The 60994-nt window shown below is 42.5% G+C and overlaps 2 protein-coding genes across 2 annotated transcripts; one reads left to right on the forward strand and one right to left on the reverse strand.

Moving 5' to 3' along the window:
• Positions 1-29634: 29634 nt before the first annotated feature.
• Positions 29635-36269, reverse strand: LOC106659549 (fez family zinc finger protein 2-like). Its single transcript, XM_023463117.1, has 2 exons — positions 36188-36269; positions 29635-31256 (listed from the first exon to the last, which is right to left on the reverse strand). Exons 1-2 carry the CDS (start codon positions 36251-36253, stop codon positions 29682-29684), a joined length of 1641 nt encoding a protein of 546 aa, XP_023318885.1. The 5' UTR covers positions 36254-36269; the 3' UTR covers positions 29635-29681.
• Positions 36270-39874: 3605 nt separating this feature from the next.
• LOC106659585 (zinc finger protein 596-like) lies at positions 39875-40966 on the forward strand. Its single transcript, XM_014382188.2, has 2 exons — positions 39875-39960; positions 40032-40966. Exons 1-2 carry the CDS (start codon positions 39926-39928, stop codon positions 40690-40692), a joined length of 696 nt encoding a protein of 231 aa, XP_014237674.1. The 5' UTR covers positions 39875-39925; the 3' UTR covers positions 40693-40966.
• Positions 40967-60994: the final 20028 nt, after the last annotated feature.

Consider the following 60994-nt stretch of genomic DNA (forward strand, 5'->3'; position numbering starts at 1 on the left):
TCCGTATAGTTGCTATGAGATGTTTCGCTAGGTTTCGGCAACGTTGTGTCAACTTGATTAAAAATTTTTATGTGGCTTGCGAAAATCGAACGATTGTTTCATGTTCGTGGACGCAAGGTTACAGGAACGTTTCCGAAACTTGAAGTACAATTTTCCATTTTAAAACGTAAGTAATGGCAAGGTCCCAGCAAAGTTTCCAAAACCTTGAGTAAAATTTTTACCCCCAAACGTGGTTGGTAAGTAAAAGGTCCCCGAAACGTTTCCAAAACTTTGAGTAAAATTTTTTATCGAATGAAATGAGGAATTAAGGAGGAGTGATAGCTACAATTAAAATATTACAATATTAACATTTAAAATATTAAATTTTATTATAAATGATGTAAGCCTGATAAAACAATCTGTCATTCATAAGGACTTTTAAACTCTTATAATTCAATCTATTATTTATATAACTAGTGAATTAAAAGGAAACAATAGAAGAAGCGTACCAATTATTATACTTTTGAATTCAATATATAAAACAGATCCTCAATATGTGTCGCCTAACAAATAGCACGAACAATGAATATAAGATGTTAGACTTTAATACTACAGAAATATGTACTGATGATAAAACAGACTTAAAGTGGTTGGAAGTCAATGGAAATCACTATCGACTTGGAGAAACATATGTTAATCATATGTCTCTAAGTGAATTGGAATTCGGAGAAATAGTTGAAATTGTCCATAAAAATAATGATGTATTCATAAAAATGAAAATATATGACGAAACACATTCGATGATCATTACATGGCGTATTGGGTAGATCAAAATGAACAAAAAGATAGACTTTTTAATGTAAAAAATTTGTTTGGTATTGTCGCTTTAAAAGATGAGATTAAGAACTGTACATTTTTAGCATTCAAATATTCATTGTGATTGAAATAAAGTACTTGTGATGTACAACATTTTTTTAATATATCCCACAAATTCATAATTTTTGTAAACAAAATGATATCAATAGTCTACAAAAGTAAATAATATACTTGCATGCACTTGCTTAGTTATATAACAGTCAATACTACTGTTCACTCTACAGATTTTTCAGGAGGTAATATAAGGAAAGGTAAATGACAAGCCTTCTTTGTTTTTCCTCCTCGCATATCAGCAAAATTCAAAAAATCTTTGAAGCTGAATACATTGACTGTGTACTTAGGCTCTTCTGTTTTGGCTTTTAACATGCCATCAACTAGTTAGTCCGAACCCCAGGGGCGCCCCCGTATGAAAAAATATTCCAACCTCTGTAAAAGAGTTGAAAACAGCCATTTTCGAGTTTTTTCGAAATTTCTATGTTAAATATCTTGAAAAATATCGATTTTAGAGAAAAAACACAAAATTTCTTTTTCGTTTAAAATGGCCCCGAAATCCTAAAAAAATTAGTTTCGTGTAAAAAATTGAATCAAATGGCCTAAACTTCGAATTTCATTATTTCCCAAATTTGCATGGAAACCCCCAATTTTTTTTTTTATTAAAAAATCTTGTAATTTCATGAACTATCAGTGGTTAAAATTTCACTCCGATCTAAAGATTTTTTCAATTTCGCTACAGCCTCCTTAAGTCACGGTAAAGCGTGCCTTGAACGTGAACTTTAGCCACGCAGTGCTATAAAAAAGTTAACGTAGGATTTCATAATGTACTGTATTCAGTCAATTTTTATTACATGTATTCACGACTGATACTCGCACGTTCTACTTGACCAACGCGGCGAGCGCTCTACTTTTCCTACCAGATACGAAAGACCGCAGTGCGACTTTTAAAAAAATTCCGCCACGATTTCCTCTTCATGCCTTGCTCAGGCTCTATATCGACGACGTGCTGCAGCAAAACTTGACTAGTTGTAATTTTTTTTTTTATTTCGAAGAAAAAATTGTAGGGCTTACAGCTGTCTCTTTTCGCTAGGTATTTATACCCTTAAAGTGTAAGGGAACCTCGAAAGATGTCGCTAACGGATAGACCGAACGACAAAATTTAGATTTTTCATAGGAAGCACAGATTTAGTACAGCATAAATTATGATCGTTCTGTGCACGCATCGTTGTGTAGCTTAAATACATAAACGTTCATAGGTTTCTCTGTACTTTATATTCAGTTACAAATTCGACCAGTTTTGTACCGGAAAAAGTGTTTCTCGAATAAACGCAAATTCGCGTCGATAAAAAATAACAATTCAAAGCAGTTCTCTCTCTTTCACAACCGACGTATATAATATATATAAAATACAAAAAATATATATGCACGTATATATAGCCTCTCACCCCGGGCAAAGGGCAAGCCGCTATACCATCGTCGTCGACTCGGCGACTTGGTGTGTTTGCTTTGAGGGATACACGTAGCGCGAAGCGAGAACGAGAAAAAGACGTCGGCCGAGATAAGTCTCTCTCTCTCTCTCTCTCTCTCGTTCGGTTAAAAAGTCAAGCGAAAAAGAAGAAAAAAACTGACGCTCCCGCCGCCGAGCGCATATATGAAGAAAAAAGGCAAAGCTAAATCTCATTCCGACTCTCGAGACTTTTTCTCTCTCTCTCTCTCTCTCTCTCTTTACGATAAATATTGTGCGCGTCGCCCCGCCGGGAAATGCTGCTGCTGCGCCGATTGTTTTTTTTTTTCGGTAAGAAAAAGAGCCCGACGACGATGTTTTTCGATGAATTTACTTGTGTTTTAATTTTCTCGCGGGTCGGTCGCGATAGCTGTACAATATCGGGAAATTCGAATCGCGAAAATATCATTCCCCCCAATAAAGTGCTACGCGCGTATACAAAGCGCTGCAGCGTCCTCTCCGCATAATAATGCGACCGTTTTCAAAGGCGCAACGACGACAACCGCGTCCTTTTTGGCGTTTCATTGATCATCTCGCGATCTCTCTTTGACGAAAAGAAAAAAAAATCACACTCGCTGTGCAATCGAGGGGTATATATATCGCATGCGTACATATATCGGCATGCAGATATATACGTCGCGCGCGGCGGGCGCCTCGTTATTCGAAGAAAAGACACAGGCAGCAGTGCAGGAAACTCTCGAGTTCGACGAGTGGGCGACGACAACGACGACGAAGTTTCCTTTGATCATCTCGCGTCGACTTTTTTGTCGATTCGCTACGAGTGTGTCTCCGCCTACCTACCTCCACACACACACACGCACGCACACGTATACAATATATAAACGCGCAATCGCAAACTTTAACTTTCATGAATATGAAGAGGCCATAGCGACGCGCGCGCGCGCGCCGATGTACAGTCGATGACTATATACCATATATGTAATAATAACCGCGGCGGATTCTTTTTCAAGTCGAACATAATTATAATAGGCGTGCTCACTTATTCTTCTTCTTCGTTTTTTTCCACGTTTCATCTCGAATCTCTCGCCACCGCGTAATTATAATAATAATACGGAAAATAAATTCATACGCGTTCACCGCGATTTATTCGAGCGTAGTACGGTACGATGCACAGCGAGAGACAGAGAGATATGTGCTACAGGGATTATTCGCACGTATATACGCGCGAGGCGTGCATCGAGCATGTGACAGCGTATGTATGTATGCTTGCGCGTGTATAATTGCGAAACAAGAGGACGGACGACGACGACGAGAGGCGCGGATATAGAGGCAGCTGTCAGTGACCATGGCTCCGAGCTCGGGTGTGGAGGATTTCAACCCAATAAAATAAAAATCCAGGAAAAGTATTCATCTCGATTCGTGCTTGGCTTGACGTGCAAATAACGAGATTTCAAATAAACACGCGGGGGCGCGTGGGCGCGGAAAAACGTATATCTATCCTATATAAATTCATACGCGCACTCGTGTGTATACATCGAGCTCGCGAATAATCGATGAATATAATATTTTTACATACGACGTGGCATAGGTGTATAAAAATAAAAATCAAAAAATATTCATCTCTGAATAATTTTTTTTTTCGTTTTGTTCTTCTTGTCGTTCGACGTTGTTGCTGTATTGTTTTAATTAATCTGACAAAATCACGATATCGATCCGCACCGCGCGATATTTTATACTCGCTAACGATCCAAACAATGGGCCACGTACGTATTTAAGAGTAAACAAGCACTCGATTATTAAGTAAACACGAAATAAAAACGGGACACAAGGGGGGACGTATATGGGCGCGAAGTTTCGTTACGAAAAAAAAATCTAGTCTCGAGTTATAATTGTTGCTGTATACATATAGCACGTGACGATTGATTTCTCATGGCGCATCAGGTGCAATTATCAAGTGTTGCATTACGAGCTCTCGTTCTCGTTTTGTGTAGTGGCTGCCGCTGTTGCTGCTGGCTTATTTAGAGAAAAAGGAAGGCGCTCAAAGGGTGAGCGCGCGCGACACAAACGCCGCGCAAAGCACTACTGTATTTTCTATAGGCCTCTCGAGCCACATCGTCGTCGGGCTCGGATCAAAAGTTTCTCTCTCTCTCTCGCTCTTAGTAGTTTTATATATATGTGTGTGTGTGTGTGCGTGGCGCGCTTGGCAAGTTCAAGTGCCGCTGCTGCGTGTACGCGCGCGCACGAAAAGAAAGGAAATGCTCCATGCGTAAAACGATGCCACTGCAAACAATAATACAGAAAGAGAGAGAAGAGATCGATTCGTCGGGTCGCCTGTGATATGTATAAATGGCACCACAGGGCGAAGGGCTATAACAATCTTTATGTTTTTCTTCTCTCTCACTCTCTCTCTCTTTTATATATCTGCATATTTCGAGGAGTAGAGTGAGAGAGAGAGAGAGTGAGAGAGAGAGCGCGGATAACTCGAGAGGCCGGACTCTTGAGGATTCGTCGTCGTCGTCGTCGGGGGCTGCGTACACGATGATCCTATATATAAATTTCTTGACCCTCGACACCCCCGCGCTGTACACAACATGAAAGACGGGGGGCGATCAGCTCTCGAGGATTTTATTTTAATGCTGATTAAACAACGAGCTTTGATTGTTGCGCCGCGCGCGTGTATACGATTGCGCCGCGTATATATCAACTTTTATGTATCCGAGAGACGTTGCGCGCCTCGAGGCGATGCCGTGAAATATGTTCGGAAATAACTTCGTGTATACGTACGAATGCTGGAGAATGCGTGAGTTATTTGTGCGTTAATGATATTCGAGTATAATCGAGCGACGTTCGATCGATAATCGGACGAGTTTTGACGAGTTCGGTTCGATGCAATGACGTTATACTAGCGGAGAAATATTTTGTTGAATCGAATGTAATTAAAAAATGTTAAGTTAGTCAATCAAAGTATTTTTAAAAATAGCTGTAGGATGAGATCGTTAATACCTATGGTAGAAACATATTCAACATTAATTGCAGCCTGATGAAAAAAAGTGACAATTTCAAATGTTTTTAGTTGACTTATTTTTCACGATTTTTCGGTTTAAACTACCAAACAAATATGAAGTGAATTTTAAAGGACATGAAAATAAAAATCTGACAGTTTTAAAAAATTAAGACCAACTTTAATGAGATTAAATACGTCAATACCACTTTTAGCGTTCACCACTAGATGGCTAGTACCTTAACTTATAAATTTGAAAGTAATAAAGTGAAGTTGTTTGCATATAAGTCAAAGCGCGATTTTGAAAAGCGAGATTTTATACGGTTTATTGAAGTTATTTCCATTTTATGTGACATAATTATATTTATTTCTGAGTAGATGCAAGAACGTCAATGTTGTTATACGTTCAAATGAATAAATCTATAGTTTTTATTTGCTTTTTAAAATTTAAAATATAGAAACACAAAATGTTGAACATTTCTACCACAAAGCCAACTTACACACAGACGAATATGCACGCAGACAAAATGTCCAAAATTCGATTTAGTTCGAATATATGAATAGAAGTAGCCACGAAAATCTAGTTATGAATATTGTTAATTGATTTTAAGGATTTCTTCAAGTGATGTTAGATAAATTTTATACTTGCAACTTTCAATATTAAATTTTCTGAATACTTTCGAATAGTTTCGATCCTTTACCTAGATGGCGTATTTCGCACCCCTAATTGGTAAAAATTAGTTTGGATCACTATATAAGACTTTTACTAAAGTATACTATGCAAAATACTTGCATACTTTGTTGACACCGGTTTACCTACATCGCTTAGGGCCCTCGGCAATCGCTTAATGCAATGCGAACATGAAAGTGAATAACGGAATGATCGCAGTACGCTACTCCGAAGCCTCTTAACGTCGCGTTTTTAATTGTAAAAAATCAGTTTGAAATCCGCAGCACAGAGAGAGAGAGAGAGAGAGAAAGAGACGCCGTGTAAGACAATACGCGCGCGGTGTACGGGCAAAAGCTTATAATAATATATTCGTCAAAGTCTTATCTCGCGCGTACAAAAATCCGGTAAAAAAGGCATTAATTACCCCCTCACCCCAGCCATATCTCCATCTTCTCCCGCGAATTCGCGGAAAAAAAAGGGACGAAAAGCGCCAAAAGAGACGTCCCGCAGCTGCAGCGCGGCTCTTTATAGCTCTGTGCAGCTTTTGTCTGCTGCTGCTGCTGCTGCGCGCGACATCGATTTTTTGCCTAGCGCGGCTTCGCCGTGCAGAGTGCTTTTTTTTTGCTGCTGCTGGTGCTGCGGAACCGCAAGCGCGATCCAAAGCTCAAAAGCTCGCGTCCCTTTGTCACTTAATACATACGCATACACACGTACACGTACACGTATTCGCACCGAATACTCGACTCTTTGAGGCATTAACATCCTTTTAAACTCGTCCTCTCTCTCTCTATCGCATCGGGGCAGGATTTTTTTCGCTCGCTGATGCATTTCTTTCTCTCGGCTTTTGTGCGGTTATAGCGAAAAATCCGCCCGCAGAACTGCCTACATACGCGAGATAAAGAAAAAGTCCGTGAACGAGAGAAAAAAGAGAAGATGGATAGAGAGAGAGAGAGAGAGAGAGAGATATGAATCGTAGCGTAGTGCCAAGAGAGAGATAGAAAAAAGGAAGAAATATAATAAAAGAAGAAGGAAAAAGGAGAAACGTCTGGGGCGCTAGCGAGCGAAAAAGTTGAAAAGATTTTGCAGGACGATAACGAGCTATAACGTTAAAGAAAGCTTTGTATCTTACGCTGCAGCAGCGATATATATATGAAACTTGTAATTGGCTATACGAGGGGCTAATAAACTGGCTAATCTGTTTATAAGAGTAGCACAGACACGAGCCAATATAATAATTGGCTCGCCCTCTCGATCGTACACCAGCGTATACGCGACTTATTTTTTCGCAAAATCAGCGCCACCGAGTGCAGATCCGACGAAATTAGGTCAGGTGTCATTAGTAAATTTTCCGCGCGTCGTACGCTTTTACATTATCAGCCGCGCAAAATTGAATTTACGTCCCCGACACCGAGAGAGGGGTATACAGATAGAGAGAAATCAAAGCGCGGCCCAAACAAAACGCGTCGAGGCGCTCTCTACGTATATATAAATCCCACTTGAGGGCTGTAAACTTTTCGGGTGTAAAACTCGCGCCACGCCGTAATAAGGGAGGAGTCGCTCGGCAGCAGCAGCAGACTCGATCTTCTCTCTCTCTCTCTGAAAATGGGAAGCTTCGAACTTTGGTGCTGCTGTTGGAGCAGTAGTTGTAATAGAGGGGTGTCGAGCGAGAGAGAGAGGGAGATAAGCATACACACACACACACACACACACACACGTATAGTAGACACGCAGAGCAACAGACAGGGATCGCCACAGATGCTGCAGCAGAAGCAGCAGCAGCAGCTCCTCATTACTCGAAAACGTTCTATTCACGCCTTGGCTGACAGTAGCAGCCCGAAAATCTCTCTCGACGCCATTGAAACGAAGAGAGAGAGGCTGACGGAGCGGATGAAAACGATAGGGAGAAGCACCGTATATACAGCACACGAGTGAGTGTGCGCGTCCATGCCTATGTAATAATAATAATAATAATGATGTATCGCACGAAGAGGTGTGAGCTTTGGGCGCTCCATGTGTGTATTACATACTCTATATAGCGCCTATATATAATTAGGAAAATGGAACTTTTCGACTCTCCTTCTTCGATCTTTTTTTTTGTCTAACAATCGCAATCAACGACCCAACTCAAATAATATATCAATTATAATCTCTCTCACTCTCTCGAGGCTATCGCGCACGTGTGTTTGTTTACAGCGCAGCGTACGCGCTATAAATAATTGGCGCAAACACGCGTGTCCGACACCGTGTAATGATATATATTTGCGGACGCGCAGTTAATGGAATAGCAATTCGCAGCTTTACACTTTTTTCCCACTTGTCTCGCTCGCAGCTCGCGTCCAGAGCCCTTGTTCTGTGAGTTCCGTATACAGTCCGATCATCCCTTTTTAACTCGTATACTCTCGTTTTGTGTGTGTGTACTAACCGCGCACGGCGGCCCCCGCTGCGCGACCGAGCTTACATAATCTGATCATCGGCGCAGTACAGCATCGTTGAAAACGACTGCTGTGTGTCTCTCCCACGCCGTTTATATGTATTACACGGAGCCGTGCGGTGTAACAACCTTGACCCGAAGACTCATCCGCCGAGTATTTAGGATATGTCTCCTTTGTGCGGCCAGAGAGAGAGAGAGAGACAAGTGTACGACCTGAACCGGCGACACAATGTATATAAGCAACAACAACCCTTTGCGCAGGAAATAAGTAGTGGCATTAGGAAATTGAATTTTCTACATAATTGTGTGTACGTACTCGGGTCGCCGCTCGTAATCTTTCTTTATAACGATGCCGCGGATCGGTGCGTAATCCTTTTGCGCGGGGGGATGATCGCGTTTCATTCTTCTTCATCTTCTTCTTCCTCGTCGCGACTGTAATCTTACTCCGCGCGTACTCGAATCCAATATAACGCACAATCGAGAGGGATCGGCTTTGTTGCGCTAATTTTCGCTCGTTTTATATTGTCTTGAGAAAAATTTAAGTTCTCTCGGGTAGAAATGCTCGAAATAAATAACGGCCCGATGATGACTGAATGATCATTTAAAATGTTTTATTATACTTGCGATTGGTTTGTTTTGGGCGATTTTTCTGTTCCTACCACGATACAAATGTTAAACGCATTTTAAATGATCTCAAAATGTCAATTCGATTGGTTCAAAAAAGTGTGAATTAGTTTTAAACAACTTTAATATCGATAATATTACTTTCGAACTTCACTACTAGGTGGCGCGTGGGCCATTATCTGTAAATCCGCAAGTGGATAAGTCAAAATGATTGTATAAGGCAGCATGCTGCGCGATGCTCTAAGAAATATGAAAGGCTTTGTTGCAAATCTGAAAAAATATCGTAAAAAATAGTCAACGAATAGTTTATACATTTGTTGAGCAAGGAAAGTCTAGATTTTCTGCTGTTATTGCTGTACGACCTCTTGAAATTAAAAATAGAAGACAATACAGTTTTTTTAGACAAAAATGTAATTTCCCAAAAGGAATTCAGTGCATTTGAAGAACAAAGAATTGACAAAACGAAGATCGTTAAATCACTATAAAATGTTGGTAAAAAGGAAAACTTTTAATTAGTATTATTCCAAATTCTAATGGCCTCCTTGTACTCAAGAATTGTCTAATTAAAAACATTATGATCAACGAATTTAATTTTTATCGACTTTTTACATTACAAAATGTTAAAACACAAAATGTTAAACATTTCTACCAAGGAGTCAACCCACGAAATTCTAGTTATGAAAATTGTTAACTGATTTTAAAGCTTTCTTCGAGTGGAATCAGATTTTATACTTACAGCTTTCAATATTAAATTTTCTAAATACTTTTGAGTAGTTTCGATTCTTTTACCTAGATGGCGTATTTTGTACCCTTAAGTGGTAAAAAACAGTTCAGATCACTATATAAGAAAACGTAATATCCATTAGTATACGTAATATTATTTCCTAGGTTTTCGCGGTGCCAAAGTCAAGTTTACTCAAAATTATGGTGCATGGAACATAAACACAATTCTTTGATCGAGTCAACGCTTCGCCTCTTCAGAATTGAGAAGCTACCTCTTACGGCTAATACATATATTATGTAGTCAATAACAAATGGTGACCAAAGTACACAGCCACGTCATATCTTATCATACTTACGTTGGTCTTGATAAAATTCACATCTAATGCTAAATCAATCGATCAAAAGCAATCCTTCCGTCTTAACAACGCAATTGTCCAATGAAAAACATTTAGAAAATCATTAAACGCAACGGCCTCACTCGATTGCGGTTTTCTTTTTCGCGATATACCCAACCCATGATTCACATATGCGTATATGCGTGCGTACACGACGATGATCGGCATTTCGCCCCCGGAGCTATACGTACGTATATGCACACACCGTGTGTGTATATTAGGCCTATATACTCCACGCTCAGCGTTGCACGCAATGGTTTAAGCGGCATCGAGTCTATCTCGGCATTAAACTCGAGCAGACGTTTTCAACTGCGTAGCTGTCACCCCTCGTCAAGTTTGAGCGTCGTGTTGTGCGTTGTGTGCGCAGCAGTAGCAGCAGCAGCAGCAGCAGCAAAGGGAAAGCCTTGACCGTGGATGGGACCCCGGGTTATAAGCTTCTCTCTCTCTCCATGCATATATGGCTGATTTGAGCTGTGTTACTGCTGCTGCTGCTGCTGCTGTACCGAAGCGGGGGGATTTTTCACGGATGAGCCAGCTTTGATGTGCTTCCGCGTGTTAATACTCCCATTTGGTATATACTGCATGCATGCCACACAAGGTAAACCAGCCCGCACACATGAGCCCCGGCGCAGGCCGCGTCCATCCAACCATCCCAATATTCCATCCGTAACTGCTGTGGCTGCTCGCAGGTAAAACCGACCGGAGACAGAGATTGATATAGAGAAAAGTATATACCAGCAGAATCAGAGGGTGGACATGTATCTCTGCTGCTGCTGCTGCTGCTGCTGCTGCTGTTTGTACATCGAATGATATTATACCATCGGCATTGTCCATCGCGCCCACCTAGATATGTATCTGCGGATTGATATACGTATATACATGCTTCGATAATACGTAACTCGTAATGCGTCGCGAATGGACTCGGTGAACGATAAATTTTGCATTAATACGCGCGACGATGTGTCTCGTGATACGTATACAACGTCGGCTCGTATATATAAATAATAATAATTATGGAAAATTCGAAAATTGTAATTGGGCAGTGCCGATCCGATAGTTTCCGAAAGAAAAGGAAGAAAAAAAAAATGACGAAAAAAGGGCCGCGGGCGATCGATCGTCGTGTAGTGGAAAAAAAAGGGCACAATGTCCCAGGCGTGCACTACATAATACATATATTTACTCATATTATAAAAGGCGCGTATACGCACGGCCTCTTGAGTTTGCATTGAAGATTTAGAAAATCTGCTGCTACTACTACGAGTTGGCGTGCATTATTGACAATGACGAGGATGATGATGGTGATGCTGCTCGTTTTGGCAATTTTACATCTCTCTCTCCTGTACACCGTATAATATCTATCGATCGATCATTGTAAAAGAACGCGCGCTTTGTGACCTATACGAGAGATATACAACACACGAGGGCTATTTTTCTCTCTTTATTACTTTTTTCTCTTTCTTCCTTATTTTTTTTCCATCGTTTTAAGGAAAATATAAAGAGGGAGAGAGAGAAAATTATAGTCGAAGAGATGCACTCGAAGTCGCTTCCGCTCTCATTGTCCGAGATAATTCGTCGGTATATACTCGAAAAAAGGAGCTGAAAAAAAAATCATTTATATATAATAATGAAAAAGAAGAAGAAGAAGAAGACTTTTATAACGACGAGTTCGCAGACCATCCATAATACACAGAAGCTACACGAGAATATTCAAAAGGCGCGAGAAAGCTGCAGCCTAGCCGCGCGAGCTCGAGAGAGCGAGAGAAAAGGCGAGGAAGGCGTACACCGTCAGAGAGGTGGTGCAGTGCAGCGGTGACAATGACAACGACGTCTTTGCGCGCCCGTCACGGGGTGAACAATGGACTCGCGTCGAGCTCCGCACGCGCTATATATAATATAAAAAAACCTCATAGTCGAGATAGATATAGAGAATGAGCATGATTGCAATTGGCAAGATTTTTCGCCTTAATACAGATATAATAGGCGTGGCGATGCTGCGGTGACTATACGACCGACGCGTGTACATATACTACTGCTACTTGGCAATCACGACTAAGCGCTTTTCTCTTTCTCTCTATACATGTGTGTACGGCCCACACGTGTCTGACGAGTTATTTTGTACATTATATACTTATGTCACGCACATGTGCGATATACGCGAGCGCCGCTCACTACCGCACACTGACTTTTTTAATTGTCGGGGCGGCTGCGGCCAAAACGAATAGACTATACGAAAACATCCATCCATCCATCGCATCGTCGTGTTTTCGGCAGAGGCGTACGCGTAAATCGTTGTTGACCGCTAAGCCGATTTGTCAACGCGCGCGAAACATTTTCACCCAAACGGAATATCTCCGCCACGCGCGCGCGCGACGCGGCTTACTTTCGGCTCTTTGGTTGAACAATGTAATATAATAATGCGGGGCCTATAGTGTGCTGTACGGTGCTGCGACTCGGCGGCGGTGGGCTTTTTAAACGGATTACATCGAGTTTCGGCGCGCGAAATATTACATGCTATAATATGTGAAAATGTTTTTGACACCGTGGAGGTAGAACGGATATTTAATCCTACGCGCGCGAGCTACGTTGCAATCGCGGCAAGAAGAGAGAGAAAAAAAATTGCTGGCGCGAGCTGTGTATTAATTTGTCGAAGTGCTCTGGAAATGTAAAAATATATATTTTTTTTCGTTTTTGTTGTTGTACACCGTCGACGCTACCAGAACTCGAAAAAAAAGGGAACAAAAGTGTACTGCAAACATGTCGGATATTATAATATAGACAGCGACCGAGTCTCTCTCTTCTCTCTCTCTCTGCCATTTGTTATCCACGCGCAACAAACGTTTCTTTTTCTCTCCCGTCGGGGCGACGACGACGACGACGACGACGAATCACGAGAGTCGAGTTTTTCTCTCTCTCTCTCTCTCTTTCTGCAGCGCTTAAAAAGAACCGCGAATCATTGTTATTCTCGCGGTTTTTTTCATAAATAGAGAGAGAGATACACGAGCGTAAAAGTTGCGAGCGAGAGAGAAAAAGGGGTAGAAAAAACATATACACGAGTATTGTTGCAATCTCTCCGCGTGTTTTTTTTATACTTTTAGCTTTTAAAGAGGGAATGCGCATATTAAAAAATGGAGTGTACGAAGCGAAGGGGCATTGAAAAGCATTTCAACATCCACGTATATACGAGATGTGTTTTTAGTTTATTAAAAATAAATAAATAAAAAAAAAAAACAGTAGAAACAAAATTGAATCAAACGCGCACGAACGTGTGCGAGTAACTCCGAAACGCAATGATATTTTTGCCCTCGTGTACGTACGCGACCGCACGTATACCAATTTACCACTACTCCTGATTAATCATTTGCGCTGCGGAAAAATTGGGCGCAATAGGAACAAAAGCTGAATCGAGAAGACGTAAGATATAACTCGATTCTAAGTCGATCGTCGTCGTATAATATATAGGAGAGCAATAACGTCCCAAACTCCTCTCCTGCCGTCGTTGCGGTACACGACATTATTATCATCATCATTATTATTATATAGGTTTTTCTTTCTTTCTTTCCACTGCTTTCGCGAGCTCGAGTTTTATTATTATTTTCATTTATCTCTCGAGTGCCCTAAAACTTCGACGACGACGTCGAATAGCAGCCACAGCAGCCAATAAATCTTCAGAGATGTTATATATTTACTCCTGTACCGCGCACGTAAATACGCGGATTAAAAAACTCGTCTTCCTCTTCTCTCATTGTGCGCGTTTATATACATATACGATCGTGTTTGTCGCAGCTCGCAAAAGCACAATCCTTTTCCTGCCTCGCTGCTAACGATCACCGCTACCATACTGCAGCCGAGCGTAACTAATACGAGTAATCTATCGGTTATTACATATTAGATTATTAGGATCACGAACTGTGCGAGTGAAATGAAGCGCGCGCGGGGCCGTGTATAAGCAATTTATTAGTCATAATCCTCTATCTCTCTCTCTCTCTCTCTCTCTCTCTCTCTCTTACTATTTATGGATATAAGTAAGTAAGTAAGACGTCGTTGTGCTTCAAAGCATTATTGTCATTACACACGGGGGGGCGTCTTCCTCTTTACTTCGCGGCCATACTATATAATCCTCGTTTAAACACTCTGTAGCGCACGTCGGTTCGTTTTAGTCGCATGCCCGACTCGCAATCCGCCCCGAAAAAGAAAAAAAAGAAAAGAGATAAAACGATTTAACCCTTTTGAGACTAGTGGCGAGCGCAGTGGTTTTACTCAAATTTTTGTCTCTCTCTCTCCCCCTTTTTCTTTTCCTTCGTTTCACCGCGCTTGATATATATACAATATAATAATGCGAAGCGTCTTCTTTCATTTTTCTCATAGCCGATATGTATCCTACATATTAGACGCACCGCCCGGTAATTGATATAATAATTTGGATCCAAGGCAATCTCGTCCCGATCAGAAAATTGTATCTCGGGAAAATCAGATCCGGAAGCGCCGCGCGAAATTCGAGATCCTCGCGCGCGCTGTGTCCTTACATTATCTCGCGTCATTGGCTCCATTTTTGCTCCGTCCGAAGGGATATACCTAATGAAAAAATCACGAGCCGTATATATATATATATATCTATGTGAACGTACGCCACCTGTGTATACAGCAGCATCCATCCTAGACGCACGGTCATTAAAAATTATCGACAAAAACCGCAAAATAAGCGGGTGTGTGTACAATGAGAGCTGACCCGGGACGCGCGCAAAGCTCGTACATTTAGTACATAGGCATAATAATACGTACGTGTACAGCAGCGAAGGAAGCGCAGCGCTATTATACCTTTTCATCTTTCGCCGCCGCTGCCGCTGCCGATGTTGCGCGTGCAAACTAGCCACTCGGATGATCCATTCATTGTCGAAACGCGACGCGTATACATCCGTGCCGAGCTGCGCTGGGTATATAAATATGCAGCTCTCGAATCAATGGAGATGGCCTCGAGGAAGGTGGAAGTAAAAATCGACAAACGAGGAAATAATGTCTCGAGGCCTCGACGAAGAATGAAAAAAAAAGTGAAAAAAAATTGGTAATGATTCGCGTTCGTATATAGCAGCAGCAGCAGCAATATGTAATCTCCTTCCGTATACACGAGCGTTGCGCACATACCAATGCGCTCGCGCGCATTATTATTTTATGCGTATGTCTATAGGCATAAAATGTTTCGGTCTATTGGGCATTTTTACGCAAGGCGCGTCAGAAAGCCCCTATTTAAGACGCGTCAACGTCGCGTTTGCTGCTGCTTTTTTCCTTCCTTTGCTCCGAAATTCTTCCCTTTTTTTTGGAAACTTTTCTACTTTTGAGATGTATAAGGACGTATTCGATTTTTTACGGATAGATAGCGCCCGCGCTATACAACGTGCAGCAAAAGTATGGTTACACCCGGAAATTTCGCGGAACAAGGAAAAAAAATCAAAAATCTCATATCCGACGTATTTTTGGCGAGGTATCAAATATTGACTTTGAATTTGACCGTGAACATAACCTCCAAGCTCCAGTGAACCAAAAATAAATTTTTCAAATGGAAACCCCCATTTTTTATTGCAGATTTGTAAAGAGCGGAAAATTTTACATTGAAACATGTATTTCGTTTTTTTTTCGAGGTCAATTTAAGGGTGTTACCGACGAAAATAAGACCCCCATTTAACCTAGAAACTAATTTCAAGTGAGGGCTTTTTTCTAACTGTACTGCCTGTAGTGACCTTGAAAAAAACAAAAAAAAATCGATGACGGAGCACAAGACGTCGGCAAGCGTTGAGCACTCGCAGAAAATGCGTCGCGCCGAGACTGCCGCACGCGCGTATGTATGAGTGAGTGCTTGTGTTTCTCCCTTCTCTCGCGCGTTTTCAGGTAACTGATAAGCAGTGGCACGTCGGAATGATGATGTAAAGTCAGGAGCGTAGCCCAGTATCAACACGTGCGAGAAGGACAGAAAAGAACCGAGCAGACACCGGGCGAATTCCTTTCGCCACGACGCATGAGGCAGATTATAATACGCTGACGAGTGAGAAGGCCACGCGAAAAGCCGAGTTATAGAAAACGCAGGGAAACGCGAGCTAGTGCGTTGAAGCTGAGGTTTGCTGAAGTGATTGCTGAAGTCGTTGTTGTGACGCGAGTGAACGAGTGCCCCTGTGGTGTCCGTGTGGAATTATATACACGAGTCAGATCGGTGCCCAGGTGGGCAAGACACGTCGAAGCAGACTCGTCCGAGCGGGCAGCCAGAATTGCATGAGTGAGGTGCGCCGAGAGCCCGAAGGAGGACGAGAAGATTGAACGAAGACAACACACGCGGAGGTACGACGAAGCCCGGACGCTGGCAGCAGTAGTAGCTGGGCCAAGAAGACCATCGACGACAGGTCATCAGTGCAGCAGCGAGGCGCCGAAGAACTTAAGGTAATTGTAAGGTACTCATAAGTCGTTGGTCGGCGCGGCGGCCGGGCCGCCCGTGCGTGTGTGTGTGTGTGAGCAAGTGTGCTAGTGTGAGCGAGGCCACGCGAGCGTCGGAGCGACGACACTGGGCCGTTAGTAACGTGCGAGCAAGTCTCGGCCCTCGTGGACTATCGGAAAGTGCCCAACGCGTGCGTAAGCGGCTACGGGGCCGTATCGTAAGCCAAAGATTGTAATTCGCGTCGCAGTTATTATTTGTTATTGTTTGCCCTCGTGGGCCTTAAATAAAGATAATTCGATTAATCGATATAGGAACGCGTGTCAATTCATTTCGTTTGACCTATTTGAGAATTTCAGGTATCACAAGCCTAAGCAAAGGAAGGTGATTGAACGGGCTTACGGCTCCCCCGTGCTGCAGGTGACGGGCCCAATATTCCCTCTGGGACTCGAGACAGGTAAAACGGGCCCCCATAAATAAAAGTGCACGGCAGTTGAGCTGAATTACCCGCCCGGGGTACGCTGTCCGTCGCAATAGTTGGACGTGAAATTTTTCCCTCTTTACAAATCTGTTATAAAAAATGGAGGTTGCCGTGCAAATAATCGATTTTTAGTTCACCAAAGAGTAAAGGTTATGTTCAAAGTCCAATTCAAGGTCACCAATGAAAAGAGCAGGAAATTTTACGTGAAAATACGTATTTCAAGGTCATTTTAAAGGCGGTATAATTAGAAAAAAATCCCTTACTTAATTTTAGGTTAAATTGCGATTTTATTTGCGTCTATAACGCCCTTTAAATCTGTGGTGGAAAGGGAGAACCGACCAACTCCATTTTTCATGTTTTCGAGAAAAACGTGTTTAAAGTTGCGTATGAATTCGTAGCTAGACGCGGGTGGCTAGAAGTCTGTTAGTATGGTATTTTAACATACTATGAGGTATCTTTTGGGCCATGTATCTATGAAATCGAAAGGTGCACTAGAGCGTGAGCACGAAGCAAAAAGTATGGACTTGGTCGGTTTGTCCGGGAAACGTTTGTGCGACCAAGTCCACTGGTCGCGGCCACTGATGACTTTAAAATGAATATTTCTCCATAGTTTTGTATTGATTACGTGTTATTCATCTTCTGACTTGAAAAAATAACTCCTAATCAATACGATTGTGTCGAGTGGAGAATCGAGACGCCGCACATCACTATAGGCCGCGACGCGCCTCGGAGTGAGCCAATTGTCGCACTGCGATAGGCCGGTATAGCATCCAATGACGCGAAAATTATACTTACACGTCGTCCGAATATCATTTTCTATTATTTTAAACAAAAGTATATTCGATTACACGTTGTGGGTCTCGTTCGAGGTGGACTTGGTCGGTTTGACCGGTCACCGTTTCTCATGAAATGGACTTGGTCGGTTTGGCATTGTTCTGTACCAAGCGATTGACGCGATTTTCGGCCATTCAGACACTTGCACATCAAAGTTGACACTAAATGTACATGTTTAACGTCATAAACTCGATTTCGAAAAAAATGGAGTTGGTCGGTTCTCCCTTTCCACCACAGAAATGACCTTGAGAAAAAAATACTTTATTCACCGTAAAATTTTACGGTCGTTTTAAATCTGCAATAAAAAATGGAGGTTTCTATGTAAAAAATCGATTTTTGGGTCGCTGTAGCTTGAAAGTTATGCCAGAAGTGGGGTTTTTGATTTTTTTCCGACGCATATTCGACCTCACTTTTTTACAAATGTCATGATGATTTTTGAACGTCTATTCATTAAATTATTTTATATTATTATTGATACATCATTATTAATTATTTTTTATCTTGAAGAAAGAACCACAAAATGATTGGCAGGCTGGAGACGGAGATTGTAACTTCGATTTAATGGACTCTCACGAAGCCGAAAATGTTGGAACTTGGCCGGTCGATGGATATCGGTAAGTTTAATCATTTGAAATTTGTTATATTAATTGACATTTAGAAATTTACCTTCAAATTTTATTTCAGGCAGAACAAGAAGAAATGACTGAGGCTCGTCATGATAAATCAGAGGAACCATATCCCATATATTTTTTTAGCAGTAATTTCATGCCAGAGGAAGAGTCTTCGATAACTGCTGACATAATATCGAAATTAATCACTTTCTAAATATGTAGGCGGCAGTGATTCCAAGCATATAGTGACGCCTTTATCAAGAAACATCAGCAAAACAAGGGATCAAAATTCCCAATCTGTTGAAAAGATAGGGAACGTAATTCAAGAAAAAAATTTGGATAGAAAAAGGCTTGTTATTTCAGTAACAGTTATTTATTCACCTCTCTTTCGCCTCTCTCGAGGCTTCCGAAGATACACACGCTAAACCCAAAAGAGTAATTTTCGAACCTCAAAAGAGTAATCTGCGCGAATTACTCTTTTAAAAAGAGTAATCTAACGCAGATTACTCCTTTCACTTTCACTTTTTTGAAAAATGCCGAGTGGGCACTTACTCTTTTTGGTAAAGATTACTTCGCGCATAAGAATATTGCGCGCAGATTACGGTCTTTGAATATTAAAGAATATTTTTTATTGTATATTGATTCTCGTAGCCAGTGAATGAAAGGTTTCAAAAAAGTTTGCTTAAATTTAGCTTTAATCAATTCGTTTTTAACATATTAAAGGCTATTATTCAGATCGATTATAATAGTAAATGTCTTTCTTTATCGAATAGAAGTTTTGCAGAATGTTTTACTTTCGACTTTCTTTAATAAAATAAGGGAAGAAAAATACACGATGCACCAGTCAATGAAGCTTTTTTACCTTTTTTTAGTAATCTGCGTTAGATTACTCTTTTTAAAAGAGTAATTCGCGCAGATTACTCTTTTGAGGTTCGAAAATTACTCTTTTGGGTTTAGCGTGCAAGCTTTTCTTGGGTCTATTTAAAGCCCAGACATGACAAACTCTTTCGCGTGAACCACTCTTTCACTCTGTGCCACCTAGCGGCTCGCTACAATACTTACAACAATACAAAGAAACAACAACACAAGATTAATCAAGCCCTGGGCTTGCAAGTTTTGTGACAAATCCTTCATATACCAGAGTGAACTCAAAAGACACATAATGATGAAGAATTGCCTCCATAAACATATCGATTGTGCCTACGAAGAAAATCCCCTCTTTAAAACAGCAGTATTTTAGTTTTTTAATAAAAGAACTACCCGCTTTTTTAGATCTAGTTCTTACAAGTTTTTACAAGAGGAACCTCAATAAACACATAAATGCAGTACATGTTGAAAAATCCGTTAAACATGTTACCTTCAAATGTGAAATATCTGTAATCGCATGAGTAGGCTCAAGTTATTGTAAAAATCTATCATGTAAATAGCCTTTAATTTTGTAAAGAATAATAAAGCATTTTAAAATGTCATTAATTTTCTTATGATTCTATAAAATATTTTCCTCGTCGGATGAAAAAATTCTTCAAAAAAACCAATTTATAAAAAAATAATTCTGCACACACATAATTAGTCGGACGACCAATTTTCCGGATTACTCTTGATTTGTTCTCTATTCATACATCATCATATTTACATTGCATCTAAATTTTGTGCTCTTCATAATTCGCTTTTATCCATAATTCCAAGCATAACCGACTAGATTGTAGCTACAATCGATGCCAGCTGGCATGCAATTGCCTGCAATGCTTTTCATCGATCGATCTCGCACCGCGAACAAAACGTCATCTCGTGATTTTTCTTTTTCGCGACAGAATATTTTCTTAAATGCTACCGGATCGTGGGAAATTTATTCAAGATATTTCATGATCTAACATTATGGGTATCCGCCCGTTCCTCCGATCCCGTTATTCCGACGGCCATTTTTCCGATTCCGCTTTTCCGACTACCTATTTTCCGATGGTAAAAAATGTTCGAATATAATAATCCAAATATCGCCGAAACAATAATATTATGGTATGACTATCGCTAGCTGCTGAGAAAGACGACAAAGAGACATTATGTGATTTTGGTGAAGTACCTGTAATATCTGATTAGATTAAATTACGCTTTACAAAAAGTTGAATACTCGATCTCGATCACATCGCAAATCTTTGTTTCGCGAAAGCTCCCGTACCAATTTCATACGATCGTCATCCAAATCAGAAATATTCGGAACGGGCAGCAGTCAATTACGCGTCTCCAGGGATCAGCCCACATAACAGATATACAATATAAGAGAGTCCGCATAGTCTTTCACTCGGCTGGTCTCGCTGAATCGCGACGTATTCTTACTTACGTATTATGTAATAATACCTGCAATATAATCGCGATCCTTCAGTTCCCATTATGCAGTACATAATATAATATGATGATATAAAAGCTCGATTCGAACGGCGAATATAATTCATCGGAGGGAGCTGGGAATGCGCTCGAGACACTCGATGTAGACGCGTCGAGCGGGCCATCGGTCTCCAAGGAATCGAAGCGCAGAGAGAGAGAGAGAGAGAGCTTAAAGCTCGCGTCATAAGCAAGTCTAACTCGCGGGGCTTATGCTCGTTTTTGTCTGTTAGTGTGTGAAAAAGAAGCTCTCAAAGACGTCCTTTTTTTTGACCCCACACTCATAATACACACACGTATACGCGCGATAAAAAAAAAATAAAAAACAAGAATGTGGTACACATTTTCGAATCTGTTTAATCTTGGTGCGCGCACGTGTGTCCGGGCGCTAAGTGAAAGCTATCTTGCCGCGCGGCGGCGGCGGCAACGGCGGCAGTAGCTGCTCAATGCAAAATCAAACAAAGCGACAAACATCGCCATCGCAGCGGCAGCAGCAGCAGCTTGCAGATGCAGCACGTAGCAGTAGCATCTCTGTGCCGGGCACAAAGTTGCGCCAGGGGGCGCGAGCTTTTTTTTTTCCTCGCTGCCTTTGATGTGCTCTGTGAGCGAGCGAGTGAGAAAGGCCGACACCAGTCGCACCAGTCAACATCGTCACCACCACCACCACTACCCTCGCACAGTATTATGCGTGTATACGAAAGGCACCTCTTTACCGCGTCAAAGTGTTTATACGTACACACACACACATATATCTCATGGGCGAGAGTATTATAAAGTGCAACACTCGTCGACGAGTGATCGCGAGACAACGTCGTGTGTAATGCGCACGACGAGGAATACGATGATATTTATATTAATACGCGTGTGCGCGTGGGACGTACGATCGTGTAAGGGATAATTATAAAATCACCCCACAGAGCTGTAATTGCGTCTATATTATATACACGTAACGCGTGTAATTCGCGCGTTAGTTTACGCGTGGGTGACCTTATCCCCTCCGAAAAAAGGGGGTATACATATTCGAAATTATTACCAATTATCGATACATAAGTTAAATACTGCCGTATGCAGCTGGACACGTACACGCGATATCCATGGGACCAAGATTTTCACTCGATATCGTATATGGTAATAACGTACACATGATTTATAACGAGAGAAAAGAGAAAAATAAAATGTAAAAAGTAAAGAAAAAAGCTCGGTGTATACGTATATGTAATGATGTGCCACTACCTCTCGACTTTCTGCGACGTGTATAACACTCGACTTCGACGACGTATCGGCGGAGATATTATAGGCTCGTCTCGTAGGTAGATATCGTCGAGAGGCCGCACACACGAATGAGTTCGCGCGTGTGTCTCATTACGGTATAGCAGCGATAAGGAGCTTGCGATATCTCCACGAGCGTCTCGAGCTTTTCTCTCTTTTTTTTTCTTCATTTTTTTTTTTGCTACCGAAGCTCGACGATTCGATAGATATAGTGACTATGTACTTGCGTGTAAGAGAGATAGAGAGAGAAACGTAGACATGGATACAAGGCATATAACGCTTATAATACCTTATAAAAAAAAGATCGTAATAAAGGCAACGCTCGAGCGAGAGAGAATAATAATATCGCTCGACAAAGCTGCTGCTGTTGTGCACATCAGGTGTGAATAAACGCGCGCACCATGCATAGTATAGGCATTATAAAGGCGCGCGAGCGCTTACGGGCCATGGTAGCGTGATAGGGCATTAACGCACGATTCGACGCCTCCGAGGATTTCGCGCGAGAGAGAGAGAGAGAGAGAGAGAGAGAGAGAGAGATCCTATATTATAAGGGGCGCGAGGTGCGCGCAAAACTTTATAGCTGCGCGACAATGTGTGTGCGAGAGCTGCTGCTGCTGCTCGTTCAGCCGTTAATTTTATATATACGATGTATTATATATAGGTGTCGTTTCGCACCACCTACTAGTGATATGCCACCCCCTGGACCGCACGTGTGTTGTAACATTCGAGCTCGGCTGCGCGTATATATAGCACATATAAAATCACGTTGTATATGTACGTATAAGTACGCGTGACATCTTACGTATATTTATACGCGGATTATAAAAGGAAGAAGTGAATTCGGTGCGTGGATCATATAGATACAGGAGCCTCGTGCAACTTGAGACAAATTGGCCAAGACAGGTAGCGCAGGTTTTTATAGCTATACACACGCATTATATCGATATTATGAAAAGGAGCGCCGCCGAAGACACGAGCTCGAAGCCACAACGCCGAGCGAGCCGTGTGTCCGCGCGTCCTGTGTAACCCGATACACTCGGAGTATATACATAAGCGGAGAATATAAACGATTAGCCAAAACAAATGCGCGTGCGTGTGTGCTCGCGATACTTCCCGCAGATCGGGCACGCATTATAACGATCCGTATTGCGTCGGTGGTGGTGTATCATCATCATCATCATCATAAGGATATCGAGTTACCATTATTACAGCGAGGCGGGCAGTTTAAATTGCACGCGCGCCACACACACGGTAGCTCTCTGCTCGGATTCTCGATTCTCCCACGGCAGCGGGCGGCGATCGTCCTGTATTATATATGTGTGTATGTACGGGGCGCCGAAACATCATCGCAGTCGACGCTAATAAGCCAGTAGTGTATAACGAGTATGCGCTTTGAATGGGCCGCTCGTACGTATGGAGCTTTAATGGCTGCAACAGCGCTAGGATAGTGGAGGAGCTCGATCGTGCGGGATATTACCTTGTATCGTGTGCGTGTGTGTGTATCGATGTACGCCGGACAGAGAAACTGCATCGTGCGTGCATGTGCGTGATAATGATGAAGCGACGAGAGGTGTCGAAGCGTATGTGATAGCTTCTTACTGTTGTCGTCGTCGACGACACATATTATTCACGACTTTTATTGCCGTGGCCAATTTATATGTATACATTGTCGCCCTACGCGGGGAGCCAATCTCGCGTATAAACGAAAATCTCGCTCGCACATATTGCAGTACGAGTTACGCACTTATCGCGCGCAGTGTAAGGCGTCGATTGATATTTATTTTTGAAATTATACGATGTAAAGATCGAGAGGAAGATTTTTTTGTCAATGCGTAAAGATGAATTCGAGTTCGTGTAACTGCATGATAATTACAACGATTTGAATTGAATTTAATTCATGTTAAAGCGAAGATCGAACACTTTTCAGGCCCCGTGACGAGTGATTTTAAAGTACGCCCGAAAGACTGCAAAAGAGGAAGAAAAAATTCTCAACAAATGTATTATACCCAACGTCAATTTAAATCAAAATGATTTTATGATTTTTAAACACGTATTGCGGTCGCGATCAATGTCGCAAATTTTTGCATAAATTATAAATTAAAATGGACTTGGTGTTTATTTAAATAATTATTAGGCAAATATGTGGGCGATTTCCATGAGTTTTGTCGCCTTGCGCGTTTTTGTAAAAATTGTGGCCCCGAGTTCAATACGTTTTCAAAAATTCAGGTCCAGTTGAAATAAACTTGGGTGACATTTTTACAAGTTCCTCTTCATTATCGCTCGTTATGAAATATTTTACAAAACTTCAGCTGATTTTTTCTGATGGTACGCAAAATTTGACGAAAAAAGGATGTTCACTTTTGTATACAGTTTATTCTCCTGAAGTCTGCTTTTTGCATGTCCAAGTGCGACGTTTTAAAATTAATCGAAATAAACCAAAACCAAGTCGGTCATTTGTTCATTATGGTTTTATTCTTCGTGATAGGACATCTATAATTCAATTTTCTAATGCCAGTCAAATTTGCCATGGAGATATACATGCAAAATGTCACCTCCGCGGCATGTCTCGATCGCAAAATCGATTCTATTTGCGTATGCCATGAATTTTTATACGCACCTACCGCAATTCTAACTATCGGACCTTGTTCTATACACCCCAAGTATAGTTTAAGTATACCGCAGGTCCCTGAAAACCGTTTTAAAAAAATTCAAGCACGTTTGAAAAATGTCTCGAATTTTTATGATTTTTCGCAATTATTCAAACATGCTGCATGATTTCGATCGTTAACTCATTTTTGACGTCGAAAACTATTGGACTCTCAAGTTTAATGATCAAACATTCGATTTTTGTCGTCGCATATTTAAAAATCTCATTTCTGCTGTGCATCGAAGTACGTTCTATTAGTTAATTCGGATGTTTAAAAAAACCGTCACTTCCGTGGGCATAAAATTCTAGAGTTGGTATCACTGTATAAGAATGTGGTATAGACCAGACAAAAGACCATACAAAGACCATACAAAGACCAGACAAAAAAACTTTTACCATTAAAATAAGAGATCTCATAGCAAAATTCAAGTCAGAAATTCCATCATTCATTGAGCATGAGATGAAAATATTTCATCAATACACCGTACTAAAATCCATTCGAGAGAGTATAAAACCTGATGAAATATTAGTGATAATTGACTTCAGTGAAAACTACAACTGCAAATATAGCTCTGAAATACAAGCTGTTCACTTTGGAGCAGGTAGAGAGCAAGTGAGTCTCCATACAGGCTATATTTACTCTGAAACTATCTGTCAAGGATTTGCTTCAATTTCTGATTGTCTTCGATATGATGCTGCAACTGTCCTGGCTCATTTTATCAATTCTTGTTATATGCTGCGCTGTTATAACAGCAGCGCACTCTTTTTGTTTATTTATATAATATGCAAACAAACCGCTAGGTGGCGGACTTGCAAAAAGCTTGTAACCCACAAATGAACGTGGCCGAAAATGCTTATTATTCGAATCGATAACTCCTGAAATTCCTAGTGATTTACTTTGGGAAAATATTGAACATGAAATTCCTATTCATGTAATAATGGCTAAGGCTCGTCATGATAAGTCAGAGAAACATATTCCCATTGATGTTTCAAGCAGTGATTTCATGTCAGAGGAAGAGTCTTCGACAAGTATGGAAATAACATCTGACCGTCGGTATCTGTAGATCTAATACCTAATATTTACTTTAGTTTTAAGTTTATAAACAAGTTTGGGTGGTCAGAACCACATCACCACTAAACAAAAAAATTTCCGAATTTTTGTACCCCGAAAAAGCAGACTTGGTGAGAATCAACCATATATACAAATTGTATAAATTTTTATACGACAAGTTATATACATATTGTAGATAATTTTTATATTTTTTTTGTATTTGAACAATTTGAAACAGTTCTTGTACTTAAGCGATTACTTTAACTTTGCCACTTGCAGATATTGACGGATGAAGGTGCCTCGCCATCTGGCGGTGGATGCTGTCGCTGTAATTGTGATTGAATTTTCGTAGAATTCATTAGGCGCTATCGATCAAAATTTTGAGATTTGGGGATAGAATTTAACGTAATGCTTGTTCTATTTTTTTTTCTGTTGCATTAAAAATAATTCACACGATGATTGTATTTTTTATGCATTTTTTGCGCAATTTACGTAAAAAAATTAATCAGTACTGATAGATTGATTTTAGAAAACAATTTTATACCAAAGTACCGATAATAAAAATCTTCTTTAAAGTCTGAATCTGCATTAAACTTTGGGTTCTTTCAATCAACAGTGATAATTGTACATATATGCGTAATGCAGCTACATAATACATGGTCCTCGTTACCTATGAATTTCAGCAAAATTCGCGATTTTTTTTTCGCTTCCTTTCTTCCTTTCTTCCTTCTTTTTTCTCTGTCTTTCGGCAGCTCGGATCTTTAAGCTTCTCGAGCACGGGATACAATAATAACAATAATCTCGCTCGCCCAGCGTGACATCGTGCTGCAGCAGCGACAAATTTACGCGCAAGCACACACACACACACGCACTCTGAGCTCCGCACTGGTCCCAGGTGTTAATAATCCGTCTTTAATTGTGTCCGCGCGCGGCCGAGTGAGAGCCGAGTGGGATAATTCCCACTTAAATTGCCCAACTGTGTGACGTGTATAATATAATATGTCGCACCTCGGATCCTGTATATATATGCTATTATATAATCGTAGCAGTTCGGTCGGATGTGTAATTCCCTTTGTGGACAGCGCGATGATCGCGCGGCGTAATAATCAGCAGCTACATGCAGTACACAATATCTTCCTTTTTTTCCTTCTCTTTTTATAGAAAAAAAATTCGTGTTCGAGTCGTTCGAGTGCACCGCGCTCACACACACACACACACACACACACCCACCCTGAGAAGATTTCCTTCTTACGCGTATAAAGAATCTTACAACGCCACGAATTTCGTCTTTTATAATACATACTAACGTTATATCGTACGAACGAGGTGCTGCTGCTGCTGCCGGGAGTGATCAGCCAAGTGCATCTCGCGCTCGTCAACGACCTGCTCTCTCCTTTATATACATAGGCATACATGCCACACGATCGGCTAATGGATGAAAAGCTGATGTAGCTGCAGATCTCGCTCATCGATATCACCTCTAGCCAAGAGAGAGATATCTACCCCTGGCGATCGGTCCGAGCGACACGTTCACCCCCTCGTCTCGTATATATTATATATATATATATCGAAGTGCACACCTCTTCAGACACTCTTTTTCAATTTCGTTTTTTTTTTTTACTCTATCTCCGGAAAGTAATATTTAAGAGCCGATAATGACTCGGGACACACGGTAACGGCCTCTCCTGTGCTATGTGTGTGCGAGTGTGCTTTTTCAAAACCTGCTGACAATGTGTCGTCCGACGTGTGCGCGCGACAGATCGCTTCTTTGAGATAGGACGCGTGATATGTACCAGTGGCAGTGCAGACACCCACTATAATACGGAGCTTTTTCAAGCTGAATATATACGATATGTGTGTATGGAGGATGGCGTCGATGAAAAAATAAATAAATCCAGTGTAATTTTTTTTTATATCATTTTTTTTTAATGTGCTTATGAGTTTTTTTTTCGTTCGTTTTTTTTTATTGCATGGATTGACTTGTTATATTTACACAGCGGGAACACATACATAGAGGTAAATCGTCTATCGGATTTGATTCTTGCTTTATTTTTATTTTTTCTACAACTCTTTACTCGCTTCCGTCTCTTTCTTTTATCTACAATATTTTTCTCGTTTATTTTTTCATTCACGCATACGCTCGCTTACACACCTGCTCATGGGATCGTTCTATTATATTGATATACTTTTTTTTTGTTTCGTTTTCTCGTTTTCTTTTCTTGTTTTATCGATTCTTGAACACCGTTTGCATTTGAATTTTCGTTCGACAGTGCGTTCGCTTCGTTTTTCGCTCACTTTCTATACACTTTCTTACTTTAATGTAATCGTTATAACCGTAATACAATTCACAATCTTATTGAGAGAGATGGATCTTGATAAGGGCATGGTTTTCCATTTTTTTTTGTCTGACCCCGATAAAAATGCTCAACGCTCGATTTATTAAAAATATACCATAATTGAAAAATTGTGTTCTGATTTATACAATTTGTTTTACTCTGCCACTTTCACATTTACAGCTGTAAAGGTACTCGCCATCTAGCGGTGGATCCTATAAGTGGTATTATAGTATTTAATGCGATTAAATACTATAATCGATTTATTAAATTTATAATCGAAATTTATAATAGAATCGATTTAAACATTTAAAATCGATTCATCAAAAATATACCAATATTGCAAAATTGTGTTCTGATTTATACAATTTGTTTTACTCTGCCACTTTCACATTTACAGCTGTAAAGGTACTCGCCATCTAGCGGTGGATCCTATAAGTGATATTATAGTATTCAATGCGATTAGAAATCGGTCGTAATTTTTTGAAACAATTAAATTGTTATTATATCGGATTATTTAAAATGCGCTTAATATTTCGTAACATAATTGTAAAAGAAATGTTGAGCATTTCTATCAGGGAAAGTCGCGCTTGATTAAATATTTAATAATTAAAAAAGTTAAAAGGAAAGGGAGTGAATAATAAACAAAGTATACGAAATTCATTCGTTCTAATAGAAAGGTAAGATCGGGTAAAAAAAAAAGTACATAGACGTGCTTTCAGCTTACGAAACTATTATCACACCGATACATACGGATTATTATTAATATCATCGTATACAATTGGAAAGAGAGAAGAGAGCTCCGTAAAAAAGGAACGAGAACACAATATGCGAACGAGGGACGAATAAAAGAAAATGGATAATCTTATTATCTTATTTCGTACAGAGATGAGAAATGGTTGTTTTGTTTTTATTTTAATTTTATTTATTTTATATATACTGCATATATCGATTTCCGTCGGCCTACGATCGTAGTACACTTATCCTTTAATATTTACACGTTTTTTTTTTATTTACATTCGGTGAATCGTCACGCGCGTATACGCGTGCGTATGCACATACGGAGAGATCACGATCGTGTGCGTTACAACATATCCTTCGTGCGTCGTTGCCAATGCCCAATAATGATATAAACAATAAATAATGAATTGTCACTGACTCACTCGGCGTTGAACAATTTTTCTTTTTTTTTTTTTTATTACTCGGGCATTTCGTATAATATATGTATAATGGGGTTCCGTATAACGACGACGACTAGAAAATATCATATATATATTTATTTTATATACGTCCATGAGGTATTCTTATACTCGCTCACTCACGCGCTTACGCACTATATTATTTTATTTTCTTTATATAATTATCACAAATGTCACGAGGAAAAACTCTCGACTTTGCTCACTTGGACGATTGCAACGATCCCAAATCAGCCGCTGCTGCTGGCCGAATCCTGGCGTTATTATAAACCTGCTGCTGCTGCAGACCTACCGTGGCGGCGCCGTCGCGTCACAACATCTTGCTCAAGTAGCTGCTGGCCGCTGCCGTCGCCGGCGGCGGTAGCAGAAACGGACTGACGAAGGCGTGGCCCTGATGATGATGAATAGCCGCGCCGCCACCGGGTGGCGATGCGTACGCCCCCGCAAGGTGATGATGATGATGATGATGATGAGGCGGCGGTGGTAAATGATGATGCAGGCCGCCACCCGAGGCAGGATTGCCACCCGAAGCAGCAGCTGCGGCGGCGGCTGCGGCTGCAGCGGCAGCAGCCACGGGGCCCAGCATCGGCACCGGCGAGCCCGCGTCGTGCAGCTTCCTCATGTGCTTCTTCAGGTCGAAGTTGCGGCAGAAGCCCTTGCCGCATATCTTGCAGCTGAAGGGCTTCTTGTCGTTGTGCGTGTGCATGTGGAAGGTGAGATTGTAGATCTGGTGGAAGGCCTTGTTGCAGATGTTGCACTTGTAGGCCTTCTCGCCCGAGTGCGTGAGCTTGTGATTCTTGTAGTTGCCCTTCTGGTGGAAGCCCTTGCCGCAGAACTCGCAGACGAACGGCTTGACGTTGGTGTGGATGCGCGTGTGCGTGTTGAGGGTCGAGCTGCGATTGAAGGCCTTGCCGCAGGTCATGCACTTGTGCGGCTTTTCCGCCGTGTGGATGATCTTGTGACGGCAGAGGGTCGAGGCCTGCCTGAAGCCCTTGCCGCAGATCTTGCACTTGAAGGGCCGGGCGCCCGTGTGCACGGGCATGTGGCGCGTCAGGTTGTAGTGGGCGTTGAACACCTTGCCGCACTCGCTGCAGGTGAACGTCTTCTGCTTGCCGCCGGTGCCGTTGACGGTGGATCCGGTGTTGGCTGCAGTTGAAGACGAGGACGAGGGTAGCGGTGGCGAGCTCGACGGCGAGTTGAGCATCCGACTCTTGGCGTCCATGAGCAGGATCTCCTCCGAGGACGAGCTCGACGACATCGAGGACGTCCTCGAGGTGTCCTGCTGCAGCTGGGGCGGCGAGGCGCTCGACAGCCTCGAGTTGGCCAGCAGCCGCAGCGGCGACGACGACGACGACGTCGGAGTTTTCTGCGGACTCGTCGGTGGCTGATGGGGTGGCTGCTGGTGCTGCTGGTGCTGTTGGTGATGATGTCTCGTGGTGGCCGCGGCGTCCGCCGCGGGGAACGACCTGAGCAGCGGACCCGCCGCGTGATAGTGCAGCAGCGGATAGTACTGCAGCAGGCTCTGATGATGGCGAAAGGTGGGCACGTACTTTTTGAAGGCCGACTCGAGGTGAGCCGAGTAGCTGCTCAGACTCGCCTGCTGCTGCTGCTGTCTTTGTTGAACCGAGGCTGGAGCTGGTGGCGGAGATTTGCTCGACGACGAGGACGACGACTCCAGCTGCTGCTGCGAAGGAGGAGGAGGAGGTTGACGCTTGTGATCCGGCTCCATGATCTTGGCGATGGAGAAGGTGAGATTGCGCGACTGCTGGGTGTTGGTGGTGGTGGGCGGCTGCGGCGGCGACGCCGAGGTGCGCTCCGGCGGCAGGCTCGTGGGCGTCTCCTGCGCCATCGTCTGGCTCGAGGAAAACGGTTGCATCGCGTCGATCTGCGAAAACGAAGCAATACACAAAAAAAGCACAAATTAGTCAAAGATTAATCGATAATTCTTTTTCATTATGGTTCTATGTATATTTTATTATTAATGAAATATGATGCGACCTAATCTGCGCATTAAAAGTATACGCGATAGTATATAGTTTTATGTTTGGAAGCATCGCCGCAGTTCCGACTTTACCGTCAGATGTCGTGATCGATTCCAAACATGAAAAAATGAAGTTCAGTAGTTTAATTATAAATAGATATTGTTATGTTACAACTGGAAATTGTTAGGTTCAATCTTCAAAACAAACCGGGTACATGATAAAATGCCCCGCTTAATAAATATCGTACACAGCCCCGAGCCCTCGGAGTTTATGCACGTGGATACACGAGTTGAGTATATAATACGATGTGTATGGGACCCTCCTCTCTCTCTATCTCGCATGATTTGCATGCGGGGGGTGTACGCTTATAATGGGGATGAACACGGACGGATGTGTACAGCAGTCAATCGAGCCGCACACACACACATACACACTCGAGTGAGAGAGAGACGCGTTTCCAAGCTGTTAAGCACATTTTTCGCCTTATCTATACGAATGCTTAGTACTACTACTACGACTTTATGATGGCGGGTTCATTGATTATATTGTCAGCCTTTGGGAAAATTAATCGCGTCAGAGAGTGAGCACGAGACACGTCGAGAGCCCGCACACACGCACACGAGGAAAAAAAACGGCATGAGGTACGAAGCAACCGGCATTTATATAATACATACATACATATACGCGCGTTACATATTGCTCGATTGGCTCTCTGCACGAGCTGTCGGAGAAAGCAATTTGGCGGAAGGAAAAAAAAGCCGAGATGGGACGAGGAGCTTTTTCGGAGTAAGCTCGAGAGACGATCGACGCATGTCTCGGGTGGTGGTGGCGGAGACGGCCTGCAGTGCGGTACGAGGGGCAGCAGCAGCACTTCAACGTGCAAAAAAGGCCCATCCGCGCGGCGGCGAATCATTTCCAGCTTGATGAGTTCTCTCTCTGTTTTGTGTACTGTAGTGTATAAAGTTTATGACAATGAAACTTGTCGCAGCTGATAAATTTCGCCAATACTGATGTAATGTAAAATTAGACATTCACAGTGAAATATAACTATATCGGAATATATAACTGCTTGAGATGGTAAGCATGCTAACGAATTGATTATTTCAATGAGTTTGACCGAATCTAAGAATTGTCCCTAATAATTGTGTTCTTTTTATTTTTATTGACCATGTGAAGTGTAAGAAATACATTTATGAAATATTGACCTTTTTCTTAATTAATAGCACAAAAAATATATGGAAATTCAATCAAAAGTTAATGCCAGTGTCCACCACTAGATGGCGAGCAGCTGTCACGTGTAAATCTGCAAGTGTTAAAGTTAAAACGTTGTATAAGTCACAGACATGGGCCTGCTTCGAAATGAGATCCGAGATTTATGTTAAGCATTTCGATACATCACAATTGACAACGGAACAAAGTCCGCTTTTAATTTGTACCCTCAGACAGACGAGTATTAACGTGTGGCTTAAGACTCTAACGTATAATTTTAATAGATTTTTAGTAATCAACAAACAGTTCATAAATAATTTAAGATTATTTATGAATAATCGTCTCTCGATGAACAGAATAAATTATTTTATTTATGTATCATAATGCTCTACGCGTCTACGCGCGCGATGCAGTCGACGTTGCTCATAGCTCGGCTCGGGCTGCGACTGCACATACACACGCAGAGACGCGTACATATGTAATGTGTAATATACGGCAGTCGTCGTCGTCGTCGTTCACTGCTTAATATTTGTTATATGTGTGTGTGTATATGCAGGTTGCAGCAGCTCCATTCAAGCCAAATGAACCGTCGTCTCTCTGAATGAGATGCAAAATGGTCAGCAGCAGCAGCAGCAGCGGTATAAACCCACTAGCGTGTAATATGCGGGAGAAAAGGCCTCGACGACTGCCTGCCGTATATATAATATAAAAGCTCCGAGCTCGTATACCCTCAAGGGCTTATTTATGCAACTGACTGACTCCAACTCTGTGTATGTGTGTGTGTGTGTGTATGTGCCATGACGTTTGCACTTCTCTCCTCTCTCTCTTACTCCGTCTTGAACGTCGTCGACTCGAGGAAATGTTTCCCTCTCGCTATATATGCTCTATGTGTACGTGTATGTACGTCTGCGTGTGTCAAGACCGACGGATGGAGAAAAGGCTGCTGCTGCTACTGCCGCCGCAGTGTATGGAGTCTCGCAAAATAAATAGACTATAATATAGAGAAGCTGTGCCTCGAGGAGTTTCTCTCTCTCTCTCTACCTCTTTCGAGAATTGAGAGAGAGAATCGCGCGACCTTAAGTGGCCCCTATACAACTCGGCGTATACGTATATAGAAGATCAAAAATTCAAGCTTTTTGCCTTTTTGATATTGGAATCATTTTGGTCGAAGCTGTACGCGAAAAAAAAACCTCCATACATACCGTTCAATTAATCGAGGATAAATAAAAATTTCACGTAGATCCGCGATACGCGCATAGCTCGAGAGACGTTACAGCGCGTAAATATATATAGTTAACCCGGCGGCGGCGGCGTGCAGCTGTGTGTTTTATACAGTATACGCAGGGACGTTCAAGTGGCATATGTTCCCGCGCGTAATTTAATCTTTTTTTCCTGCCCTCCCCATCTCGCTGCAGCAGTAACAGCAGCAGTGAGAAGATCGTAGAGAGATTCCCGAGTGCACACGCGGGGCATTGTTATGTAGCGCGTCGTCGATTTAAACTCTGTTATCCGCGAGGGCAGGCAAAAATGCCCACTCCAGTGATTGCGGCAGTTTAACTTTTTGCGTGTATATAATTGTGTTGGTATGGTATGAACTGTATCAGAGGAGACATTTCTTATAATCAATGATTATGTTTCCGTTGAAAATAGTTACGTTAAAATAAACGTAAGAGATAAAATAGTATATTATGATACGTGTGACTTAAGCAGGCCATTATTGCACGGCACGGTTAGCACCCGAGCGAAGCGAGTGCGATAGGCACGCCGCGGTGCAATAATGAGCAGCTTAAGTCACGGCAAAGCATGCTTTAAACGTGAACTTCAGCCACGCAGTGCTATAAAATTGTAAGAGTGATTTATGTTGTAAATTTAATCCTCGACCTCGATTTATACACTTATTTTGATTTTGCCACTTGCAGGTTTGCGAGTAAAAGGCAACTCGCCATCTAGCGGTGAAAGCTGCCTTCAATCATGTTCGAAGTTTGATACAGTTTTTGAGCAATCAAGGTTAAAAACGAATCGGTATTGAAACATCAATTTTTTACAATTTGAGTATAGAACATTTATGCAGTTTTAACTTAAAATAGTTTGATTTTAACACCTGATTTGACATCGAATCATCATTAAGTTTATGAATTTTTTTCTACGGCGCTGGATCTCGTGCTATACGCGTCGTCGAATCGACAAAAGGCAAAAGGAGAAGAAAAGTAAAAAAAAAATATCATAGACCGCGGCCCAAACTACATAAGTATATCGGCCTCGAATTAAGCACAGTACCGCACGAAGCGCATCTTACACACAACACAGCAGCAGCAGCAGCATAAATCGCGTAATCCTCGAGCTTTACGCTCGTACACACACATAGGTCTAGAGAAAACTTGCAACAATGCTCAAAGAAGATCCTTTTCACGTACGATAAATACGGCGCGCATTATTACGTGTATAATAATTGCATACAATGCGCTTACACGTAATAATGCGCCTTAATACTTTCATTTTTGAACATCGGATTATCATTTACGGAATGTGTGTGTGTGTGCGTGTGCGCGAGAGGCATTCTCCCGTTCTCTCTCTCTCTCTCTCTCTCTCTCTCTCTCTTGCCTATTTATGAAGAGACATTGACAGCTCCAGTAGGCAGCAGAAGCTCGCGCGATGATCGGAGACAGACAGACAGAGAGAGAGAGGCGGTTTCACAACGCCCCGCCCTGCAAAGCGCGATATATATATATAAAATACAAGGCAGGCAGGCGCGCGCACATACACAACACGACTCCGATATTGTCTGTCCTGAGGGAAACGGCACCAGAGAGAAGAAGAGAAGAAGAGAGAGAGAGAGAGAGAGACAACAACGATGGCCATTGGGGAATTCGGAACGACGAGTGAAAGTCGTCGTATATAGCCGCGAGGGGATATATATAATAACGCGCGCATCGATTCACTCGATATATCGCGTACAATACACGCTGTAATATGAAAGTGACGTATGTTTGGATATAATACGCCTCTCTCTCTCTCGATGTACCCGAAGAGAGATGGATGGATGGGTGGGTGGATGTGTGTATAGGGTAATTATTGTTGATCGCGGAAGCCATCGCGCGCGCTAGAGATAATGATTTCGTGTCATATATAGACTTGGAGGCGTCGATGACATAATTGACCGAGCGATAAACATTCACAATTTTTTCAAAAGATATATCGAAATTGATTGGCTTGTATTTTGGCGATTTTTCTGTGTCATTTATGTTACGGATACTGCGAGCGCATTTTAAATAACCCGAATCTGGTGTTTGAATTATTTCAAAAAATTGAGGCTACTTTGAATACGATAAATAATTTGAGTATCCAACGCTAGATGGCGATTATCTTTATCCCTTAATATGCAAGAGGCAAAGTATACCCAATTGTATAAGTCGTGTATGAATGATTGGTTTTTACATAGCCTGACACCCTATACAGAAAGGCAAAAATTGATACAACAACTTTTATAATACACAGTAAGCATTCCAATATGATTGAGTGTCTAAACGTCTTCGATTAAATTATTCTTTAAAAAAAGAATACTCCGATAACGAGACTTCGTCGTAAATAAAACGTACGTAATACAGTAAAAAAAAACCAAACCCACCATGGTCCACCTCATCTGTCCAGCTTTGACAAAGTCCGCAGGTGAGTCACACACAAACACGCACATATGAGACGATTGATAAGGACACACGGAGACACCACTGAACGTACCGAATTATATCTATCGATCTATATCATAGACAACGACAACAGTTCTTGCGTACAACCACCAAGTATATGTGTCAAAAACCGCGCACAGGATCCTACACTAGGATCCTTATTTATATATTACGCGTGCGTAGGTGTACTGCTGCTGCTGCTGCTGCTGCTGCTGCTGCTGCGCACAGGAGAGACGCGCGCGCGTGTGTTGCACTTGCCGCACTCTCGGGCCCTGCGCACGGCAAGCGCAAAAAGACCAACAACTCGCTCTCTGCACACCGGGGCAAAAAAGCCAGCAGCGGCGGCGGCGGCGGCGGTGACGGCGGCTAAAACAGCGGCCGAGCAGCAGTGGTCGCGCCCGAGCTCCGAGAGAGAGAGAGAGAGGTAGGAGGATATGGCATTTATAAGCTGGGTTGGTATATAGTAGAAGGCAAGAAAAAAAGAGCCGCGCAGCAGTAGCGGCGGTGGCAGCGATCGGGGATCGATCCCCCCGGAGAGTGGGGATGTACGTATAGTAGGAACTGCTGCAGGAGCTGAGGAGGATCGACCGCATCGGGACGACGACGATGACGTTGGTGGTGGTGGGGATATCGTATGTACGAATGGTGGTAGACACTCGACGACGGCCCGATTGGTGTGTTTCGGGTGTGCGGAGATTTCACCGCCGATGGGTGGCGACTACGTACCATATAAGTGGGGGGAAGGGCGCCCAGAATTCCCCCGAGCGAGCGAGCGAGCGAGGGGTAACGACGACGATACATCCACTACTATGTACTCGTTGTCGCTTATTATGTGTGTGTGTAGGTACCCGCACACAACACACACACATACAGACTGACACTCTATATATATGTGTGCACTCAGCGTCGACGAGGCCCCTGTTAACAGCGTCAATTCCGTCGATTTATTTCAATCTCCGCTGCTGCGCGACGTCGACGTCTCGATCATATCGCGCCCGAGCCGATCGCGCCTGCACCAGCACGTATACGAGTACTCGGTCCGATGACTGACGTATAACACATACACAGGCATACGTACATCGTGTATTACAATACCCGTATATGTATGCATGTGCGACGCGATATGTACACGACATAATAATGGGTGATCGTCGTCTCGTATCGAAAGTTGGTTTAAGTTTTTTTTTAAAGCATAATCGTACGTATGAGGATACGGTGTGCGAACTGTTACACATATCGACTTGAATATAGTTAGAAAAGTCAATAGTTTTATAAAATATTTATTTAGAACAGCCAGAAGAGAGCAAGGATTTGTTCTTTAGTTTAATATAATGCCTGCTAAGAAAGTGGCTTAAGCTAGTCGATTCATATAAATGAATTTTTTTTCTCCCATATCAAAAGTTAGTGTCAATTTTTTTTATATGATATGTGATATTAGTAATAGTTGAATATCAATGAACCTTCAATATGAAGTTCGTTAAGTTAAATAAGCAAGGCTTGTTCTTTAGTTTCGTATAATGCCTGAAGAAAGTGGCTGTACTAATTATGTATACACGTTCAACGGACGCTGTAATTTTTTCTAAAACCGTGCTCAGACTTATTACTTCGAGTATACGCCGCTAGATGGCAAGTGTGCCTTTTTCTGTAAATCTGCAAGTGGCAAAGTGAAAATTATTGTATAAGTCTTATCGATATTGAAGTGGTTGTAAATCGAATTGAATTTTTAGAAACAATTGAATTGCCAATTTCAGGTCTGGATTATATTTTTAGCGATGTACTACATCGACTTCAAATTGTTAAAAAAACTTGATATATATCATTTTTTTACGTAAAATCTAACGTACTTTCTGAATCCGGTGTTAGAAATTTCGAGAAAAAAAACTCGATCAATCAAATTTGAACACGGAAAAAAGGTTCCCTTGGGACGTCTAATGCAAATAGATTTCTTCAATTACATGTATACTTTATCGTAAAATAGTTATAATTACGAAATTCAACATGGCGATCATAAATATGACTTCGTATAATACCTGAAAGCCATGAAATGATTTCGACGATTTTCAACTCAATAACTATCAATACTTTTTGTTGTGTAACTTTATTAGTCTAAACACTTTTTTTAAATAACTTTTTTTTCGTAAAGTTGATAATTATTGAATTAAATACAACGCTAAAAAAGTTTGGTCAATTCAGACGATTTATTTCTAACGAAATTACGTTCATGCTTATACTTTAAAATCCTTCAAACTATCATTCTTCGATCGTCAGGCTACAATTATTAACGTTGATCATTTCTACAAGGTATAATAGATCATAAAAAATATAATCAATCGGCAAATTTACTCAAAAGACGAGAAGGCGCGATCTTCTTCCAACGAATAAATAGTATCGGGTGTAAGAAACTTGAAATGGCTCCTCGGGCTGGCTGGCTGGCACGCGGAAAAAGGGTAAATTTGTCCAGGCGACGATGTGCCGCATTGAATCGTCGCCGTTAATTACTGCCACCTACCCACACCCCCCCAATCCTCCATCGCAAAGCTTTTAAGTGTTCTTTTACCTTTTTCTCTCTCTCTCTCTATTTCTCCTCGAGCCTTTAAAATCCTTTTGTCTTATATAAATAATCTTTTATACACTCATCAAGTCTGAAGGTACGACTTTCTCCTGTATACACAGACGAGCGAAGCCGAGCTTTTCATCATTTTTCGCCGCCGTACAGCGATGATTTTCTAGCGCGCGACGCTCGGGACTGTACACGTATATATACGTATATATATCGGCAGCTTGGCTTCTAGTGCACATTATATTATATAGCCAAAGGAAAGAGCCCCGAGAACAAAAGGGAAACGGGCGTGAAGTGCTGCTGCTGCTGCTAGCTCGAAACGTATATATAGCACGGTCTATATAGCTATATATACACCTATCGTCCCGCGCGGCGTATATAATGAGGCTCTCTCTCTCTCTTACTCCGATACGGTCGCGGGCAAGTTTTAAACGAGCTTTGCGAACGAACACAACGAACAAGCGAGGCACATAGCGCAGAGAGAGTTTCGCGTGTAGAGCGAGCATCGATCAGAGCAAACACCCGCTCGTTATACCTCCATCCTCCTCCTCCTCCTCCTCCTCCTCCTCCTCTATGTATGTGTGAGTGTGTGTGTGCATGTGCAGTGTCTGCGCAGTTGTTAGTAAACGCTTCGTATATATATATACCGATAAGAGTGTATATATCTATATGTGTTATATATATGCGGTGAATGAAGCTTCGCGCGCGCCGCGACACGCCCTTTTTCGCGGGCTTTTCACTTCTTATATTATACGTATACGTACGGAGTATGTATATATAGCATAAAGCTCGAGCTCTCCTTTTCCCCACCTCGCCGCGCCTGATATAAACCCGCAATCGCCGTGATTGATGCGAGCTATATTTTATTTTTATTTTTTCTTCGCGGGCAAAATTATTTATTTCGCGATCGATTAATTCGAGGTTGTAATATCATGAAAATATGTGTGTACTTTATTTATGTTTTTAATTTTCTCAAAAACTATTGTTATTATTCAACACGGAGATGAATCATCGTAACGTACGTTGACTTGGTTTTACTTTGTTTATTAAATTCAAGTTACCTAGTTTAAAGTCGTAACGGTAACATTAGTCGTCAACGCGATTCTTCCAGAAGAGTAATATGGAGTCCATCGAGTCGTTCGATTCCGCCCCAAGGTAATTTTTAATTTGCCAATAAAAGTGAAAAAAATTTTTCCATACAAAACGTACTTCGTTCGTTGCTTCAGAATAAAAGAGTCGCCCGATGATACGCCAATCGTCGAAAATGACGGCCACTCGATCCGCGGGACACCCCATGAGTTGACACTCGAATCCGAGTGCGAAGCTGACGAGAAGCTCAACGCGAACATAACGGAACCTCTGGACCTCCGAACGAATGTTGCATCGACCGGTGCCGAGAAAGTAGAAAAGAAAGCGAATGCCAGCAGTGAACTCGGCAAGAAAAAAGATGAGAGAAGGCGGAAAGTTGATCCACGTCAACCATGTCAAGTGTGTGGAAAATTAATAAGAATGTGTAATCTCCAGAAGCACACCAATGCGCATACTACTGCTGGTGTATGTGGTTTCTGCGAACAAAAATTTGAATCTAGATATAAGCTCAAGAAGCACTTGGTTGCGGTACATAACAGTGTGCATTATACATGCGATATTTGTAATAAAAAATGTATACTAAAATCCGAGGTCAGAGCCCATATCAAGAGAAAGCACAATTTCGGTGCGAAATATGAATGCAAATTGTGTCAAAAAGTATATAAAGAACCGACCTCTCTCAGTAAACATGTGAAATCGTCGCATGAAGGTATCAGACATGAATGCCATGAATGCCAAAAGACATTCACTAGAAAACCGAATCTGACAAAACACATCAAATTGAAGCATATTAATTAACAAATAACTGTACCGAGAATGTTGTATATACAAATATACATCTAATCTCAAGACGAAAATCGACGAATATCTATCTGGTCTTTTTTTAATCGTGTCAAAACTCACGATGCTATCTATTTTATTTTCAAGACTCGTTTGAAAAAAGTCTGTAATTTATCACGATATAACGTACAATCTCAATTAACCCTTTGATAACCATACATCGCTTATAATAAATATCCTATTATAATGAATCGAACACCGTCGAATAAATAAATGCAAATTTTACATCGAACAATTCTCAACATATCCCAAATTTTTTCGACTCTTGCCGGCACACACACATACGAAATCCTTCCGAATGCTCAACCAAACTCGTACACAGCAGAAATCGGCGATAATGGGCCAAGTGCGATTGTCGTCACGTATAAATAAGTATCGCTCGGCCTTATAGATCGCAGCCTATTAGGGGTTTATCCCCCTTTTCTACACGCAACTTGTACATAGTACAATGTACGCGTACATATACAGTTGTCGCAACACAACGACGATATAACAACGACGCGACGACGACCCCTTTTTTTGCGTCGCGCCGCGTAATTAGCATTGCAATTGCGCAACTCCTGAGGATGACACGCACTGGTTGTAATACGCACGCAGTAAACGACGGCGGGTTGTTTAGAAAACTCGGCCACGTATATATATGTACATTTCGATCCCTCGGAGGAGATTATTACTGCGATTCTCGAGAGGCGAGAAATATTATTACAAAGTTTCGAACATAAATACACGGAGTTTAAGCTCGAAAATTAACCGCGCGGAAATGCACCGAGGAAGATCGCGGCAAAGTCTCACGCGCGCGTATAATATACGTCGACACCTTTTCTGAATGTGACTCGAGCTCTTTATCGGAGGGGGCCTTGTGAGCTTTAGTTAGTTACTTGTTGTTGTTGTTGTTGTTGTTCACTCGTATATATAGAAGCTTAAAATCTGAAATAGCTCGCGGTGACGCCCCCTACTTCGCGCTGCTGTATATAGGTGTGAAAACGTGAGAGAGAGAAGTAGAAGAGGAGGCGGAGGTCGATCAACCTGCGACTGAGACTCGGCGTGACTCGACTCTTTATTTCTTCCTCGAGTTACACACAGTGTATAGAGAAAGAGAGAAGAATCAAGATGAAAGACCGTCGAGAGACACTCCCATAATGCGAGCAGCTTACATAATATAACTCGAGTTCCCACACGTAATAACGAGCGCGATTATTTCATAGCTTATTGCATTCGTATATGCAGCTCGCGCAATAATAATAAACACCTCGAAAAATCGAATCTTAAAAATCGGTCCACCTTATAAAAAAAATTTCGCACTTTATAACGAAAGAAAAAAGGAGGCGCGTCTCGTTTCGTCGTCGTGAATTCCTTTGATTAAATTTATATTCATTCCTTGCGTTTAGCGCGATAACGCCCATATATACACATACACGCGCGCGTACTCGAATAGAAAATAAAAATGAAATTAAGAAAGAAATAATGAAACTCGAGTTTAATTCAATCGTCGATAGCCGCGTATTAAAAAGGCACCGCAGTGTGTCCGTGTGTGTGTGCATCGAGTCGTATTCAAATATATATTTGAAACAATCGACCGCGTTCGGTGGCACGATCCCCGCCTTTGAATCTCTTTGAGAGAAGGTGCGCGCGCGTGCAGCGGCGCAGCGATGTGTCGCCTTTTTTTTTTTTTTTTTTAACTGGCATAGAAAAGAAGGGGTCGTCAGTGTAATGGAATCGTTCACAGTCGCGGCTTGTGCAAACGCCCGTATATAATACGTATATGTTGTGTATGGTGTAAATAATAAAGAAAAACTCCTTGAATTTTTCTTTCCTTAATTTCGTGCGGAAAATACGAGGAAAAATTTTCATCGATAACGTAACTACAGCTTGTAGCATGGCGGAGTCTTCGTTTACGCACGCATATTACCGGCGTGAAACACAATGCAGGTATATATAGGATATATGTACGATAGAGAGAGAGACGAGTAAAAGAAATGGTAGTGGCAGTAGTAGTAGTAGCAGTACGATTCCATGGGGGTTCGCAGCTGCGCTGCGCGCGCCTGCACCGACCAACAGTATAACAAGAGAAAGAGAGGAAGATAGCGGCAGGGGGTTCCCCGGACTCGGCGCAGTCACAGCAGCAGCAGCAGCAGCAGCAACAGCAGCAGTAGCTTGGCGTGCCGCGCCCACCAGCGAGCTCGTTATCACTGATTTCTGCTCTCTCTCTCACTTTTTGCGGCCGCTGAAAAACAACAGCAGTTGTCGGTATACAACACATTGTACTGCTGCTGCTGCTGCTCTCCGTCACACGCTGAGTTACACGCATATGGGAAAAAAATCGGCGCAACCGAAAGAGCACGTACACGACGACGATCGCTGCGCGCGCGGCCCTTTTTGCCTTTTTCTTTATTCTTCTTTCGCTCGTGTGTGTGTTGCATATTATCCCAGCCGAGTAAAGGATTATTAACGTCGAGCGCGTCGAGTCGTCTCGCTAATTACACGACGACACTTTTACGTGAGAACATGACAAATTTCCGTCTTCGTAACGGCTGAATTTCGAAAATCGCGTAAAGTTACAACGGCATTTTTGGCAATTGTCATCACGATATTGGCTGTACGATCGGTACTATTATGGACCCGGAGCTAAACAGCCTGCGAGTGGCGTGTAAGTACGTCATTTAAGCAGTGTACGAGTGTGTGTGTGTGTCTCGAATTTCTCCGCACACCACCACCACCGCGACTATACATGTATAAAAGCAACAACGTATACGATCGGCAGGGAGTCGTCGTCGTCGTCTCGACGTCAAATGAACTACACACGCACACACACACATATAAGCTGCGACTATTGAAGTCGATTGTTTCGACCTGACTTTTATTACGCGACATAGCAACAGCAGCAGCAACAGCCTCATTATTTGGGCACGCACAATTTCATGTATAACATATATTGTTGCGAGATTGTGTGCAGCTCGGGTTACTATTATATACATTGTATGTGCGCGTTGTGTATCATAAACGCCGCGCTCGCGAGCTGCGACAATTGAATCGAAAAGTCGGAGCTGTCAGCGCGCCCGAAGGCGGCCCACATTCGATATACACGACTGTACATATATGTATATAACACTCGGCTTCTTCGTCTTACTTACTTTGTAATATATTTTACTCTCGTTAATTGGGCACACGGGTGACTGCTATATATAAATATAGCAGGATCGGCATCCCGCTTGGTCACGTCGACTTTGCATTCGATCGAGAGACAGAGAGAGAGAAAAAAAAGTAACCACATATATATAGCCACTGAGATGGCGGCCGCCGCGTTCGTTAATTCCAACTCGCTCGAATCAACTCTTTTTTAACTCTCTATGGGTACATAATGTGATCGTCACCTTTTATGCCCGATGCTTTCATATATGTACGAACGGCGCAGCGGTGGTGGCGAACAATGAGGCTATAAAAAAAAAAAAATACATACCACGCGCGCGCGCATAGCAGCACGCATATAATATATATAAACAGCGAGCCAAAACAATGCATGAGGCAAGCGGCGGATATACGTGTATACGCACGATCGAGTTTGACGACGACGAAACAAGCTGCACAGCAGCCGCAGCAGCAGTAGAAAAGCAAGTCGGCAATTACTCCCCGAGAAGCAGCAGCAGCATGAGTAGTAGCAGCACCCCCCCTAAGGATTGACCTTTTTTTTCTACTTTACTTCTCTCGCGCGTCTCACGTGTGCTCCGCTGCACTTTTATTTTACTATATGCTATAATGTATAATATTTTTGTCAATAGCGTAGCTTCCAAATGATAACGAAAAATATCTACTCTGTAATTACAAGCGACGTGTCGTGCACATACGTGAATTCTTACGTCGTCGTCACGTCGAGCTTCTCCGTATGTGCATAATATGTACGCCAACTCGACTATTTCTCTCTCTCTCTCTCTCTTTCATTTTTTTTTTTCGCTCGTGCGCACCTTGAACTCGACTCGTACAGTAGTCGTCGTCATCGTCGTCGTCGTCGTCTCTGCTGGAGCTCTCTCTCGAGTGTCTCGGGGGCAGCGACACAGCGTCAGCTTTTGCTCATTCCGCGGCCCGTCAAGGGGCTGCAATATGTACACACGCCTACCTTTACCGTTCGTTCCGTTCGTGTGTGTGTGTGTGTGTGTGTGTATGCCAAAAGTCCAGAAATGAACACAATAACTGTCGTGAATGGGACTCATGCTTTCTCTTTCTCTCTGGCTCGGCAGGGGGGTAGTTTAGTAGTAAAGTAAGTAACGTACCGTAATATACATAGCGCGGTGCTTACCTTGTGTACAAGCCTTGTTTATATGTTACACGGACGGCATGTTTGGCGCAGTTTACATTGTAATAATTGATCGTTCCCTGCCCGATTTCGACTTGTATGCATTAATTCCGTGTATATAAAACGCATTTCTCAAACGCGTATGTATAACGTCAAAGAGAATCGATGCGGACAATTAACGAAAGAAGAAGAGTAAGAAAAAAAAAGGGACTCGAGGATATACACCCACGCGATGACAAAGACGTTGAAAGGAGCACATGATATATGTATAAAAGGACACGCGTGTCGCGGCTTCGAACCGATAATATGAGCAACGGCGCCCAACTTATATTCAAGATCTTTAGACGTTGTTGTTGTTGAACGCGTAAGCGTGCCGCTGCCGCTTTTTCTTCGAGACGTTTCTGGCATAACTGCTGCATTATTGGGCGTGTGCGGCGCGTCGTCGAGACTTCCGGACTTTCGGAGTAAAAAAGAGAGAGAGAGAGAGAGATCCGAACGGGTGCAGAAGTAGCATATCGGGTTCTCTCTCTCTCTGTCTCGAGATGCGGGGCGGAAATTCGAGCGCGAGCGAGCGAGCGACGGACAAAAGGCCCCCCGAGCATATGATGCACTGATATAATAATAATAATAACGATAATATAATGTAGCTCGATTTGCAGCCGCAGAGCAGTGTTTCTAATTATAAAGTACGTGTTGTACGCGTTTGTATAAATTTGTGCAGCTCTTTTTTTTATGTCGTTGGAGCTGCGGAGCTGTACCGCTGCCTCGATTCGCGAACGTGTGTAATGCATTATTCCTATGTAAGTCTGCAACAACGACCAAGACGGTGGCAACTGTCAAAAGCACATGCCCGAGTCGCTCGCGCAGCTCTCGAGTGAAGTAAGAAACAAGAAGAAGACGACGACGACGAGGAGGAGTGACGCAAAAGCATAGGTAACAAGAAGAAAAAAAAAACAAAGAAAAGAGCCGTGTACAGAGTTGAAAGGCCAAGTGGCGCACGTACGTACGTATAGTACGTGTGTGCAAATAGCCTAGGCTAGGCTACGGTAGCTATATGTACACTTCGGTGTCTTATATGCCTTACTGCTGCCACAGCGGAGACCATTTCATTAAGACGTATATTACAATGATATGTGACGTATTGTAGCTGTCCGATGCCTGAGAAAGGCTGTAAAGGACCTCGAGCAATGATGCGTGGAAATTTCGGAATTGCTCCAAGTTTCGGGGTTGCTATTCGACTTCGAATCATGTGAACGGCACGGCTTCGATTTCCATCGTCATATAAGAACTAGGATATCAGCCAACAAGTCAGTGATTGTGGCTGAGTTACTATATAATGTCGAGTTTATATAGCAACCTAACTCTGCCTTTTTTCTTGTGGCTTTCGAGACTTCGGCCACGCGTCATCTAGCGGTTTACTCGCAGGTACCGTTTTCCATTATTCGTATATATTGAGTCTACTTAGAGGGCTCTGATCGGTATCGATTAAAAAGTCGAGTCTTATTCGATCGCATAATAGAAATTCGTAACGAATTCCATTCGTGCGTCATTTTTTTTTTAATTAAAAGATTTTTTTAACGATATGTTTAATGGGTCTCGATCGGACTCGATCGACCGATTCGAATAATGTGATTTCCAGTCCGAAAGACGATTTCTCGCACTGACACATACACACTCGCATACCTATACTTTATATTTATGTGTATACGTTTTAAAAAATGTAAGCTCAGCGGGCAGTGAATCAAAAACGTTTAAAACGCGTCCTCCGGAAGTGTATCGATGATTTTTTCTCGTACCCTTGGCTTTGTGCTGGCTTTTCGATCCTCCAGGCGGCCCGTAACGCGCATTATACTCCGCGAATAAAAATGACTACTATATATAATACAGAGCGAGAGATCCGAGACAGGTCGACGTGAGAAGGACTCGTTCGAGCGTGTATATAACATACACCGCGGGGCGTGCATCGAAAGACTCATCCCCGGCGAGTGATTTCTAAAACGTTTCGACACGTGCAAATAGACACGGTGGATACCATGCGCGTAGACAATTTGACAAACTGATCGGATTACATCGTAGCAGCGTGTATATATCGGTATAAACACACGCGAGCGAGGCCATAAATCGCGGATGACGGATGGCTCGGTATCACACGAGAAACCGATGATCTTATCAATTTTTCGATTTGCACGGGGTTACATATAGTATACACGAAATACACAAGCTAGCACGAGGTTTTTTTCCTGTTTTCTTTCGTTATATATCGGCGCGCATTTGCATCACGAGGAAAAAAAGAAGAAGAAGAGTAAGAAGAAGAACCGCGCGCGGGTCAAGTTTGAAGTCAACTCACCGATACAAGTATAGTTCGAAGTTTTTTTTTTTTTTTTTATATACACACACACGGGCTGGCCGAAGAACAATGGGGCCACTAGCTGCTACCGCTGCTGCTCACTTTGCAAATCAGCAGTGGGTCGAGAAAACTTCACTCGTCGACGACGGTAGTTCAAGGCGCACCCGCTAAGCGAGCGGCAATACGTAAATCGATGATAATTATACGCGGCCTAATAGAAAAAAAGCTACACGCGGCGAAGCTACGATTCCAGCGCACGTGTGCGCCGATAGTTCAAAGAGGTGTACGTAGTTACGTGTATATAGCTGAATTATTCATCGATAATGTATATGGATACGACAATAGATCGGCTTTTTTTGATTTATAAGTGAAGTTTTGTGTGCTGCCACGCGCAAGCTCATATATAGTGACTCGAGATTTCGTACACTTTAATATGAAAAAAGGTGGAGTAAGGAAAAAAGCAGCAGCAGCAGCATAAGGTAAAAAATAAGTCGAGGTTTCACGTATATAAATGTGCAGTTACGTATTGTATGCATGGTACACCACCGTGTGTATATAGCCTAGTGCCTGCCTCACCCCCGTAAGACCGATGTGCCCTGCACCCGAGCGACACACAGACGACGACAAATAACTGCCTCTAATATATATAACCCCTCGATCGGTCGAGTCTCGCCGCCACCGCCACAACACACGAACACACAAAACTACTCCTCGCGGAAACACGAGCCGCGAGACTTCCGGCCACGTGGCACATCGAGACTCTCTCTGTCTCGCTTATACTTACATCTTGAGATCTGTCTTGTTGTTGTTGTTTTTTTTTTCTTCATTCGCTTTCACGAATTTATATTCAAATGAAATTCGCGCGCAGCTGCGCTTTCGTATGTATAGCATTGTGCACACATACATACGATAATAATATAACGCAGCGCGCGCGGGTGAATTTTGCAGAAGTAGAAAAAGAAGAAGAAGAAGGAAAAAAGACGGAGTACAAGCTGTTTCTCTCTCTCTCTCTCTCTTTCTTTTTTTTTTTTTAAAGAGGTAAGCCGCAACAAACATCGCGCACGCGCGCGCGCATTACGTATATTATATATCAATGCCAATTGCAGCCCAACGGCGATCGGGTGCACGCGCGCGCGCGAGAACAATTAAAGTTTCGGAAAATCGCCGCGGGGAGATTATGCAAATTTAAAGCTCCCGTTAACGCGTGGCGCTTCTCCTACTTAAATCGCCGAAAAATTTCAATCGCGCGTTATTGTGCAACGGTCAGCGTCGTCTCGACGACGATGATGAAAAAAAAAAGAAAAGACTAAAGACTCTGCGCGGCCTTTTCATATCGGCCGTCAGCTGCCGGTATATAGCTCGAGCGCTGAAAAGGCGTAAGAATTCTCGCTCCGTCGTCGTCGTCAAGAGAGAGAGAGAAAAAAAAATCTGTAATCCGCCGACGGGGGTGGCTACCGCTGCTGCTGCTGCTGCTGCTGCTCTCGAATCACGACATTTAATGCGTAATATCCCGTTTAATCTTGTATAAGGGCAAAAAGGGGTGCAGCGCGCCGAGGCCATTGAGCCGTCCGAGGCACGCATATACATATACATGTACAACGGGAGTGTGTACGTGTGTGCAGTCGACGGGCGCAGCAGTACCTTGATACATGGAAGTGGCGCGCGCCGCACGACTCCGACTCGACGACGTATACATACGCGCAAGACGTCTCGCAAGAAAATCCTCGGGGGCTGACAGATGCCGGTTCGGTGCCTGCCGCGCGTCTCGTACGGGGTACTTATAGCGTATTATGTATCCTTGGATTTTTTTCCCGTAACGTAGCGTGAGTGTGTTTGTGTTTTTTCGCGATAAAATATTTTTCGTTGAATGTTTTTTTTGACGATAGAAGTGTTGGCGATGCTTCGATTGATTTCGATGCGTGGCTCTTGATGTGAAAAATGATAATTACGAGTCATTGAATGCTGTAGTAAGAACAACTTAATTGTGAAAAATAAAATTGATCAATCGGATTGTTAAAATAAAGGTTGTGCCCCGCTGCATTTATTTTATTAAATTTAATTACGATAATTGCATTAGAAATGAAACGCCCTACGTCCTAAAAATGCGATGACTCGATGTCATTGAAAATCATGCCAAGAGCGTTGAACAAGCAGCGCCTATATATTTTCGGGTACGCGTACGCTGTAGTTCATGATTTGTACCGCTAGACGGCACGTAACGGACTTTTTGGAAATCAACCGAGAAAGAGCTAAGGAGCTAAAAGAAAGAGGAAGTGGCTGGTCTGGCACAAGTTGATGGCCTCTCGGCCGACACTGTTGGAGGACCAGTGAAGAGCATTCAGATTCAGAGCTTTTGCCTTTCTCATATAACAACCTGAGTTGATTCAACTGTTTGGGGGTTCGGGCATGCGACATCTACGGCCGATAAGGTAACTAAGAGATTGCGGTGTCACATTGGAAAGTAGCTACACACGCGTACGCGTCCCGACAAATTTTTTGATAGTTCAATTGGTCAGTTAACTCTGCGTAGTAATCAAAGTATTTTTTGCAAATAAGGCCGTTTGTTGAGTATCGCAATGAATAGTCAAACACGATGAAATAATTTTTATTACAGTGGCATTTTTGCTGTATTTATAAATTATACAGCACATTTAAAGTAAAAGTAAGAATAAAAATAATAATGTAGTTTTAAAGCGAGCAATAATTTTTTTCTCATAATCATAAGATGCGGAATTTAGTTTTGATTTAAGTTCTTGCCATAACAAGGGGTTTATCCTATTTGATTTTATTAATTTTCTGATATTTTATTTCTTTTTTTTTTTTCATTTTTAATGTTCATGTAATGAAATAATTGGTTGGATTTTCGTTTAAGAAATTTCATATAAGTTTGGCTTCCAACAGCTGTTCTTCCGGACTGCTTCACATTGACTTTTTATTCAAACTAACTTTCCTTAATGCTCAACATTAATGATTAGTCAATAATGACCAAAAAGTGTCCATTAACAATTCTTTAAAATGAAATATACTCTAATTCTGTCTAATAAAATAGGAATTGAAAGATGTTGAATCATACGAAATTCCACGTTGCTTGAAACAGAATTGGAGTATATATATCTAGCATACGTCAACATTGATTGCCTCGTTCTTTACGAGTTTTCAATTAAGATTGCGTTAAAAATATCAAGCGTATTTTAAATGAGTTTAAAATGACAATTTAACTGGGGCAAAAATTAGGAGCAACTTTCAACCAGCTTGAATGTGAGAATACTACTTTCAGAATTAGCCGCTAGATGGCGAGGTACATTAACCTGTAAACTCACAAGTGGTAGAGTAAAGATGCTTGTATAAATCACAGCACGGTAAAAAAAAGTGTTCGATGAAAGAACATTTTGTCCGTTTTATCCATCGCTCCAAGTCCTAAATGAAAAAAAAATCCCATTTATCACTACGACGCGAAGTGCCGATATAAAGCTCGGAATCTAATCAAAACGAGCCGAACCCGGGAACTAGCCCCTACTCGCCAATAACAACAACGGCAACGACTCCAACGAAAAAGGAAGAAGTAAAAGTCTCGGTCGTCGATTGACCACGCGCCTATATGCCTCTACACGTACACATCAAGTATCTACAATAATGTAAAATTGTAAAGAGCAAATTACATAACAAACCGTTTCGTTTCGGGGGCACACGATTTATATAGGCCCTCGCTCGTCGATGGCTGAAAAGTACATAATACATACACACACATACACACACAGCTGAGAAGTTGCGGAGAACTGGCGAAGAAGTTTATTTAAGATGAAATCGTGTGTATACATACGGAGAGAGAGAGAGAGAGCCCGCGTCGATTAAGAGCCAAGCACCTACTCGCCTCTCGACGACGACGACGACGACGACTAGGTGCACGCGTCGCGCGGGGGCTTTTCATACGCGCATTACATTGAAGCCAAAAGCAGCAGCAACAGCAGCAGCAGCTTGTATATAAAGCTAAAAGGGCAGATTGGCGGGTAGTGTGTGTGTTTATATATATATCGCTCGGCGCGGCCTATTGTCGTTATATAGACGGTATATACGGAAGCGACGGCTACGGCAGTCTTCTCCCCTCCTTATATAGACGGTGTATACTTTGCGACGTTGATCTCCCTCGAGGAGACGACTAGCTCCACGAGTCGAGGCCTGTACGACGCTAAGAGATGGTGAGGGTGAGCAGCAGAGTCTCGTTGATCGACTCTCTATATATATAGGCCTTCGTAAAAATGTTGTGGTTTTTGTGCGGTGAATTGCTTCCTACTACCCCCTGCGATGTATATATAGCGGAGCGATTCACCACCACCATTGCTATATCCGGAGATTCGATTCCGGAGGCTGCGGAAATATATTTATAATATATATGTTATCGAAAATCATTACGATTATAAAACGCGCTTCGTTTACCCAAGTGTGCAGTGGAGAGAGAGAGAGAGAGAAAGCATATTCAATTTATATACGAAGCAATCCAAAACCATCACCACCCCCGTGTGTATGCATAAAGTAGAGAGAGAGAGAGAGAGAGAGAAAAAAAAAGCCCGAGTGGATGAGCAAGCGTATACATTTATAAAGGCCTAAAAACTAAATACACCGAGCTACGCTGCTGCCTAAGGTATATATTATGTATTTTCTGGTAAAAAAAAAACGAGGGAGATCTCGAGCACCTTAGCGATTTATTACTACTCTCTCTCGCCCTTTTCTTCCTTCCTTCCTTACTCTCTCTCTCTCTCTCTCTCTTGCGCGCTTACGCTCTGTCTATATGGAAATTGTCGACGGCTCGTACACTACCCAGCTTTAAGCTTTTTAACCCTCGAGCGCGTGCGGTGCGGTGCATTAGGGGGGCGGACGTCCACAATTGCGTAACGGGCTTTTGCGCGAAAATTACGACGTTTTAGAGGCGCGTACAGGTAGCAGGTATACTGGCATCGATCCCAAGGTGCTGCACACACACACACACACACACACACCCCGAGGAAGAGTCGTAAATCATTCCGGCTACGAGCGTGTAACGAGGTGTTGAAAAAGAAAAGAAAAGAAGAAGATAAAATACATCGTCCGAGCTAAGCTCGATTATGCGCATAAGGTATGCGTATACGCGGGGTCGGCTAATTACCTAAAATGCAAATGCCTGCGTTGGTCAGCTCGCCACGTACGTTATATATATTGTCTTATTGTCGCGTCGGGACTAATTTTCAAATTGTCTCGAGATCGACGATGTTTTTCGTCGTTGTTTTTTTATTCATTCTCTTCCTTTCTTATACAAACCCCATGCGCGACCTCGATCGAAATATATTATGCAGTCACAGCCGCCTACGCGCTTTATACACAATGCATATACATACGTAACAGCAGCGAAATGCAAACTGCACCTGCTGCCACGCTGTCGTCCAGCGATGAGCATCCGACGGCGCAGAGGGCATGTGTGCACCGACCGATGGTGTTTTCGATACTGCGCAAGCGGTGCATCCTCCTCCTACCATAATATTCTCGACCTCGGTATATATCTGTGCGTAGTAGTAGTAGTGGATACGAGGCAAATTGATTCGGAGCAGCAACGACGGCTCGGCGATGGTCATTAATTATTCGCCTCGCCCTCAGTGTTTCTGAATATATTTAATCTATATAATACGTGTACGTATGATAATACGCACAGAAATTAATCCGAGCCGACCGATATCTCGTCTCGAGCATCGCGTCGAATATATCACGTGTATATATACGATGAATATCGTATTATGTGTGTGTGTGTGCGTTCGTACGTGCTGCAGTGCTTTTTTTCGGGCCCCGGTACGCGTCTATCTGTCTATATTAATACATATCATAAGCGATCACGTATATGGACGACGACACAAAAGTGCGGCTCTCTCTGCTCTCTCTCTATCTGTATATTCGCAGTGCAGCCAACCCGCGTGTATATGAATGAACGCAGCAGCAGCTATATATATACTCGTCTCTCTCGCTCGCTCGACGAGCAAACAGAACCCTGAAATTACCTTTTAAATATTACATTACGATCGAGCTTATATTATAATAGAACCGGAGCCCGCTCATCTCTCTCTCTCTACATAGGCGCACGCCTATCGTACGCCGTATCAGCACGTCCCTGATATCCTGATAGCTTGATATATAGGAGACAGAGAGACGATACGTATCTCACGTGTGGGTGTGTGTGTGTGTGTGGCGCGTCGAGACCTTTTTTTTGCTGCTGCTGCTCTCTATACCGAGGCGGGATGCTGCTGCTGCTGCCAGACACTGCACCATAGCAGCACATCGGATGTGTGTATTCGTGTGTATAGTAGGGCTATATATACGCGTACAGGTGAGGCCACCCTCGTAGCTCGTAGCATATATATAGGCTCGAGTATACAAACGCTATACGAGTAATATAGGATGGACGGAAATCTCGAAGAAAGTCGCAAATGTGTGTGTAGTCGCGTGGCCGGATGTCGATGGCAATGGCAATTTCCTATAGGTCAGCGCTGCATATATCATATACGTAAATGCGCGTAATAATAATATTATCATATTCGCAACGGTGTGGCGGCTACGGGAACGTCTCATCTAACCCGCCACGCGTCGATCGGCTCGTTACGATACATAAATCGATCGGAAGTGCGATACGCGATCGGTTGCGTGTCGCAATATATTACTATACTCAATCGAAGCCGCCACCGACACTCGTTCGCGATGCATAATATTCCGAGAGGATTTAAATTATCGTCGTTAAATGCGGCTGACCGCCTTCGCGCACGAGCACGAAAGCAATAATCATCATCGCGCGTTAAACGTGTTAATGCAGTGCAGCGTAAACGTTATATTGTACGCTCGGGGTGAATGCGCGTATACACACACGATTCCAACTTCATTAAGCCAATGACGAGATCATTCGTCGAGATGATCTGCGAGGGCCTCGGCGTTATGTAGCGCAGTAATATGCAAAATGCAGTACCCGTGCCGGCCGCACACACGCAACACGCGCAGCAGCAGCTTTATATGCATCATAATCACGCGTCGTCACGGTGCGCATAAAGCTCTTGTCTGGCCTGCAACACAGTACGCGTTTATTAAATGTATATCATTGCACCCATGCGTGCGCGTGTATGTGGCTGCGAAAAGAGCTATGTATATACGAATGCACGGCGTAGTGTATACGTGCATACATCATAATTTTGCGCGAGCCTCGAGCGGTATACCCGTTTATTATGTGTAACGCGTTATTGTGCTGCAGGACACGAATTAGTATATATAGCTGCTAACTGCTGAATTTCATGATTTATATCGTCTTGAATCGTAAACACGAGTTCTCTCGACCGAAGCTAGATAATGTCGTATTTTGATTTTTGAGTTTATCGATTTCGTCGACAGATGGAGCACAGTCAATCCGCAAGTGACAAAACGAGTCAGCGATTGGTATATATTGACGAAATCAGAAATTCGAAAATGTAGTCTGTTTTGTCACGTTATAAAATTCGTTTCTTCATTTTAAAACGAACTAATAGCATACATAGAGGCATCTATATAGCGAAGAGCGAAATAGGGTACGACCAAATGAGTGACCGACTTCACAACGCGAGTGAGAAGTAAAATATTAAAACTATAATAATTCTCGTAGCGGTCGCAAGTACATTTATTATAACGACGATACGCGTATCGGCTACAAATTGTTTCATCGATCATCGCCATTATTATCGACGTATTACAACGCGTGCGCAATAATATCCGCGTGGGAATTCCACCCCGTGCGAAACAACAATAATAACAATGATTACGATAATAAAAGTTAAAATCGAGAAACGTCAAGTTACGTATACATACGCAGGGGCGTGCAATTATAATAATGCGATTCTCTCTCTCCTCAGCTACGTGTATATATGCTAAAATCCAGTAAGTACATAAATCGGCAAGCTGCATTTCGCGCGCTGTGCGACGTGTGGCTATATGTTTCAGCTCGCTCGCTCGCTCGCCGCGAGGCCAACACACACACACACACACAAACACATACACGCGGAGTAGTGGCAACGGCAGCAGGCCGTATAGCTCGCTCGAGAAAGAGAGAGAGAGAGAGGAAGTAGCGCATTAATTTCAAGCTTACCCCTGTGCGCGGTGCACGCCTTACTACTGCTGCCGCTGCTGCTTAATTCCTGCGGCCCGCAAGGAGCGCGTTGAGAGAGAGAGATGCGGCTCGTAGATTACTATATACGTATACGCTGCACTGCGCTATATACTAATGCGCAGAGAACAACTGCCTCGACGCGACCCGTGTGCGAGGGTGTGTGTCTGTGTGTGTGTGTATGTATGTGTATTAAGGGATATGGTGAGAGAGAGTGAGAGACCAATTTGTTTGTCGTATACATATATTACGCGCGCGACTGCACTCGTATAAGTATTTCTTCGATTGCAAATTTTTTATACGTTTACGTAAGATATAAGCTCGTCACGGGCGTATTTCTTGTTTTTTTCTTTTTCTTTTCTTTTTCTTTTTTTATTCGTCTCGCGAGCAACTATATATCCGTATACCCACAACCGCGAGAACGCACAACGCTCGCGAAACGTATACGCGCTAATGATCGCAGCTAGCACCGCGCACACACGTAATTAGAGTTTCGAATCTTCGGGGCAAATTTTCCCTCGCTGCTGCTGCTGCTTCTGCCTGTGGTTGAGTGGCGCGAGCAAAAAAAAAAGCAAAATAAGAGAAGAAGAAAAAAAAGGTGGTATACAAAATAAAGCGCGTAACAAACGAAACGCGCGAGGGTGGATGTGTGTGCGTAGGTGTGGCGCAAAAAAAAATAACGCGAAGATGATACGTAGGTATATCTGCTGCTCTCTACTGCTGCTGTTGGGTTTTTTAAAGACATCAAAAGTGAGAGAAACGTCGTTGTAGTTGCCTCGTCGTCGTCGTCGTCGTCGTCGCGAGAGGCGATGAAAAGGAAAGCCATAGTATGTAGCGAATATATGCGCTGTAACGCGCATACACACTCACACACCTAAGATGTTATCACACAACCCGCGCGTACAAGCTAGTCTCTACTTCAAAGTGCGCGCGCGGAAAAAGGGTAGATGTGATATATACACTTGCTATGCCACCTCTTAAGAGAGAGAGAGAGGCATCTTCAACGCCACGACGACGACTACGACTACCATCGCGCACGCACGCGTATATTCATCACACAGAGCAACACTTTGAGGTGCGTTAAATTACACGCGTTCCGCGCTGAGATATAGTCGTCGTCAAAATGGGCTACAAAAATGACTTTATTTTTATTTCTATTTTATATACTTTTTTTCTCTCGCGCGAACGTTATAGTACCTATATAATAGTATATAATGATAAGCCGCGAGACGCGCGTAATTGTGCCACTACACTGCGCGATTTATTCTCTTCGTCGGAGAGAGTAGCTCCGCTCGCTCTTGAAATCGCTTACATATATACTGTGTAAACACACACACACACACATACATTGTAACTGCAGCAGTGGCAGCTGGAAAACGGCCAAAAGCAAAATCAAGTAGCGTAATAATGCGCGTACACACACACACACACATGCACGCACACGTCTCCTTCGACTTTCTCCCTTCTATATACACATATTCTTTTCTTACAACGGATCGTCGCTATACGTCGATCTACTACTAAATAATCATCATTTTTTTTCGGGCCTGAGTTTTCGTCTTCTTCTTTTTCTCTCGTACATATAAAATATATATAGATGTTACCTGCGCACACGAGTGCCTATATCGAAGAGCCATGTATATAAAATAGCCAATTTATCGTTGAGCTAGGCTCGCTCAAGTACACACGAGCACGATCGGTTTTTTTCACGAGTACCTATGCACACGTGATGAATAATTAAAAAGCGAAACAGAGCAGAGCAGAGCAGAGCAAAAAAAATCGAGTGCGCCAGAACGGCAAAACATTTTTTCATTATCTTATAAATATATAAACGAGCGGCGATTAGCATCGAGAGAGTTTATTAATCGCCGTGTGCCTGTGCGTGTGTATACGTTTTTGAATATTCAACTGCTGCTGCTGCTGCTGTTTTTCTCGAGTGCGTCGAGTGTTATACGCATACATAACGAAGCCATGCGCGCGAGGGTTAACGTTATTAAAGCCCGAAAAGGATATAGTATACGGCCATTATTATTATATTGTTGTTGCTTGAAAATGAAAAGAAGGAGAAAAGAAAAGAAATAGAGACGAAGTTGTTGTCGCCGGAGTTCGGCTGACATTGTCGAGTAATAATAATTATGAATAAAAAATGACCGTTTAACGCTCGTAACCACCACGTGCGTCTGTAAGTACGCTTGATTTTCGAGGATCTGTTGTGTCGTTGTTATCGACGTTAAAGGACCCATGTATCGCCCAAGTGCAATGCATGCACCGTACCACAAACGATCGGAAGAAGAAGAAAACAAAAATATCGCGGTGCACGAGTGGCTCTTTTTTTCGAGTACACGGTCGACTATAAAAGAGGTTTTTGCGCGCCGAGGCCCTCCAAGAAAACGATTAATTGTTCGCTAATTTCCGTCCCGATCGCGTCGAGTACATCTAATGTTGCACACCGTGTTTTGCCACTTGATATTTTAAACGGGGCAATGCGCGTTATCGACTCGAGGCGCTCTGTTTTTGTTTATAATACTCGTGTGTGTGGCGAGCGATCGAGAGCCCATGCCGAGGAGGGTAGAGGCCGAACGCCTGCGATTGTATACTATATATACGAGCTGTATTAATACTTTTCTTCCCTTATATACGAGCTATGTATATAAAAGGCTTACTTATGCTGCGCGTAATACACGCATGGCCGGGCGCGAGGCACTTCGATTGTAGCGTATATGTATCGACGTTAAATATTTAATAATCCGTGACCGGCTTTATATATATTACACAAAGATATTAGATTGATGTAAATTCTTGGGGGGCCTTTCGTATTTTTTTTTTTTTTTTTATTGACTCTCATTAGCCGTATTAATTTTCGTCGATTTATAGTATCGTGTGAGTTGTGCAAGTATATACGGTAGTTGATTTCCCACGACGAAACTATGTAAGCGATGCGTCCGTGAGCGCGATCGACGGGTGTCAAAGTTAAGAATACATTTATTTTTCAATGCCACGGATCGCTGCCTCGTTATTCTTTTTTATAATTTAGTATTTAGAAGGTTGAGGTGTTTATGGGCTTGTAATAAGCGATCGCTATAGACTCACTAATAGAACTATACTTTACAATATTTTCTTCGCATTTATTTTGGATCTTTACTCATGAAAATAGGCGTGCCTGATTTTTGAATTTTCGATTGTATATATACCAATCGGTAACTCGTTTTGTCACTTGCGGATTTGAGATGCTCCATCTGTCGATGAAATCGATAAACTCGAACATCGAAGTACGTATATAGCTTTGGCCACGAGAGATCTTATTTACAATTCAGGACGAGTGTCGAAATACGTCGATACTTATATTTTTGACAGGATCAAATCCTTCATTTTTACCATGTATAACGCGTAAACAGTTTGTATAAATGGATCATAGATATTTTCTAAAATTCGGAGTTAGGAAAATTATACTATATTTGTACACTTTTTTTCAACAGATATGGAAAAAAACATTGGACCAAAAATTAATACATTTTCTACTTAAAACATACGCATCCTCTATTGATAGAAAAATTCACCATGAGCGAATATCGTAATTTTCATCATGATTTTCAATAGTTTTTAATTTGTCTACAACGTCATGATACATCTATCCGTTAGCCAAAACGAAGAATAAACTTTAAGAATCTATCAAATTTTTCCCTGTTCACGCGTATATCTCTTTTTACTATTCCGGCGACGGCATTTATACGACTTGTATTATTCGTAGCACTTCGTAGTTGCATAGTTAAGCCGCTGCGACTGCATCGAATTATCGGACTGCGCGCGCGTGTCGTGCGTGTACCATTTCGCACTTGTAGCAAAGACGAGGTTAACTTATTTTTCACGGCTTACGTGCGACCGTGAAATCCTACACATAATATAATACAATTGCCTCGAAAGCAGCTCCATTATGTAATAGTATCATACACATCGCACATCGCGGAAAAATCACCGACGCGACAATCGTGCATAATATAGTTGTCACGGTCGATCGGTCGAGATTACAGGCAGCTATTATCAAAGGCCACTTATAGGCGCGCGATGTGCCGCTGCGTCGGTGGTGTCTACGTCATAATAGACATATCCCTCTTTTTATATCGTAATATAAATCCCTGCCGGCGCGTCGACTGCGACGGTGACGGGCACGAGTGCGGCAAATTTAATTGACTCGATTATGTATGGATATTAATACAGAGTCGTTTGTGTCCTTTATATCATTATATTAGTCGCGTTATGTAGAAGTCAGGGGGGATATCGTGTGCCATTAAGGGAGTTTAAAAAAGAGCCGCTATAAAACGCGATTATACTTCGGGATACGCGATAACAGGCTTTTCTGCGAGCTCGCCGCGTGCTAATGTCGATCGCTTTCGATATTTCCATCGTATTCGACAGTTTCATTCATTATCTTTTTTTTTTTTTTTAATTTGACACTCACCTTCTCGTGAAAAAGGATTGCTTTTTTCAAAGAAGAGGTGATTGCGTTCACTTTAGTAGCATCGGCTGCCACCGAGAGCAACACGATGATGATAAAGATGATCCGGACTCGTCGTCGTGGTCCTCGATCGACCAGCACATCGTCGCTCTTTTCTCTTTCATCTCACACGATCGCGGCACAAGAAGGATAAATCCTAGTCCTTTTTTTTCTCTCTTCTCGACGATTGATATATATTTAATTAATTAATCAATTATCAATTCACACCGTGGCACACTTGAAGCGGTCGAGTAGTCTCTATCTCTTTTGCTGTATACTACTACTGGCCGTCGCCGGCCCCACTCAACCAACTGCATACGACAATCGTATGTACAGAAATGCAGCTGCCACAAACTTTTGTCTCGTCGATTAAACGACAACAAAAAACTAACTGGCAACCAAGCAACGAACGAACCAACAAACAACAAAAGACGATCGCACTTGATTCTTCGATCTTTTTATGGTTTTTTTTTTTCGTTAAATAATAAATAATAAAACTCGAACGGCGACCGTCACGAGACACAACGACGAGCGACTATACTAAATTTTCGCCACTATGCACTGGGCACACACAACGGTAGCGGTCGGGTTTTTCGGCGGCTCAAGCAGCTCGAGCTATATACACACATACACACAATAGCCCCACGTCTCTCTCTCTCTCTCTCTCTCTCTCGGTCTATATAGCTGCATCCAGAGCTCTAAGAAGAAGAAGAAGAAGGGCCGTGCGCGATGCGCCTCGTATACTATTATTATACAAAATATGGCCCGCGCGAAACTCGGCGTTTCGACGACGGTTTAGCGCGGCTGCGACGGCGACGGTATACTGCTGGGCGGTGGAGAGGTGGAAGTGTCTATACCTGCCCTCCCCACTTCTCCTCCTCGATAGCGTATATAGTATACCGGTTATAAGGCAATGGTGGTGGGCGTGGCCGCGGCAGCTCGACTGGGCGGAGCCTCGCCCATAGAAGCGCATCGTATATCCCCCCCCCCCCCCCC

The sequence above is a fragment of the Trichogramma pretiosum genome, unplaced genomic scaffold (genome assembly GCF_000599845.2).
Source record: "Trichogramma pretiosum strain Unisexual culture from Peru unplaced genomic scaffold, Tpre_2.0 scaffold74, whole genome shotgun sequence".
Lineage (NCBI taxonomy): Eukaryota > Metazoa > Arthropoda > Insecta > Hymenoptera > Trichogrammatidae > Trichogramma > Trichogramma pretiosum.

Bases quoted from the DNA above. Each gene is read 5' to 3' on its own strand.
- LOC106659549 (XM_023463117.1), bottom strand. From the start codon at position 36,253: ATGTGCGTGTTTGTGTGTGACTCACCTGCGGACTTTGTCAAAGCTGGA. The intron at 31,257-36,187 runs GTGGGTTTGGTT...TCGTTTTCGCAG, and splicing joins GACAGATGAGGTGGACCATG to ATCGACGCGATGCAACCGTT.
- LOC106659585 (XM_014382188.2), top strand. From the start codon at position 39,926: ATGGAGTCCATCGAGTCGTTCGATTCCGCCCCAAG. The intron at 39,961-40,031 runs GTAATTTTTAAT...TCGTTGCTTCAG, and splicing joins TCGTTCGATTCCGCCCCAAG to AATAAAAGAGTCGCCCGATG.